This window comes from Thunnus albacares, chromosome 6 (genome assembly GCF_914725855.1).
Source record: "Thunnus albacares chromosome 6, fThuAlb1.1, whole genome shotgun sequence".
Taxonomy (NCBI): Eukaryota; Metazoa; Chordata; class Actinopteri; order Scombriformes; family Scombridae; genus Thunnus; species Thunnus albacares.
This window is the reverse complement of record NC_058111.1, coordinates 28,456,875-28,511,480: the sequence shown is the minus strand read 5'-3', so window position 1 is coordinate 28,511,480 and position 54,606 is coordinate 28,456,875. Positions and strand designations below refer to the sequence as shown.

The window sequence follows — 54,606 nt, the reverse complement described above, 5'->3', positions numbered from 1 at the left end:
AACAAATTCAGTGCAAAGAAAAGAAATAAACCTTTGACCAGCAGTCAGAGTAAAGCCGACTCTCCTCCCCTCACACACATTCACCCTACTGCCCCCCCACCCCCCCTCTCCATCCAAGCCTGTGCAGTGACAGGTAGATTAAGGGGCGTGATAGATGCCCCTCTCCGTATCTCCCTCTCTCCATCCTCCCCCCCACCCCCCTTTCCCTCCCCTCCATCCATCATGGCGGCTGGTGTAATTGCGGCTGCGTGGGGCTGGCAGAGGGAGCCTCCATCCATCTCCTTAACAACAAACAGTCACAAGGACGGATGGCGCTGAGCTCCCCAGTTAATCTCCATCTATAAGGGTGGAGGGGGGTGGGGGGTGGGGGGTGGAGAGGAAGAAAATAACAGAAGGGAGAAAGGTAGTGTTGGCTTACTATAAACAAAAGGAGATGCAGAGGGGAAGCTGGAAGCTGGAAGGGAGGATGGAAAGATAGTGGTGAGCTGAATGAAGTGAGAGTCCTTGCCCAAGCAGGTAGAAACAGCGGGGGAAATAAAGGAAGAAGAATGGCCCAGGTGGGGAGAGAAACTGGAGGAAAAGTTTGCAAACAGGCTGCAGAAGCAGGTCGATAAGGGTGGATTTGCTTGGCGGGCGTGCCAGAAGAAAGCAGGAGAGATGGAGGGAGGGAGGGAGGGAGAGGGAGAAAATTTATGTCTACACGGCCAGACGACCCAGAAACTGGAGAGGCACAGGCTCATAAAAATGCACTCTGCACCCCCTCCCCGACTACCCTTCACTTTTACCCCTCTGTGTTTCTTTCCCTCATCCTCTCTTTCACCCTTTACTTCCCTTCATCCCTCTGCTCCCTCGCTCTCTCATGCAGGCGGTGGAGGGTCACAGCTCTCTGATGTTTTGGGTGGTTGTGTGAGGTTTTCCAGAGGTCACGGCAGCCACATTTTCTTAATGGCGGAGTCACCGAAGTCAACAAGGCTGGGTGGCCTTCTAGCCTCCCTCCATCGCTCTCTCTGGTAGAGTCAAATAAACTAGACTTGTGTGGCAAGGTGACCGAACTGAGGGCAGCAGTGGTTTCTAGAGGTGGTTGTTTTTCACCATGCAGATAATTGAAAACCATTTCAACTTGTCAACTGTTGTATTTGTTTGCAGCAACAGCATCATGTTGGGCAAAGATACAGAAGAGCTGTTTGTAGTAGAATAAAGTCTGACATTTTCTGTTTGACAACTCTATCTCTAATTACACCCAGGACGATACTGCACGCCAAGACACACATGCAATCTTGCAGGTAAAAATCCACATACACGCTCATATTTCCTCTCTGCTTGTTGTTTGCTGTTTTCTAGCCCTTGGTATCACCTGTTCTGAGGCCCGACTTAGAGGAGGACCACCTTGACACTGAACCTCCAGCATGCAAGTGAACAAGTAAGACACACACACACATACACACATCACTGTGCCCGCTGTCATGAACACACTTCCATGCTAGTCCGAGCACACACACTCAACAGGCCTTGACAGGGAGTGACAAATAACTGCAGCAGCCTTGACATGCAGAATGGCCCGACAGCGAACATGCCTGACTGATATTCAGCTGTGTGGTGCAGGAAAAGAGCCTGTTCTTACTGTGAAGCTCTAATCATGTAAACCTCAATTAATGTGGAAGTTATCCCTTAAACAATAAGCCTTTTCTTTATGTTTTTAATCAGCCACCATACAAGCATTTTTACTGTCAATGAAACAGAGTGTAAATGTTATAAACAGTCTGAAAGCACACAAGGGATATGCTGCTGAAAACATATGACATGATACTAAAGTTACAGAATTTAGATAATTCGTTTGGAAAACTTTATTCATCGGAACACTGTGTCGTTGAAGACAACGAGAAAATCTTCTAAAAGCATCAATAAAACTCTGTTTCACACTGGAGCAAATAAATTATTATTATGTATGTATACATAATAATAATAATAGATGCAAAATCAACCTTTTTTTCTCCTCGTTTTTTTCCTTCTTTCTGACATTATTTTCCCAATATTTAGACAAGAATTGAAGTGATGACAAAATATGTACATGACCATAAAGTGTTGTTATCACACCCAACAAGGAAATATTTCAGGTTTTATAAGTTATAGGCCATGCATGAACAAATATATATGTATACATATATATATATATATATATATATATATATATATATATATACCCCTGAGACTTTCTGGCTTCTTGAGCAAACAGCTATTAAACTAGCTCGACTAACTCGAGTATATGAAAATATATTGTATTCAAACATGTTTTACAGCTGTGGTCTCTGAGACCTTTCTTTTTTTTTTTTGCTCTAGCAGACTTCTAAAAGATGTCACCAGTTAAAAATCATATTTATATGCAATTCTCATGAAATTAAGAAAAGTCATGCAGCATCAAGCAATCCATGTCTTTGAGCTGTGAAAGGACTCCTGAAGCAATATAATCAATAGAAAAGGAAAAGACACTGAGAACAAACTAATGATTACATCTCTGATCAGTGAGACAGTTTAAATATTTTGCTCTTTACCTTATTCCACTTTAAATTTGAAGTCTTATTCTACCTCCTTGTTTCTAAAGACTTATGCCTGATGTCTGTATTTTGATCAAATCTTGTGTTGTTTTAAGACATCTGTGTGTATTCTTTGACACAATATAAATCACTTTTGTTACCTTTCAGCACAAACTTAACAACATATGTTGTGTTAAAACGTGTTGTCATTATGCTGATGTTGTCTCACAGACAGTGATGTGATAAAAATGACAGATCCTTTAAGTGTTTGTGATGTAAATGAGTGGACGTTTAGATAATGGTCTGTTACATCAGTGTTAGAGAGAGACTGATAATTTATGGTTCAATCCAGGCAACAAGCTGAAGCAACCTGAAGAAAAACATTGAAATCGGTTCAGGAAGTCTTTCTAAATAACACAGAAAGCAGACTAAGTTGTTTGTGAATTGTAAAGGTTTTCCAAAAGAAAATCCCTTCGTGTAAACATGAATTCGTCAGATGATGCACACTCAAATGTTAATCCGTTTCTATTCAAACTGTTAACAAAGTGAAAACAAGCCTTGGATCGCCTTTTCCAGCCCATTGACGCTGTTTCATGGCTGTATTACCGGCTCAGTGTAGGCGGGGGGTTGAGCTCTGTGATCACCCCTGTAGGAAACCAGCACCCTGCAGAGTTGAAAGACCCCTGTCTGCAGGAGCGGTGCGGGCCCTCACAAGCGGCCCCACGCTCAAACTCCATGCCGCCCACGGAGACGCCTGCCCCGGCCCGCTGTTCCCCGCCAAGCCGCTGCTGATTGAAGTGCAGCCGCCTGTTGGCCCCTCGCAGCGGGACCGGGGGAAGAGACGCATTTTGAATAATTATTATGTTACTTAGGTGTCATTTACAACACAAGACTGGGAGTTAGCTATTCCACCGACATGTGAAAGCCTTTTCTCTCTCTGGTTAAAATTAAACTTTCTCACGATAATGATTTTGTTTCCTCACTTCTCCCAATCAACAAAAAAGGGGGCAGAGGGGGACATTTGGGCTGTGTCAAAAGGCTGGCCTATATAGATGTCGACAAAAACAATAAAACACTTTGAAAGCTATTATCAGCCAGTAAATTTCTTGTCATTAAGCACGCTTCAAACTTATTTATGGCCCGACATGAGCGTCAACTTGATTAAAACTCTTAATTTTTACTGTAGTTAGCCCTCCAATTAACCTTTAAATTAACTCTCATGCAGGCAAAACAACATATTTGATGGATTTTCTTTGTGCAATTTTCTCTTGTTGATAGCATTCAAATTGCATAATTTCAATGTGCTGTATTTGAAGTCACGCGAAGGATCACTGCCAGTCATGTTAAAAACATCTGTTTTGCAAGCTGCAGACACTTGTGTGTGTGTGTGTGTGTGTGTGTGAGGGATTTCATGCATAACATATTCGTATCGTCTTAATTGATTGTCCAGAGTTTAATTCTGTTGGACATGCTCCATCCCACTAGAGTGAGAGTTATCACGATTCTTCTCCCGAGGTATCCCGAGATGATAATAGCGCAGCTGCAGCAAGGGTGAGGAGAAAGGAGGGAAGGATGGAGGGATGATGGAGGAGTGATAACAGCGCGGAGCTCGCAGGAGAACCGAGATTTAAAAAAAAAAAAAAAAAACAAGCAAGGGGGTCTTCTTCTCTGGCGTTTGAGTGTGATAAGGAGGAGGAGGAGTATAAAGGAGGAAGAGGAGGAGGAGGAGGGATGGATGGAGGGGGGGCAAGAGACCCCGTCGCGTTTTGACCCTCCGAAACCTCCCCGCACACCGCCACCATCACTCCTCCTCCTCCTCCTCCTCCTTCTCCCTTCTTGAGACTGAAAACACCATCGTTCATTCCCAGCAGTGACATTTTCCAGCCTGTCGCCGTACGCTGCGCGGACAGCGAGCACAAGGAGCCAAAAAGGAAGGACGCTTTCTATCTGTCTTCCACAGCACCGAGCATCCCGACGGCTTCGAGCCGGACAGAGAGGCGCACCAGGCGGAGGCGAGGCGCTGCAGGAAGCCGCTGCTCCCTTTCACCAGATTTCTGGACTACACCGGACACGGCCCGAACAGGACTGGAGACGGCCAATATTTACGTTTCGGTGGGACATTTTATACCATTTACTGGAGCCTCGTTTATTACCAACAATGTGCCCATCAACCAATAGCATTTAATAGGCTGCGAGCTTTATTATAGCGTTTATTACCGCTAAGCGTATTATAAACCACTAAGCTTACAGAGGCAATAGGGTATTTAAGGATAAAAGAAGTCCATAAAATTTCCAATCCCATCATGATATTGTAATATAAAAAGCGATGGGCTCGGAGTAAACACACGCACACACACACACACACACACACACAGGAGGAGCAGGTCTTGACTGTTTTCTCTCAGCCTTCTGTTTTTGTTGAAAGCCTTTGCTTGATGTCCACCATGTTTGTAACATAATTACTAATGAATATAACAAAGAATGTTTACTTTTATTTCCAGCAACCCAGGGACAGAGGAAGGGAGCACAGCTCGCTGGACTAGCCGAGCAGCGCATCATCATCTCCGGTGTAGGACTGGCTGTCGAGTCGCATGGAGAAGAGGGTAGGTCTGCTGTGTGTTGATTTTAGAGAACGATTTAAACTAGCGCCTGTTTGAGATAACTGATTTCATATTACTGAGCAGAAGAGCTAAACTTCATTAGAAAAACATCAACATTAAGGTTGGGGATCCTCTTTGCACTGCTGGGTCTCTGGTCGGGTTTATCAGACGCACAAAACCGCAAGGCCCAATGAAACAGACTAGTGGACCGTACTAGCACGGACTTTTATGTTTAGGGAATCACAACAAAAACATGCCAGCACGTAGGCTGCATAAAGCATCATTTTTGGTAGGCTAATCTAAAGAACTATTCATAAATATTCTCCATATGATATCAAATGTTTCTATTTGTTGTCCATTTATGGAGCTGCAAACGATGAGAAAGAACTTTTAGCCTTTTTAAGGCATTCATGCTTTCATAAGTGCAGTTCAGAACTTGCAATATGCCAGCAGCAGTCTCTCAGAGCAACTGATTAGGAACTGTTGGTTTGGATCTGAGATTTCCTCCTCTCCTGAAAATAATTTGTTGTTGTGTAATGTCAGTCAGGCGTTATAATGGCACATACGGGTTAGAGAGAAGTGTAGGTCATTAAGAGGAGAGGAGAGGAGAGGAGAAGCAGCTCTTCAACTCGGTAAGTAGGTCAGTTTTTTTGCTACAGTGATTCAGAGGCATGGTGGTGGTGGTGGAGGAGAAACAGGCAGAGGCTGACGGGCAGCAGGCGGACTGAGACCTGTGAGTGGAAGAGAGCAATTAGAAATGTACAGAAAATCACTGCTGTATGAAAACAGAGCAGAGAGAGAAGGCTGAGGAGCTGAGGAAGGGTCTACACACACACACACACACACACACACACACACACACACACACACACACACACACACACACACACACATACACACGCGCACGCACGCACGCACACACACACACACACACACACACACACACAGGCAACACCAAAGCTTAAAAAACTGAATTTGAATATTTAAATATATTTAAAAACCAAAAAAGCAGAGATAATAATATAAATTAACATACTGGTCATTTATAGGTTGTGTAAAGGGATTACTGGCTGTTAAAAGAGAAGCACTGATGTTTCTAAATATTTCACTGTCCCATTCAACTCTATATTGCTGCATTATCTTGAAAGGTATAATGCTTCCAATCCTTCAGTTACATTGTGCAAAATTTTAAGAAAATCAAATGGAGATAGGTGGTGTAATGTGTGTTGAAAACGTGTGTGGACACTGAGTTTGAGAGTTGAAAAAGTTGTTTGTGGCACTGCAACAGTCGAAGTGAAATCTGCAACAGGTCCAGCTTTATTTGTTTTATTTTAGCGTAGTTTGACTTTTTCAATCGGTCTGCCCGTATCTCCAAATGTTTTGAACTTTAAGCAACTTGCGTAATTGCCCTTTAAATTCATTATCTTCGTAAAAAAATACCTTGTATCCATTTGATGTGAAGGCAATCGCCTTTTTCTTTAAGTTTGTGTCAACTTCTTTTTTTTCTCAGCCTTGTTTACTGAAAATTAGGACACTTAAGACAAATTTATCGAGGTGCATGTTCGACATTTTAACTATTTCCTGAAGTAAAATAATCCTCAAACACACTTTCACCGTTTTATTTTTCTAAACCGACGCACTGAGAAAACGAATGAGTTTGTTGTTTTCTGCATAACTATTATTAATGTAGAAAGAAGGGCAGAACTTTTACATATCCATCGAGTTTAGATGTGTCCAAAGTTGAAGAGACTTGTCATTCTTAATTAATAGTAAAGGAAGTTTATTAATTCAGTTATTTGAAGAAAGTCTGAAATACAAAACGAAGCAATTTTACCCAATTTTGTCTTCATTCTTTACTTTTTCTTTGGTTTTGTCGAATATAAACTCACAGAACTGGAAGACGTTATTCATGCAGCTCATGTTGTCTCTTCTGATTATTTGTCCTCCAGTCAGAAGTAACTTACACACTCCTGTTAGGCCTCTAATAACTTTTTCTGCGTCGGTTGAAATAACGCAATTAAAACCTGTAATGAATATGTTGTCCTGCCATCTGAAGCCTGTTTACCAGCTCCGTGACTTTTAAAAAAAGGGTAAATTCGCGGAATTTGTCTTGTGGAACTTGTGCGCTTTGATCCGCTTGACGCATAGAAACCCGATAGGGCCCGTGCGTAAAGAGAGACGCGCAATCCGATATCGGTGATTGTGTTAATAGCCAGCCTCCATAAAACTAGAAGGTGTCCCGGACCAGGGCCTCAGAGCAGGTGCTTTCTGTGATCCCGGTGGCCATATGGGACTCTGAAATATAACAATTTGATAAGCCATTTAGGACAGTGGTTCCCAAAGTGGGGTCCGGAGACCTCCAGGGGTCCTGCAGAGGGGTTTCCGGGAAGGCAGTGCAGGCACATGAAGAGGAATAATTTAATTTCTCTATTATTTAATTCCCAGAGGTCAGCACAGAGAGAATCTGTAAAAAATAATTGCATTTATCACAGTTTCTGTCTCACCACTTTCACTGTCTCACAATATGTATGCACTCCACAAATAACAATAAAAATCATCATAAATTAGACACTATTTGGATTTCTGTCAATATAACAAATTGTCAAGAATAAAAAAAATATTTAAGTGAATGTAAAGGAATCACTTTCCTCGCTGTTACCTCTCCACCAACAGTGGGAACAGTCACACACTTCTGTAGTAAATCATAACCTCTTGTGGTAGCCTGCAGGGAATAGTATCCACAGAAAAACTAGGCTAAGCAGATCATAACTTTTATGGCATGGTTAAAATAACACTGAAAAGAAGGTGTCCGGGCCAGGCCATCAAGCAGGTGCTGTCTGTCTGTGATCCTAGTGGCCCTGTGAGACTGCGACAGGAGTCTCTTTAATCCAGCAGAAAGAGAAACAGAAGCAGATCTGCTGACCTGAGCAACGTTGCCTCAGAGACAGAAGCCGCAGTGTAGCACAAATTAGCTCTGTAACACAGAGAAAGAGTGTGAGAGAGTGAAACAAGGGAGCCAGACATGTATATTCATGATGCTATGTGTGTAAGTGCTACTGAGAGTATGTTTGTCTTTGGCTGTATATCTGTGCATGTGTGTCATTGTGTCTGTGAGAGTGCAGTACGTGTGTGTGTGTTTGTGTGTGTGTGTGAGCGGGCCCCAGGGAGGCTGTCACAGCGGGTTGTGAGGGACGTCTCAGCACGGCTCCTGTCTAGCCTGAGTTTAGGAAGGAGGAGACGATATTAGCTGCTACAGGCTCTCCATCTTCCTCCAAGGATCTCATCTCCCCCGCTTTCCCTGTCTCCTCCTCTGCTCGTCTTCGAAGCACCAGTGTGTAGTCAACAAACAGACACAAGACTTTTTAAGAAATCGAGGTTATCAGAGTGTGTTTGAAAGAGTTTCATAATCCTAAAAGTGGAAGAAATTCCAGCAGCACGGAACGGTTCAGCTGAAGTGACAACAAAAAAAAATCACCGTTCTCATGAGGGAACATCTTATAAACACACAACTGGATTGTACAGTAGACAAAGCTGCAGTGACATTAGTCCATGCACGCACACACACACACACACACACACACACACACAAACACCTTGGGAATATATAGCCACAGTATTGTAAGTAAATTCTGAATATTGATTTTTGTTGACAATGTGTTTTGTTGTGCTTGCAATGATTGGATTACTAGAGGTTATGGTTTTCCCACTGCAACATTACTGCCATGAATGACTACAAATACATATGCATGTGCACACATTAGAGCTGAAACGATTAGTTGAATAATTCATTAGTAGACTGACAGAAAATTAATCAGGAACAAATTTTAATAATCGATTCAGTAATTCTTTAAGCAAAAAGGCCATAAATGAATGTGATTATTTTCTGGGGGTTTTTTTTAGTCCTCCACGATAGTCAATTGAATATCTTTGGGTTTTAGACAAAACAAGATAATTGAATATACAACCTGGATGTTTTTCCACTATTTTCTGACCTTTTAAACACCAAATGATTAATTGTTTAATCCAGAAAAGAATTAACAGATTTATTGGTAATTAAAAATAATTGTTAGCTGCAGTCCTGTCACACATATACACAAATATATCCAGACAGACAAACATGCAACAATCAATAATCATTTTAAACTACAGCACACGGTATCTTCAGCAGTTTAGAAAACACAATCTCTGCTGTGGATGCAAAACCACAGCAGCAGATCTGTCCAGTAAGCCGAGTCGCTGAAGCCCCCTGACAGCTCAGCCACGTAATAAAATCACAATAAGATTTGATGTCAGACAGCGCAGATGTCAGACGTGTCTCATGTTTTCTGTCTTTCTATCTAATTGTGTTTCAGTATGAAGAGCTGGTGCACTACTCAGGGTCGGAGGGCATGTCGATGGGGGGGTACGGGGACGATGTCAGGCCGCTTCCTCCCCCACAGTATGGAGCCCCCATTCCCGACTCCCTCAAACACCACAAAGACCAGATCTATGGGTGAGTGTGTGTGTGTGTGTGTTTGAAACCCTAGATGTGGTGGACACAATGATTTATGGAGCCTGTCAGTGGCAGAAAACAGTTTAAACTACATGTGCACTTTTAGCAAATTAACATACAGCATACATTTGTATTCTGTATATGAAGATATATGTGAAGTGTTTATAGCTGTCAGTTTTATAAATACTGTGCTATAAAGAGTCTTGTGTAACACCTTCTGTGAATGTATCATGTGTGCACTATATGTCAACTGTTACTGTGTTTATGTTTAGTATGTTAACTGTATATATATGTGTGTGTGTTTGTGTGTGTGTGTGTGTGTGTGCGTGCAGTCACCCACTATTCCCACTGCTGGCCTTAGTGTTTGAGAAGTGTGAGCTGGCCACCTGCTCCCCTCGAGACTCCACCTCCCTCTCTGCCACCTCCCACCTCCCCGGCATGACCAATCACAGCGATGTCTGCTCCTCCGAATCCTTTAACGATGACATCGCCATGTTCGCTAAACAGGTGACTGACAGCTGTGAGAGCCAATCACAGAACAATCAACGTTTGTTTTTGCGTTTTGGTTTTTTTTTTAATAATTTGTTTTATTTGTGTTGCAGATTCGTTCAGAGAAGCCCATATTTTCTTCTAATCCTGAGCTGGACAACTTGGTATGATGCACCAACTGACATCACGATAGTATAAGAAACATACTTTTTTCTCATAGATTATATTGATAATTAATCCACGTTCTTCTCTCCACAGATGATCCAGGCCATACAGGTTCTTCGCTTTCATTTACTGGAGTTAGAGAAGGTTGGTGGGACAAAAGCACTCTTTGCTCTTTCAAAATTTCAACTACTTTGCAACACAAGCACATCTTGATATGTTAAGCACGCAATTTTTTTTTCCAAAAAAGGAAAAATACCAAAATTTTCCATGACGGTACTGATTAGGATATGGCGTTAAAGCATGCACTAATAAGTTTATATCTGTCTTCTAAGGTGCATGACCTGTGTGATAACTTCTGCCATCGCTACATCACCTGTCTGAAGGGCAAAATGCCCACAGACCTCGTCCTGGATGAACGGGAGGGCGGCTCCAAGTCTGACATGGAGGATTTCACTGGATCCTGCACCAGTCTGTCAGAGCAGGTGAGACAAGCTGCCAAGGTACAGAATGTCAAACATTGAGCAGTAACAGTATGTAGTGTTCATTCACCTACCCAACTCCATCCACTGAATGTCTGAATAATGGCCCCATGCTTCATGACTTCTTGTTCTCTCTCCTCCTGCTGGGAATTCCCCATCTTCCTATTACACTACCTCCAACCTCCTCTCCCTCTGCTGCTCCCTGCAGAATGCATCATGGTTACGGGAGCCAGATGAATGTGCCACAACTCCTCTGGGAACACCAGGCACCTGTGGCCTGCCTTCACTCAGCACAGCAGACAACTGTAGTGACACAGGTACATGGAAAATACTGTTTGTGTGAGAACAAACACATCAGCCACATCTGCAAAAACACATACAGACAACTTTCATACAGAGCCTATGTACATGCAAAGTGTGTTATAACACTGTAGATAATAATATGGTGAGACCCATAGCTGATATTTACCTTGTGCCAGTCTGTGTTGTTATGATCAATATGATACTGTTGGTTGCAGAACTGATCATCATCACAGTAGTTGTTACTCAACCAAAATTAAGTGTATTGCACCATATTGATATGATTCCACATAAACATAGCTTAAATAGAGATTTCATTCAATTTCTGAATGGAATGGAAATTCTTGGATAAATCCTAAGAGTTGTTATAATTTCATGGCTTGAAAAAGGTCAAATGTACAAAATATCAGCAAAAACACCATAGTGAGCATGCATCATTTGGACCCTAATTGACACAGACACACATACACAGTCGCTCGGATACAATATGTGCATGGTCTCCCTGCAGGCGATGGTCTGGACGGAGGAGTGGCCTCCCCCAGTACAGGAGAGGAGGACGAGTCCGACAGAGAGAGGAGGAATAACAAGAAGAGAGGCATCTTCCCCAAAGTGGCCACAAACATCATGAGAGCATGGCTCTTCCAGCACCTGTCGGTGAGAGAGACACAACTTTTTCATGTTCTCATAATTTGGACAGTAATTAAACCATCCCACACGCTGTAAGAAAACAAAGAAAGCCTTTGTATAGTGCTGGATGAGAGGATAATTGCTGAAAGAGAGGATTTAGTGTGAGGCAAAACATCCCTGACAAGAATAGACAGAGAGGTGAACCGAGTGTGTAATGGAAGTCAATTAAATTAAATGAAAAATCGGGGGATTATGTGATTATGTGAATATGCTCGCTATTGAATAATTGTGGAAGTGGTAGAAATGGAGTGAGTAATTGTTGGTGCGTTGGTTAGATTGGTAATTAGCTACTAAATGAGGCAGGTCAAATGTTGCTTCACTCCAATTATTGCAGTGTGTGTGTGTGAGAGAGAAAGAAATGCAATAAGGGAGAGTGAGGGGGGTTGCTGAGGTTGAAATGTGAGCGCAGATGTGAATTCAGATGTAAGGTCATCAGTATTCATCCTGAGATTTCACATACATGACTTTATTTTAGATTTCAGTTAAAGCTTCAAGTAACCCTCACATGATTCTGCTATTGATCCACAAGAATTTATTCACATTTATGAAGAAAGCTGGAAATGTCACACCTGAGAGTCTTTTAAACTGTAGCTCTGTGTGTCCTCTCCCAGCACCCGTACCCGTCTGAGGAGCAGAAGAAGCAGCTGTCACAGGACACGGGACTGACCATCTTACAGGTCAACAACTGGTCAGTGCACTCCCGATCAATACACTAATTCTGCCCCCTGGCTTATCAATAATCAGTTAAACAGTCTTGTTTAAATGTAAAGCGTCAACTTCCAAATTAACATTGTGGCTGTTGCCACGTCAATAATGTATTGGCGTGACAGTCCTGTGCAGAAATGAGAAGTGTCTTTACTTATCTCAGTTTACAACTCGCTTAAGTCGCTTTTTTTTTGTTAACTCTTTATTGTGCATGTTGTGTGAATAAAGGCCAATTGAATAAAAGGCAGCGCTTTTACAAGACTTAGAGAGAAAACAGTAATCTACTTTATAAGAAAGCAGCTTATAAAAGAGGGAGAAACGTCCTACTAAGCATTTTTTTCAGAAGGTGCAAGGCAGTAAAATCCACTTGCACCATGTTCATAAAACAGAATAGCAAATCAATATCCAATAATTAGATTATTTACTGCACCCAAATTCCCTAGGCACACATGTATCTGCACAGGCAAAATACACACACATAAACCAAGCATTTAAATGTTGTTGATCAATTAGTTCTTTCTTGATTTTCTGTACCTCCATCAAAGATACACAAACACATACACTCTAACTCAGACATATGACGTGTGTGTCTGTCACATGTTAAAAAATAGATTTTGTAATATGATAACTTAGGTGTTCTTATTTATACCCCTGCTGCAGCACACACACACACACACAGTGACCCGATCAATGGAGATCAATCAATTATCACAGGGCGATCAATACCTGCTCTGCCCTAACGTTGATTTACTCTGCCCTCTGAAAGGGTTAAGTGGTTGTAAAAGCGAAAAGGTTAATAGTCTCCCGGTCAGCCTTTTTCTCCATTAACGGGTGGCCTCGTCCATCTCTCTCTCTCTCTGTTCACACTCTTTCTTTATGTCTCTCTCTCCTGCGCAGGTTCATCAACGCCAGGAGGAGAATTGTTCAGCCGATGATCGACCAGTCAAATCGCTCAGGTCGGTGTTTATAAGTCAGTCAGCTGGCCGGTTGCTCAGTAAACACCTCTGTATATATATGAGTCTGAGTTTATTGTACACTGTGTCTGACGCTACGTGTTGTCCCGCAGGTCAGGGTGGTCCCTACAGCCCAGAGGGAGCAGCTCTTGGGGGCTACGGGCTTGACGGACAGGCCCACCTTGGGCTTCGAACAGCAGGTACAGTCGCCTGCAGGGACATACTGCTCACTATCATAGACTGAGAGAATACAAAATATACTACTCTAGGACAAGGCTGCTGGTATTCTATATTTTTTTAAATTTTCAATAAATCCTATAAAAAGAAACTACATGAAAGAAGCTGCTGCTGTAAATATTCATTATTCACCAAATCTGCTGATGAAAGTTGTCCCAAAAAATCCTCTTTAAGTAATGTTTTCTAAAAACTACAGTGTCCAGCTGTTTTTCAGAAATTTTCAAGCCTTTTTGGAAAATGAAATTATGTATTTTTAGGATTTATGTCTTAAGTAAGAACAAATGCACTTAGGGCTGAGTGCTCCACATATAAGAATGTATCATATTCTTTAAGTACACTTAAGCTAAAGACAATATTTGGATCAAAACAACACATTACAGTGACTTGCAGAACAAGAATGAATATGCTCTTGAGTGGACAGAGTTAACTTTGAAATCTTTGATAAAAGATAAGATATAAGAACATACACTCGCTGTTTAACCCTCACCATGCTTTTAAATTAGTTTAGAGTATTTTACACTTATGCTAGAAAGGGCAGCATTGTGAGGACAGTTATGGATTGTGGCTTTAAAGGAAAAATCTGTGATCCAAATGTAAACAAAAGGATTGCCTGCTACCAAAAATAACTACAAAATACCAGAACCTCACAATTTAACAGATATTTCTTTAATATGTAACACAGGACAATTTTTGTGTTTTCTGACACTGTGTAAAACCACAGACAAACAAATTAATACCATGCAGCCAAACATTGTTTAAACTCATAGAACTTTGTTTTAAATATAGCAGAGTTCCCAAAGTTTCCAAAAATACTAAATATGTCAAGCTGAATTTTAGGATTATGCGTATAAAATAATTCATAATTCAAGGGTTTGAATATTTCACTCAGTGTAAACAGTATATAGCTCCAATTAAGACCTGGTACAAGCAGATACAAAATATACTGTATATGAGCTTATTATTAAAGTTTAAGCTACTTAAGGAAAAACAAAGGGAGAAATAGTATGTTAAGGAGTTAAAGTTTATGATCAGTTGAAAACATACAAAATGCAGAATTTGCTTCTGTAAGTAAAAAAAAAAAAAAATGAAGTAGTAATTTAGTGAGTAATTTTCGGTTTCCAGCACCAAGTCTGTACGCTGTATTACAGATCAAAACATGATTTTGTAAAAGTAGAAATTACCGATTGAAGAAAAAAATACCTCCTCACTCTTTTCAACATTGCCAAATCCCAAAATTGATTCCACTTTATCTACGTTGAAAATGTAAACTTCTCTCCCACTAGGTCTCCAAGGGATGTCCTCTCTGCAGGGTGACTACCCCGGCGCTCTGCTGTCCCAGCCAGGCTACCCTCCCCACCCGGGACCCTCTCTCCACCCCTACCCAGGCCCACACCCCCACCCCGCCATGCTGCTCCACCCGCCGCCACACGCACACCCCGCAGAGCCGCTCCTCGCGCAGGGACTGGACATACATGCACACTAGCTGGGGGGGGAGTCGGGGTGTGTGTGTGTGTCTGTGTGTGTATGGTGGGATATGTCTGTGTGTGTGCTTGGGTGTGTGTGTGTGTGTGTGTGTGTGTGTGTGTGTGTGTGTGTGTGTGTGCATGGCTGTGTATGTGTAATGACGCATACAGTACACTATTTAAAGAAAAAAAGACACATTGCTCCGAAAGTTTACATTCCCCACTGAAAGACAGTGACCTCAATGTAGCTGTTCCACTCACTAACACACACACACACACACATACACACACACACACACACATTTGAAGACATAAGCAGTACATTTACACACACATACATACACACACACAGTCTGGACCCACAGGTTTAAGCCATACCTCTTTCAGAGTAGAAGTGCTTCCTCCTCTCCAAATGTCTCCACTGTGTCCTGTGGGTGAGACACATGCTTTAAACTACACTTCCCATCATGCCTGCTGACCCACAGTAAGATGGTTGACCGGAGAATATTTATGCCCAGACTTTTTACCACAGCACATGGACGTTACTGGATGGGACTTTATCCTGTGACCTCGCCTTCTTCACTACTCCCTGTCTTCCTGCACACGTGACTGTCAAAGATACACACACCCTCACACACACTTTATTTAAAGCTGATTTGAGTTTTTTCTTATTCTATTTTTATATTTATGTGTGCCACTCCAGGCGGATGCAGCTTCACGTGAGCTTGTTGAAATGTTAGTGCTCTTCCTCAGCATGAAGCTAAACACTATGAATGACTTCCAGTCTGCCTCGCTCTCGTACCACTGACCTCCTTAAGATGCCAACAGGTGTCCGTTACCTTAGGATCTTTCCTACACACATGCAAACACACATCTACACACACTGTACACTGTACACACACACACAAACTTCTGTAAGCATTTCTAGTACATTTTTGTCTGTCATAGCAGTATGAGGGGAGCTGCAGCCAAAGGACTCTTTAAACATTCTGCTCCCTCTCCGCTCTGCTCGGACTGCTGAAACATTTCTGAATGATGATGGGAAATACAGTTATGATAAAAGTATTAAAATGTTTTTTTGTAAGACTTGTCGACGGGTCATCTCTGTGTGTGTGTGTTTGTGTTTTGTGATTCAACCTGTGGTTACTTCAATCCTCTGGTGCAGGAGTTGATGTAGCAAGAGTTTGGAGTAAATAGAGGAGCTGCTAATTAATATAAAGAACCAGAAACTGCAGGCCGCAGGTTATTGTGTCCCACATATTACTACATATTATTTTAAACTAGGTTTTGTGTGTTCACACTCAAAAAGTGATTTTATATTATATATAGTTAAAGATATCAGCATCCGTAAATCTGGGGAATAAAAGTGTTTTTAAAAAATTCCCTATTAGTACAAAAGGTGTACATTTATTTCTTGTGCACTAACTGCAAAACTAAACTAACACCAGTTATTTAGCTATTTATGCACACTAGTTTCCAGCACTTATAAGACACCATAAATATAGTTGTAGCAGTGAAACATTTGTCAGACATGAACTTCTTACATATAATGTTAGATTGCAAACAAAGAACGTCATCTGTCCCAAGATGGAAAATTAAATGTACTTAAAATATTCTCTTCCTTGAATGCAGGTCAAGGTTTTCATTATCTTCATAACTATGTGGATTAGCAAGTAGTATAGAGTATTGTATTTAATATGGAATTTGGATACAAAGTGTCAATGTCTAGGCTTTCTGCTCTGAACTGACAGAAAATGTAGAAACTGAAGGTCAGTTCAGCGCAAATATGACACAGAAGTCGTTAATTATCAGCAAAAATGTTGCAGGACACATTCCTTCCTTTAAGCTCTGTTTGAAATCCTCAGTTGCTTAATTTGTCTACTCAGCCTTGAAGTCTTAATCAACCTATATATGATGTGTTTTTCTGTATTCTTTCACCATTCTCTATTCCTAGCCTCTACTCTGATTATGTGCAATTAACTATAAAATCAAAAACATAAGTGAAAAACGATATCTAATATGTCAGAGAAGTTCAAACACACAAAATAAACCCTGATCGAAGCCATTCACTTCCATGGGACCTTATCTTGAAAAAAGTAATGTAATCTTCCTCCTTTTCCCTCCAATCATAAGTCACGTCACTCCGTCCCCTCCTATGACTATCTGTTTAACTCTGCCTGAGGCCTCAGGCTGCAGCCGCAGCGATCTGTCACACAAGCTAGATTATCACAGGGTGGAAAGAAGTCCGACTTTTTTATGCCTCAAAGCGCAGAGCAGAGCTGCTTGTAGTTGTGTGAAGTGTGGAAGAAAAAAAAGGAACACTCCCTGTCTAGACAGAACCAAAGTTCAGATGTGTGCTTTAGAGCTGAACGTCAGATCTGTCAGGGGTTGTAGACAGGATCATGTTTTTAGTAGAACAGCAGCACCACCTGTATAATTTAAGTTATCACACATTTATGTAAAATAAAAATAATCTCTTCCACTCCTCACATTCTTCATCCCTACTTGTTCATCATCTAAATTAAAGGCAACATTATTTGTCAAGAAGCACATAACTTTCACCTCTCCTCCAGCTCTAAATCAAACATCAATGCATAACTCCACCTTTGGGCATCCAACAGCCACTAATAGCACCTCAAACTCACAAAAAACTCTGAACACCCCCCTCACCCTGCCCGCCATTCGGCCCGGGGCAGGAGGGAGGGTCAGGGGCCAGAGTTCAAACGGAGGTCAACAGGAAATGGCTGTTCTCCCTGGCACCCGGGTCCTGACCTCAGCACCACTTTTCATTTCTCTTTGTCCCTCCACACACTATCTCCTGTAGGCCATGTTGGTCAGGATGGACCCTCACTTACTCTTTCACCTCCTCATGGTCCTGTTTGCTTGCTGGTCTTTGCCACAGCACTGTCATGTACAACAGTGTTTTGTTTTGTTTTCTGTGTCAATCCAAACATCCTGATCTCTGACAATATTGTAATGTTAAAACTCTGGTTTACCACAAAGTGGGACAATATAGATAAACCTAAATCATTTTCTTTTTTTCATGATGTTCTAAAACAACTAAACACTAATTCCTCAAGTTATCAATGTGCTCACATGTAATGCTACACACATACACTGTCTAAGATGTATGAATGTATGTTAGCATGTTTCTTTAGACCAGAATTCTACCATCTGTTCTTAAAAGCAAGACAAAAAAGGGATGTAATTTTTCAACAAAGCATTATAATACAAATTAAATTCAAAGTTTTACAAGTAAAGTTAATTAATTTATTTTTTACATTAAAGCCCAATCAATAAACTGACCTGCCAATATTATTGACCCATTATTAGATTAGATAAATTGTTATTAGCGTATATAAATGAAAGAATTGATTCATCCAGATTCATATAAGGCAGGTTCAGAGAACTTTGAATACATTTAATTTTAAATAACAAACTTTAAAAAGCAACTCAAACACAGCAAGATGTAATATATGATTCAGGGCCACTTTTTTGTTTGATATATATCCTTAATTCTGGCTTTAACAAGATATTTTCAAACCATTTTTCTTCCAACTTCAATAAAAGCTTACATGTCAACACAAATGTCTCCTGTAGATAAACAGAATATCTCTTCAAATATTGAGTAAATCTCTGTTGCCCATAGAGACCCCACAGCAACACCTTATTTATTCTATCCTCTGCCATTTTAATAAGACGATACAGTTGACTCATTTCACACATTTTTCCCTTGTACTGGCACCCAGCCCACGTCTCATTGAATTATAGGAACAAATCCGTGAACCCCCAGAAAACACTGTATAGCACTATTCTGTAATCTGCAATACCAGATTCTTTAAAGCCTCATAACTCTGTATGGGTCAGTATAGTAGAGACACATGCAACATAAAGTTGGAAAATAACCAAGATTACTACATAATTTCAGTTTGTTAATGACTGGATTTAGAGCTCTTCCAGCCAACTTCATCCTTCTAAGTCGTAAATTCATCAAGAGAAGAACCCAAATATTTATAGGCACCAACATACAGACTTAACAAAAACTCTTTGACTTCTTCCCATACTTCTCTTCTTTATATACCTGTTGATAAGTTTAAATGAAATATATGTCTGCAGTAATATAGAAGCAATGATGCCATTACATTGTTTATTCACAGGAAGAGTTTATCTGCAAAATGTCCCTCTCAGTACATATCTTGTTTATTTTTAATAATCAAAATGAAGGTATCCTTATCCAAAGCGTTTATAAAAATTATGCTTGGATATGTTAAGAAACACATATTAGCAGCTCTATCGTTATCAGATGTTTTAACTCTCAAATAATATCATGTCAGTCACTAGTCTTTTCTTCTTTTTCCTCTCCAGCTGTTTGACAACAATGATCCTGATCCTGTAACATCACACCCCAGGCCGGGATCTAAGCAGAGAATCAGCTGCATACAGGCTTTATTCATACATCAGTACAGCTCTCACTCACACAGTATAATTCATAGTCAGCTTATGATTGCTTCACATAGATTGAGTCTGCTGCCAGCTTCTTGTCTCACCAACACAGCCTCCATTAGACGGTGGGAATTACATTGCATAAAATCAACCTTTATGTTGACAAATGGCGGGGAGTATACGGAAGGGAGAAAGTGTTCGAATGTATTTACAGTATATGTGTGTACTGTGGTTAGAGGAGAATATGTAATGTACTGTAGCGTGTAGCATATGTGGCACTGCAGTAGATCATTCTGCCTTAAAGAAGTGCGAGGTTTTGGCCGAATTTTGAGAAAATGATTAAAGTAAATGGCACATTTTTGTGGGAAATGTATTTTTTTAAATTCACATAACCTGAAACAATTTTATAAAATGACAAAAGTGTGATTGTCACTGCTGCTTAATATACATTTCACTGAGTATTGCTACCTTCCTGATAATGTTTCCATCATTTCAAGACTCCTACTGGTTTGAATTTGACCATTTGAGCGTTGGCCTATTGAGGCAAAATGAATACACGTGTGTAATGTACAAAAGTGCACGCCTGTGTGTGTCGGGGCACAAATATGTGTGCACATAAATATGTACAATTCCATTTTAACATAAAGTGTGTGTCTGTGTGTGTGTGTGTGTGTGTGTGTGTGTGTGTGTGTGTGTGGGAGGGGGTGTACTCTGGTGGTCATTAATCATTCAATTACGCACCTGTCAGAGTTCAGACAAGTGGGAGAGAGGGCGAGGGAGGGAGGCTGCAGGGGGGAGTAAAGGAGAGAGAGAAAGGAAGAGAGGAATGCAGCAGGGAAAGGAGGAAGAGAGCAGAGAGGAGCTGAATGATGGAGAGAGGGAATGAAAAAACACCGGGAGGGTTAAAAAGAGAAAGAGAAAGGGTGTAAGTTTTATTGTGGGCGTGTGAACGGCCCGTGACAGAGGCAAGCTGTCGGATGGTGACAGCCGCTGAAAGGCCGCAGTAAAGACAAAGACACTTATATGTATTATAGGGAGACGAGTGACAGATGAAGACAAGACAGGACAGGACAATAAAGACACAGCCAAACTGATTTAACATGATTACTTAGCTTAAAGTGAGGCAGGCATCTTTAGTGCATTAGAAGCACAACAAGTTTAACATGACATATAAAAGCAAATGTAATTTTGTTATTTTATGTTGAGTAATGATTTTATAATGGTCAGATACAAAGCCTCCAAGCTATGCTCACCATCCAAATGCTTTAAAGTGAAGTTCATTTAAAGGGCTCCTACAGAAATTAAATATTAAATTACACAAGAGACAGATAAAAAAAAATCAAAAGAAAAAAAAATCAAAATCAGACCAGTAGAGGCAGAGATCTTAAGACCGAATTTTAGTCCCTTTTATGGGACAAAATCCAAAAACACTGGATCCTATATTTCCCATAATGCAACTCAAGACTCATGAGCCCTCTTTGTCATCCAAATGCCCACTTCTTTCAAACTCAACACCTCCAGTTTTTTTAATTCAAGCTTTCTACTAAAATCAGAGATAACGTTGATGACATCACCATTCCTTCCGAGAAAAATTAGAACATTCATCGTTACGGTAAATGCCCAAAAATGACATTTTTTTACAATCATGTGACAAAGCCTAGCAGGGTGTAGGAATTATATGACTCCTGTAAGTTGGGAGCAGAAGAGGAAGTTAGATGAAGATATTACGGAGCCACAATGGCTCCACATAGGGAGCACATCAAGATGGATGGATGACTCAACAAAACCGCTGTTCGTCCCCTGTTTCCTACCAACAGTCAACATTGGTTTCTTTTAACCACGACCATGGTCATCCCCTAACCTTAACCACATGGTTATTATTGTAACCATGACAATGATAGTCCCCTAACCTTAACAAAGTAGTGATGTAGGAGGTACCAAGCTGTTTTCCAAAACCAAACCTACACAAATTTTAACCACAGTAGCGCTGTCACATCATAAAGGAATATACTGTGTTTTTCAACAGCGATTTGTAACAGTTTCAGAAGCATTGACAAATTATGTCATCCTCCTGATAGAGATGTCAGATCAGAAAAAGCTTACATGCGTTGTTCTGGAGGGCAGGTATGCTATAAACAACATATAAAATCAGGGGAGTGGCCCTTTAAAAAGGTGAATAATCATTATGTTTATGATATATTTTATTTTGTGCAGGGTTCTATATATTGCACTTTAAAACTAACACATATATAGCATTACAGGAGCTCTTCTTCCTATTTTTTTATTAGTTTATTGATTCATAAGAGTTCTGAATTTTTCTTTACTCAGGAAATGGAAACAGTGTGGAAATATTGCCACTGTGTGATTGTACTGTATGTGACTCCATGTTGCCCCTTTTCCCTCCTATACTGTATATGTTTGAGTGTTTGCATTTGTATACATGAGCAGCCCCCCCACACTTAATCTTCTGTGTGTGTGTGTGTGTTTTGCAGTCTCCATGTACCTCGAATGCCTCAGGCCACAGCCATCTGTGCCCCCCCTCCTCATTTCACACACATACACACACATACACACAGACACACACACTCCTCTTCTCTTCTTCCTTGTGCACCCCCTCCTCTACTGCCTCCGCCACTGCCATATATCTAATTTATGGCCATGGTGAGTGTGTTACACACACTCATGTATGCATAATATATCACGTGTGAAAGAATTGCGTGTGGGAGAGCGAGTCTGTGACACTATGCGCTGGCCAGCATATAGTCCTGACCACAGTTCCTTCGAAACTCCTCGACATTTCCCTAAATTTTGCTGCATGCGCATGTAATGTTGTGTGTGTGTGTGTGTGTGTGTGTGTGTGTGTGTGTGTGTTCATTAAATGTGTGATTCAGCGAGTATCACTCTGTTTCTTTCTCAGTCTTCCACCAGATCTAATAGCACTGATAAAGTGTGAGAAGAGAAAGAGAGTGTGTGCATGTGAGTGTGTGTGTGTATGTGTGTGTGTGTGTGTGTGTTTGTGTGTGTGTGTAAAGGCCCAGCTGTTTCTGGGCTTGACATCCACATGCAGGCAGAATGCCAGATGTCTCATTAGGCAAATTTGATTGGCTCGGTCATTTAGAATGCAGCGATGAGACGGTTCCATATGTGTGTACATGAAGCTGTGTGTGTGCACATTTACATAAGAGGCCCCCTGTATAACTATTTACATGTGTACATGCCCGATGTATGTGCATTTATTAAGTATTCTGGTAACATCTTTAAATCTACATGCTGTTGATTACATAATAAAAAAAATCAATATAACAGGAAATTACGGAGCTGGAAATATTATCTAATGACAAAAAATAAGTGCTAATCAAGTCATACGAAATGGCAAGCTGTTGCACTGAACTTTAATTTCCAGTTAAACTGCTGCTTCATCTCTTGTCAGTAATTCACCTTTCTCTGTCACTTCAACTACTTTCATCCTTCACTCCTTCTGCCACAAGTTTTTCAAAGGCCTTACCTACATCTGTCTCTGCAAACGCCTCAGCTTCAGTTGCTACTACATCTCACACAACACTACAACTCAACTCAACTGTTACCTTTAAGTGCTTCACTACTACTGTCGCTTCCACTTGTATATGCTCACACATCTTTAACATCCTTCAACTTCTACTGCCACTTCAACTGCTTCAAGTTCTTAGTATTACACTGTTACTTAAAGGATAGGTTCACAATTTTTCAAGTCTATGCTCAAATGAACACTGGAAATGTTTTGGGGTTTTTTTTCTGTAATCATTCCTCCTGTTCATACTGACCGTTAGAAGATCCCTTTATATATATATATTACAATGTAAGTAATGGGGGACAAAATCCACAAGCCTCCTTCTGTGCAAAAATGTATTTAAAAGAAAAAGTTAAAAGTTTAAAAGCTAATATGAAGCTTCAGTCATTCAAATGAGTCAAATTAAGTAGATATTCTTTAGGTTATTCTTTTTAGTGCCACAGTTCCTCTTTTTGTTACTATACTTCCACAGCATGTCAACAGGGAAACACAAAGAGGGAATTTGATGCTAAAAAGACTGTAAATATGGCAGATATCCACTTGATATGACTAACTCAGACTGCTGAAGCCTCATATAAGCTTCAGATCAACTTTTAAATATATTTTTGCACAAAATGACTGTGTGGACATGCTGTGGATTTTCTCCCCCTACTTACCTGACTGTTGTTTTACAGACAGACTTCAAAAATTCATCTTCAACTATGTTTTGTGTTTCATCTTTCATTTCTCAGGCTTGAGAGATGCCACTTGTAAGACATCAACTGCCAGTTTACCTTCTCTCTGTGCAAACTTTATCTATGTAACACCTTTCATGCACAAAATGCAGTTCAAAGTGCTTTTTGAAATAAAACAAAAATTTTTTTTAGCTAGTTTAAATATTAAAATACATTTGATAAACAATAGGAAAGTAAAATAATAAACGTGACATCTAACTCCTTTACAGTAACTGCCTCAACTTCAGCTGCTACTTCTTTCTTTCTTTAATGACCTGCTTCTTCATCACTCTTTAGTGCTCCAACTTCTTAAATGCAGGTAAATTAAGACATTTCAACTATTACAACTGTTTTGTTTATTTCTTGACTGATGCATTCATTGGTATCTAGTTCGACCTGATTTGAAAGTATGATGTAATCTGTTTTATTGTTGTAAGTTGTTAATTTTGCACAGTGTAGTCTTATGAACAGTCTTATAAATAGGGCAGCTGGACAAGGTGAGAGAGCATCTGAGAGAGGGCACTGACCTGGCAAGACATCTGGAGCATTGAAGGGCACCGAATCAAGTTTCTGTTGTGTTACGTGTATGAGGTCCTGCCTACGCCATCAAACGTCCAAACATGGGGGTTGGCAGAGAGCCCCAGCTGCACACTCTGCGGAAGGCCAGCCAACCTTGAGCATGTCCTCTTCTTGTGGCAGTCAAGTCTCGCGGATGGGAAATTCCAGTAGCGACATGACCAGAATCTAATACATTTGGCTGCTGGGGTGGAGCAGGCAAGAAAGAAGCCAAAACAACTTTGTTATGGCCCTTGTTTCATCCAATTTCTCAGGTCAGGGGATCAGTGCAGCAGTAGAGATGAGAAGCAAAGGGATCTTGGCCATGGCAAGCAACTGGGAGATGTGGATAGACCTTAAGAAGCAGCTCAAATTCCCAGAAGAGAGAACCCACACTAGCCTCAGACCATATATTGTCCTCTGGTTCAAAGGTACCAAGCAGGTGGTTCTTATTGAGCTTCAGTTCCCTGAGAGGAGAGGATGGAGGAGGCACATGAACGCAAGCTAAAGAAATATCAGGCCTTCGTCTTCAAGAGCCAACAGAACAGATGGAAGGTGGCTGCAGGGGGCTTTGTAAGGCAGTCGGTCTGGAGAGCTCTTGGACTGCTTGGCTAGAAAGCAGCTTGTAGCCAACATCACCAAGCAGGTAGAGGCAGCATTCCAGTGGATCTGGATTAAGCAGAATGAGTGGTGGTGGAACTAACCTGGCGACAGATTAACAGCATCATAGAGTTGAGTGGTGGACAGTGGGGCTGGTACCAGAATGCTGGTTCTACTGTCAGGCCCCCCCGAGATGTCATGGACTTAAATCGACAAAACATCAAGGAAAGGGGGTGCCCATATGAAAACCAGCAGAAGCCACTCAACTCAGACCAGTTTGGAAGGAGATGCCTTGAGGGAGGTAAAGAAGGAGAGAGCAATGCCACTGGCTAACAGATGGCACAGTACCTGTAAAGGTGAGCCAGTTGCAATAACCCTTATCACACTTATCACACTTTGCATATTATCAGGTTTGTTTTTTATCTTGATGTCTGACCACAATCTCCACATCCTTCTTAGCCTTATAGATTTTACAAAAGTGACTCAATACTCTGCAAGAGTGTGTCGACCAAAATAAATTACAGTAAATTTTACAAACTCTTGGTTGCATTTCACATTGAAATTTCAACCTAAAACAACTGCTTAAATATTTCAGATATTATGCATAGATATTGTGAGAACTTAACTTGAGTAAGATCAGCATAATGGACTTTTACTTAGACGATTCTGCTCCACAGCTTGACAAACAGAGACACTGACCTGTGCTGACAGTATAGTGTTTCACAAATTGGTTGATAAACTGCTGGAGTCCTAATTGAGTTTAGGAATGCCAATAAATCTAGGCATGTGTGTGTGTGTGTGTGTGTGTGTGTGTGTGTGTGTGTGTGTGTGTGTGTGTGTTGTGTAGGCTACATGTGTATGTGCACCTATAACTCACATGTGAGAAGGAATCTCAAAAAACAAATCTACTGGGATCTACCAGCTGGACAGGAGTTACAACACAGACTGATATTGTTTGTCAGCATATTTTAAAACCGTATATATCAACCAGATTTTATTCTTGGCTCTGTGTCACATATTTCCCAGTACAAATATGGTGCTTCAATTAAAACATAACTTGTGTCCTTTATCCTACAGACTGTGAATGAAAACATTTTAAGAGGTTACAGGCTGTATTACTCACAAGAGGGTTTATACTGCTCTCTAGTGGTCAAAAGGGAAAACACATATTTGTGGATTACTTCTAGGTGAGCTTGTCTTGGTAAAACCTTTGATATGCACTTTTGTTTTTTAAATAAATTTACAAGGATGGAGCAGTACATATATATAAATTTAGAAAAGGCTAAAGCTCAGGTGGTATTTCAACAGTATTAAATTTAATCTTGATTAATAAGAAAGACTTCACTAAGTGAGGGAGGAACGGAGTCAACACAAAGGGCATGCTCTTGCAATAAAAGGTTGTACAACATTTATACAAGCATACCTAATATCAAGTTGTTATGGTGAAGATTATTTAAATTTTTTAATTTAGATACTAGATTTTCTAGGCATCCTTGAGGCAGAAGAAAGAAAACAGAAAAAACATACCTTTCACATGAGGTATAATGGCTAACACAAACAGTTACCTAATTATACATCCAGCAGACACGCAGACACTTTCACATTCATTTTGAAATTGTGTTTATTAGCTGTTGTTACTTTCATATTAATATATTAACAAGTCAAAAATTGCATTAGATTAAATTAATAAGCATATTAAAAAATCCCAAATGATTTTGCACCTTACAAAATGTAACCTAAATATGAGCGTTATCAGTATTCTGAATAAGGTTTGACAAATCTCCTGCATCAAATAACATTTAAGCCTTCTTATGTTCACTGCATATCTGGGAAAAAAGTGGATTGATGGCTGATGATTGGGAATATACTATTAATGGATCAATGTGATCAATTATTTGATGTACAAAAGTCACCAAATTATCAGCTAAAAAGGAACAATACATTTTTTTTATGTGGTTTCAACAACACACGAACACTTCTCTTCTTTACAGTTCAACTCAAACACACCGCCCAACTTCTTTGGCTTGTGACCTCTCAAACTGATGCAGTGTCACTACTTGTGACCCCCCATTTCAGGTTATGGCCTAAGTGTGGACATGAATTGGGTGATTTTTCCTACTCAGATTGTTTAATTTGAAAGGTTTTTAGAACCCTGAAGAGATGTAAATATCCAGTACCTGACAAGAAAAAAGTTTGAGAAAAGTCTGAAAAATTAAGCAGATTTTTTTTCCTCTTTCTTTGTCCCTTTTAGATTTTGTGACCTCCCGACAGCCAGGTTGGGATCCTCAAACTAATACCACAGTATAATAAGTAACACACATTTTGATAATTCACTGACACCAGTGTGATAATGACACTGATCTTTAGCTTTCTTTGGCCTCTTTAGAGGAGGAATGATGGGCATGATGGGATATGCTGGGAGTTTATGTGGAAGCTTCAGGGAGGGTTCAACCCAGTGAGAAAATGCTGAGGTAATTTCACCATCTTCAAATGTGTGGTCCAAAGGTCATAATGTTTTTTATCTCAGGCCCTCCTTTGTCCTCATCTCCTGCTCCAGCAGAGTCTGCTGCTGCTGTCCTTTCGCTGTCTCCTCCCTCAGCGTCTGCAGAGCATTTGTGCTGCTTTCTGTCTGCTGCTGAGACTCAACATCAACACAATCTTTTTCTTTCTTACTCTCCCCTTTACTCCCAGTCTCTGTTTCAGAGTCCTGTGAGCCCCTGTCACGGCACACCTGCCTGCGAATGGTCCGTCGGTTCTTGCTGCGACGAGATTGGTTGCAGTGCAGGGTGCGCCTGCGATGCCATTGATTGAGAGAGTGTTGGGCTTCAACGCTGAGCTGACGGGCAGCCAAGCGTGGCCGGAAGCTGCTGATGTAGTAGAGAGAGGCGTATAGAGTTGTAAGGTAGTAGCCTCCTGTTGACATGGGGAATACAGAAAGAGGGATGGTCTGTGAGTTCTAATTGTAACTTAGCAGTAGCTAAATCTCTATAATCAGTGGGAAACCATCTACTAAATGAGCAAATTAGAAAGGATTGATTTGCACTGGCTATTCGTAAACACTTCACCAAGTTTGTATGTAAAGTCCTTTCTAATTTCTAAATGATTACTAGCTAGTTTTAATCTAGTGATTTACTTAAACTGGTTGGACCATTACACTTTAAGCAATGTATTAGCTTGGAGATGTTTTTATGTACACATTAAGAAGTATGTGAGTTAAGAAGTTAGTGATATTCAAGCGGTTTGAGTGAGAAATATCTGATTAAGCTAATCTAGCTGACATTATTTGGTTATTAGCAAACCATCATTGCCATATTTTGTCATTTGAGATATGTTGAGTTATTTTTGTTTTAAATGTCATTTAAAATCTTCCCACTTTACATCATTATTAAACTGAATTGCAAATGTCAGGTCAGATAAACTGGTCGTAGTTATGTTAGTTTTGTCAGCTGGCTCAGTCAGCTATGCAAAAGTTACAACTATGTAGCAGTTACTGGGTGTAAACATTTATTACCAGCTAATCTTTAGAACTAGTTTGTGAGTTGCAAACTGTTTTGATTTGGTGATGCGTAAATCTCCACAACACTAGCACTTACAGTTAAGTTCAAGCCAGCTTATGAATCAACCAACCTATCCACTACAGTGTATTTTGGTGGTCATTTGTGTATAAGCAGCAGGATGAGTGCATCTGCCGTACCCTCTCCCTGTAGCTGTGTGGGGTCCAGCAGCTCCATCATGTAGTCTGTGTCTTGCTGTAAGGTGACCACTTCACTACGCAGCAGCACCCATGTCAGGCAGGGCAGGAAGTCATCTGCTCCAAACACCACACCTGTGTGAGAGGAGAGGACAGGATAGTTTAGGATAGAAAGAGAAGAGGAGACTTTGACTTTACTGTGATTTCCACATTTAGCATATGAAGAGAGGTTCTCTCTTCTGGACTACCTGAGGTTGCATTAGCATTCATGCTGTGGTAGATGCTCTTGCAGACTTTGAGCAGGATCTGGACCTTCTTGTTCGGGGAGTAGGCTTCATGCATACTAGCCCACCTCTGCTGGATCCGCTCCAGGGTCACAGAGTCAGGAACTCCAACTCCTGCTGACCCCCCTAGCTCCTTCACCCCGTTCTCCTCCAGCACACGCAGGTTGTTCTGGAGTCCCTCAAGACTGCCGTCATTGGTACGAGAGATGTAAATGCAGGAGTAGAGGTGTGTGGACACGGGCTTCAGAGCCACCTTGTGCAGGGAGAGCTCCACCAAGGAGTCTAAAGAAAAGGTACGTAAGTAAGTTAGAGGCCTCTTGATGAGAGCCAACAGTACTAACCAATGATCCACTGAGTTGCAAGATAACAACATATGTTCTGTCATTATATTAATGAACACTGTATTGAAACGTACATTTATATTAATGTATTGTCAAAGTGATTGTCAGCTCACTCACCAATCTCTGAGTCATTTAAGTCAGTTATGCCATCCAATATTGCCTGGATTTCTGGATAGTCCAACAGTGTCTCCCTCAATGATGTGAGCGATGACCTCACTTCCTGTAAGAACTCTGACCCCGTGACCCCCCCAGGATCAGCCCCTTTTTTCAGTGTCATCTCTGCAAATCCTTTTACAGCCTCTGCAAACGCCCCACTTCTCCGCTCGCTCAGCTCCTGCACACGATTGATTAGTCTTTTCTTCTGACATACCAGCCCGCCAAGAGCCTGACCCACCGCTGAGAGGCGATGTATGACTTTGTCAGCCAACCGGTGCGCCGACGGGTGGTGGGGTGTGGGGCTTGGCGTCTGAATCTCCTGTTCCTCCTCTATGCTGCTGATTGACAATGAATCGAGCTCCAGCGATGGGGGCTGAAGAAAGGAGGAAGGCCTGGGTGGAGGCAGCCAGACTCCATCCTCGATCCAGGACACCCTGTGAGGAGACTGAGGAACTGGGCTGCCATGGTACTGCAGCTCAGATGCTGGGCTGTCAAAACTGACAGGCATGCAGGGCAAGCTCTCAGTGCTCTCTCTGTCGGAGAAGCTGGAGACAGAATCTCGGCTGGGTCTCCTGAGGACCACCCCTGCTGAGGCAGCTGATGTTGAGGAGAATGGTGGTGAATCTGCTGATTGGGCTCTGATTAGACCTGGACATAGCAAACAGAGATTATGAACACCACATGGGCAGTGACTTAACTGAACCCACATAAAAACCTGGACAGAGTAACTGATATATACATATATGACAGAATCAATAATGTTTTGGAGCACAGAAACACACTGTGGGACCAACTCTTACCCATTTTTTTCAAAATTTTCCACATAAAGTGAAACTGCACATGTGATTTACCATTGTATTTAAAGGTCAGTTCACCTAAATTATATAAAGACTGTTTCCGTTTTATCTGTTTTGAAATAGTGAAGAAATGATCCCCATTTCAGAGATTTTTGCTTATTTGTTTTCTTGCAGAATGCAACAACTCCTGTGTCTGTTTGCTAAAAATGAAGCTACAGCCACAAGACGATTAGCTTAGCACAAATACTGAAAGCAATCCACTACCAGCACTTCTATATTTTGTTAATGAATACATTATATCTAGTTTGTCTGATCCTTACACAAACAAAAATTGAAAATTTTACAGAATATACAGAAATTAGGTGCTGGTGGATTTTTAAAAATTTCAGACAGAACCAGGCAAGCTGTTGCATCGAGTCTTTATGCTAAGCTAAGTTAATTGCTTTGTTTTGTTTAGCTTCATATTTAGTGTAAAGATTTATAAGTGTTATCCTTCTCTCTATCAAAGAGTGCTGTTGCTGTTGAGTTTTTTCAAATTATTATTACTACGTGCATAGTCAAACATCACTACATGTAGGTGAGAAAGTACTTTTTTTTGTAATTTGGGTGGACTGGCCCTTAAGAGCAGCAGTAACAGCAGAGTTCTAAATAAATTCTACATTTATGTACAAAAGTAACACATCCTGACCTGAGCTCTCAATAATGGCAGCAGAAGGTTCCTGGTCCAATGAGATGGCTCGTTTACTCTGTATCCCTGCCCCTGCCCATGTACGGGTGGTGCTGAGGCGTCGCTCTCGCCTGTAATTTGATGGCTGTGTGGGGGACTGAACACCAGCTGTCCGGTTTGTCAGCCACTCATCTCCATGTTCACGAAGATAGAGAGGATTGATGACACACAGGGCTCCGTTGGTGGACGTCAACTACAGAAACACACAAACAGTAATGAATTAAGATGGTGTGACAACACTGTACTCCATCAATTTAAAGCTGTATTAATTTATTTTTTGGGCCACTTGGGGGCAGCTGGACAAGCTTTAAGCACAGAATTGACATATTATCCACCTTATAAAGCTGATATGGCAAAGTTGATAGCAAATAGAAGCCTATTTACACATCCAGCAGACAGAGACCAACATTAGCTTTCATTTTGAGTCTTGTTTCTGGAGACCTGAATGTAGATGAATGTAGTTCTGTGTGGCTCTTTAACTGCTAAATGCTCCACTACATTTTCCAGCTAACCATTAACTTTGTCTGGCTGCTGTTTATCGACTAGAAATTAGTTGATGAGAGTGGAATATGTGGGCCCAACAAAACTAAACAATGAACTTTAGAAATGCTTAAATGCTTCACAGAACTGAGTAAAACTGCAGAGACGAGTGATAATTCTCTGTGAGTTCAGCACTACAAATGACCCCTTCCACATTAAACATAGTCATTTGATCCATGATTAATACAAAAATATTGATAGATGCAGCTTTAAGGTATTGAGAAACAAGCTGCCTCACTTGCAAGCACAAGGAAATAAGGAAGTTGTTGCACCACTATACACAAACCTGTATGGAGCACATTACAGTGCTTGGCTCCCTTTGGGTCATTTCATCAGTCTGCAGGTCAGGTGGTGTACAAAGCCAGGTTTCTGCATTAAATAAGACAGCTTTCTATCAAACAACATGATTCCCAATGCACTTTAGCTATGTCGGTTGGTCAATGGCAACAAATCAAACGGTAAAAAAGGATCACTGATTCATAGAAAACTCAAATATACTTTTCAGATTTTTGAAATACTTCTCCTGGGAGAGGATCAAGAGTAAGACACAGATATGGAAGGACTCACGAGGTTCAAGCTGAGAGAGACGATCTTTGTTCCTCCCGGTTACACTGGAGATCCACTGAGGAAAGGATAGACAAAGAGCCAACACGTCCCTGACACAGAGGAAGAGATGAGGGAGATTAGATATATTAAATGGCTAATCTTACAAGTTTGCATAGACGTTGAAATGGTCACAGTTCTGTTGCAGTCCAAGCATTTGCTGATTAGCTTTTCAACTAACTTTAAAATATGAAAAAAATAATAATAAAAATTGGAGTTAGGATATTTTAGGGAGCTTTTATAATGTGGTTAGTCATAGTAAAAAAACAAACATATAATCATAGCAATATATCAGCAATTCAATATCACATGTTTACTAAAGGCTTGTTTGCTTGTTAGCTCTATGATATACTGTATCTAGGGTCAATGTGGACGTTTTAATTACACTCAACAAATAAAAAGGTATCAGTGATACAGCAGGTCCTTACCTGGTCAGAGAGTAGAAGATCACCAGCTGAGCCAAGTCCGAGAAAGACAGACGAGACTCAGACAACTGGAAGACTAAGAGAGAAACAGAGAGAGAGTGGGTAGCATTACTGTGCTCTCAGTCTAAAATGTTTAGTCGAAAAATGACATTCCTGGAAACATACTGACACTTGAACCAGGAAACCTAAAAGGGGACTTCTAAAAAATTAGCCAGTGTGACCAACCGTTGCATCAGTTTTATTTTCACACCAACAATTACATCTGTTATTTTCTGATACCTTGTGGTTTCTAAAGCTGAGCAGGTTGCTTCTGCAGAGAAGTAGGAGTAAATCTGGCTGTAGATCAGATAAGTAACAAAGATGGGAATAAACACTTTAAGAACCAGAATTTGCAGTTTGAAAGTTCCCTGGAGGCGTGTTTGGTTTAATTCATATCTGATTACCTGTAGAAACTTTGCCTGTTTCTGTGATCTGTGCTGTATTTACACTCACATTCAACAGCAGAAAGGAAAACTATGACATTGCTGGGTTACTGCAATTGTTTATCTGTCTTATCAGTCTGTCCGTTTTGGCAGAAGTAATGATTCATTAAATAACCACTAAATGTAAAATACAAGGAAGTTGGTAATTGAACCATGCCCACATGCACGCACGCACACATACAGAAAGAAATATATTTGCATGTAGTCAGTCCATACCTGTTTCTGTGCATTTGATATCATAATCAAGAACTGCTTCATGCTCTCCTCCAGCAGACACGCACAGAAGGCTGGGCTGAGATGTCGCAGAGTCCCGCACAACCAGGAAACTCTGAAGGGAGACACAGTGACTCATTTCAGTATCAGAAGTGTTACGGAAGCTTGTTGAGCAGGAAGCCGTTTTCTCCTAAATGTTCATACTGGCAACTACACAGCAGGGTAGAGAGGTCTGATTTTGAAAGTTAGTCATAGCAGGTTGTTGATATGACCAACCTCAACGTCACATACACCACAAATTTCCAAGGGTTCATAAGTGCTGAGAAATAATAAGGGGCTTGAGAAATATGACTCTATAGTGGCTGGTTAATACTATCTGAGTTTGGACCCACAGTGGCTTTTGTTGTGTTATAGGTGTTTCTTTTGCAAATATATTAAAATAACTAAACTATTAATTATACAATTAAAACCTTTGTCAGTGGCAGTAATGACAGTTTCGAGTCCACTTGAGGATGCCCCTACCAACTTTTCACAGCAGGGTTTGATTGATTTGATCCATCTGTATGACAACTGCATCTATATTTATATCTCATGTGATATAATTGAAAACTAAGGTAAAAGCTAGCTAGTAAGTGGACCTTGAGTGGAAATTGTTATGTCAAACTGCTTTTTACAAGGTCAAGAATATACTTGATGTTTAGGATGTGATCAGTTTCTTTAAGTCTTCATAGAGATGCCCTCAAACTATTTTTAACATCTCTTGTGTGGAGTTAAAGTGGAGTTAAAGTCTGAGTCTTTTTAGGGTTCCTCTGTTCAGCGTTACCAAATCTGTAACCGGTTGGCTGATACCTGCTGCTGAGAAGCATCCCCATTGCCACGCTGCCGGCATGCTTGCTAGGAATGGTTATAACTATGAAATCAGCAGTACCTGCTTTTAGCCATGCTAGCTCCAGGGGTGGCAATATCAGTCTGTCAGCCGGTCGCTCTGTCCGCTACTTTGGTCCAGGCTGAAATATCTCAGCAACTACTTAAATGGATTGTCATGAAATTTGGTTCAAACATTCATGGTCTCCAGTCAAAGAAGCCTACTGACTTTGGTGATTCCCCTGTCTTTCCTCTCATACCACCATGAGTTTGAAATTTGAGGTTCTGAGTGAAATGTCTCAACAATTATTGGATGTATTGCCATGAAATTTGCTACAGAAATGAACATTCCCCTCAGAATTAATAGTAATGATACGTTAAGTTTTCATCTAGTGCCATCATCAGGTCAACATTTTAATTTGTCCAATACTATGGTTTATGAACAAATACCATAAGCCTCTGTTAAGTGCTTGTTAGCAAATGTTAGCATGCTAACAAGCACTAAGATGGTGAACATGCTAAACATCAAATTGTTTGTCACTGCGAGCATGTTAGCATGCTGACTTTAGTATTGAGCTCAAAGCACCACTGTATCTAAAAACAGCCTCACAAAGCCACTGGCATGGTTGCATCTGTACTTCAATTTGTAATACATTTGCAAAGATTCTTGCAATAATGTTTTCACTGAATAATTAAGGGCTACTCCAAATAGATATTTTTAGATATCTGGATATAGATATAGGAAGAAACTTAATCTATTTTAAATAAAAGGCCCCTAAAATCTATTTTCTCAATCAGCATCTTACTATGAGTGACGGGGTTCTACAAGAAAACACAATAACACAATTTTCTGTCAAAGTTACAACACTTGGTTATTTCACATGAAAGATCTCTTGTTTTCCTCTGTGCTCTTCACACAGGTTTGAGGTGGGAGGAGCTCACTTGGAAAAAAGTGAAAAAAAAAAGTCACATGTTTCCATGCACCAATCTCAATTTTGCAACATTTGAATTACAATCTAATGACAGTTGCGGGGTCGTTTGGGTGTGTTGCCCGACATCAATCAAATCTTATCTGAGTTTTTGAAGTCAAATGGTCTGAATATCTTCACACGATCATGATCTTATCAGATTGCCTTTTTGGAAACGGCGACTAAAACAGAATAAACTGTAAATTTAGACATAATTAACTTGGGTAAAACAAAGCACATGCAATCCAAAGTACAGCAAACCAACGGCTCACTCATAGAGTTACATCACCACAACTGAATTCAGAGTGTTCTCAAACACCAGCACGCATTTATACACAAACAGAGGAAGTGGCTTTTATGCTCAGCTTGCACAGAAATAGAGACAAGTTCACTGCAAGTCACCAAACTTTGAACACACACAGAAACACATCATGGCATCTGAACATGTTTATACGAACAAATATTTCTCCGTTGACTCATAGAGGCAACTTTTAGTCACTCATAGACTCGATTAATAGGAAGACGTGTCGGAAACCATTCAAGCAGAAATGAACAAATGAACTTTTTTGTTTAGCTTAGTATTTGAACTCAGAAAACTCAGCTGTACTAAAACAACTGTGATGTACATAAGGACATTGTTAAAACTCTTAGCTTCCCTTTGAGAGTATTTGCACTAAAAAACAGACTCTTTCCCATTCGCTGTGATCACATACTCACAAGTCAATGCGTTAACTCTGCCAGTTAGAGTTTTGCATTTCTGGCTAATTATTTGCGTGTCACGCTTTCAAATCAACAAAAAAAAAGCATCATCAATACAGTATATACACAATCTACCTTTGTCTTTCCTACTCACGTTCTCTCTTTGCGGGAGTTTTTCACACTTTGCAGTTCATTTTGTAATGTCATTTCCCTGATATGCACACGCTTTTATTCTAAACTACTTCTGCATTTAGCCCCAAAAGTAGTGTTTTTTTTTCATTGTCAGATGTCAAATAGAAAAAGGAACTAGTTTTGTTTCGCAGATATGTGCATGTCAGCACTCAGTCAGACTAAGGGCACATCTGCTGTTACAGAAAATTGAAGTGAAGCACACTGGATGGATGGATAAGTAGCAAACTGACCAAGCGATGACAGGATGATATAAATTTAATGAATGAAGGGAACAGGGAGAGAAAGTAAAAGGGAGGAAAAAGAGGACACACAGAGAGATGGGAAAGTAGAAAGATTGGATGTGGACAGTGAGCCCTTAGCCCAAAGGCCAGTTCATTAGACTTTCATGATGATCTGAATTTGGAATTTTGGTCATAATACTTCGTGGTTCAGGCAAAACCCAAAATCTGCAAATTCACTGGATTGCGATAGAAAAACACCCAGCGTGTAGGCTGCACCTTTTTCTAAAAAACTGAGAATTATTCAGTGTTGGAGGAGGTTTGAACTCTACCAAATGCCCTCAAGTGTGTGAAAACTCAGACACTGAAGATCAATTTTTATATTCCACTCACCAGCTAATTTATCTTAAAAATTCTAAATTTAAAGGCAATTTTAAAAGTTTGGAAAAGCCAAGAATTCACTTGAATGTGTGGATCAAGTGATCTCACTCATTTCAATGAATTCCCTAAAGTAGTGAAACGGCATTAGACATAATTTATCATGTCAAGGGTAACACTCCTTGATTGATTGATCTTTGTATTGAGGAGGAGGACAGCTCACCCCAGCAGGTGTTCCACAGATAGCAGCGTGGGCCGCCTCTCTGTCCCAGGGTGACCCAGGACACCAGGCCTCCTGACAGCCCTTCAGCTGCTCCAGGAGCGTCAGCCTCCTCCTGCTGCTCCTCCATGGGATGGCTGTCGTCCCATTAACTGCACTGTGAACCGCCCTGGACACAGACATATGGACACATTTACATTCATGTACAACCACATGTACTTAAACAGTAGCCAATTAGCAACAAAACAGAATAAAACTGCTGATGCCCTCATGATTTGAGACAAAAAATCATGGGGTTAAAATGTTGATTTATCAGGTAGGTAGAAGTTTATAGATTCATTTAAGATTAGGCTTTTTTGGACATTCATTTTTAATAATAACAAAAAATAAATTAAAACTCAACACACTCAACACAAGCTAATGGATGGCATGACAATGGTTGATACTTACATGTGTTGGGCTGGTTCAGTTCATGTGAATCTCCTTCTCTCCTCTACACTATGTGAAAACTTCTCCACATGTTGCAATCTTGTCTGTCTTGAACTCCTGCTTTCTGCGCGGTACAAAAAATTGCTTAAGAGCTCAAATGGGGCTTAAATAGGAAGCTCACATGTTCCTCAAAAACATCCCCAAGGCGTTCACTGTTATATGTTCTGTATTCTTTAAAATATTCAGTATTTCACATTTCAGGTCACTGCTGTACGGATGCCACGTTTGTCTCCTTCTATCTATCTCCCGCACATGCTGGCTTTTAATGCACTTTCAATTTTCATGTGAAACTGCTCAGCTGATCTTTGATCACTGCAGTCCTCGCCCTCCCCTCAAGTGTGCATGTGGTTAACCCAGCTCTGTGCACATTATGAACAATGGAAAGACAGAGCAGTGCCTATTTTTTCCTCTCTGCAGCGCCGTCTGTCTTCTACTCTGAAATGATGAATGGTAAAGACTTCAAAGTTGAGATCAGACAGCGGTCCTGAAAATGCAACTCTGAGATTATCTGTGTTTCTCATGTGTTGCAGATTTTATCTTGCAGCTGTAGAAAAACACAAAGATGCAAATTTGAGTCCATCAGTTAGAGGTGTAAATACACAGAAAAATGAGTTGAGAGACAGAGAGATAGTTGGATGTCTTGTATTCACGAAGGGGGTTTCATGTCTTAATTTTATCGCATGCACTTGCAGGTTGGTTTGCTGACTGTCCAACAGTCCTGCCTATCACGGAAACCACAGTTAGAGGTGTTGATGATTGGTCAACATTTCCGTGGCAACAAGTGTCATGGTCTTCCTTTTACATGCAGCACTGTTCCACTTTCTGTTTGAACCACATTCTGCCAACAATGTTATCAACAGAGGGCAATAACCAATACAGCTGGTTCCAAGAAGCCAAACCAGAACCAACTATTAACCTTTGAAGTGTTGGACAGGAATGATCACTTTAAAATTAATAAAACCAGTGGAAAAACATGATATTAGTTGGAATCACAGGCCTTAATCCGTGAGCTGAAGAGGTGAACAACTTTGTTGCCATTTTTTTCTTTATGACATTTGTTGCAACCAGTTCGTTATTTTAAAAAAATGAGATTGAGATGTAAAATACACATTGACTTGAAAATACAATTTAAAACATGTAATAAAGACGTGTCACCAGGCAAACACTTTGTTAGCACATTTCAATGTGCAAAAAGTAGGTTATACAGCTGCAAAGTAGCACCAAAGTGGCCATTAACACTCAACTTCTCAATTGTGCAACCACTCTAAGAGGGAAAATATGGGGGATTAATTATGACAGCAATCACTTCAGATGGTGGTACCGTAGCTACCAGTCACAAGAAAAAATTTCAAAGGAATCAACTCATTAAATGTTGGTCTTACACGAAGATAAATGAACTCTCTGACACAGTTTCAACAAAAGTAAACATTATGAGTTTTACAAAGGTATAATTTATTGCAGGACTTTTGCATTAGTGTCCATTAGTATTATACAGATGTTAGTAATATTGTGTCCACCCCCAGTATTTTTTATTTGATGATGCCACAATTCATGCTCATTAAGTCTGCACAGTTTCCAGTGAAACTGTAGCGACTTTTACTAAGTTACCCCAAATTTCAGCAGTCCATGCTTGTTAGCTTTTTATGTATCTCCAAAGATTTAAACGGCAAAATTAACCAATGACCAATGTTTTCACCTGGTTATTTTTCGCATCATGTACAATTTGTTGTTCCATAAGATTAAGAAAACATCATTTGTTTCATAAACATCTGGGAACATTGTATTAAAGGAAATTACACAAATGAACTCAAACAGGAGTAGAAGGTCACATGAAAAGCAATTAATTAAAAATCAAGACATTTTAAAAGTTCTACATAACCCCTCGCATATTAACTTACTGTTATATTTACAACTACCTCTAGTTTACCAACCAGAAAGTTCATTTTTAGTACATATGTTAATGTAATTTGGTCGCTGGCCAATCAGGCAAACCGATTTTTAAATGTAATACAGCCTGGTTATCTTTTGAAGAAGCTTGTTCATGAGTTAATCTGTACTCAATTGGTCTGGAGGTAATATGCCAGCTTGCCCACAACGCAGCAGATTCATGATCACGCTGCTGAGGTTTTAGACATTATAACCACCACCTCCGCTCAGCGAGATCTGCAAACTTGTGTTGATGACATTTTTTCTCTAAGGCTGAAATGTAGATATACTTAAAAAATGCCACAGTCTACTGCAGCAAAGTTTGCCCATGCACAGAGTTAACTGCCTCAGACAAAGATTGATGTGTGCTTGTGAAAAGAAACATCTAAGTATATTAAAGTCTGTAAAGTGCAAATAACTGATATAAACAAAATCATGGGATGTCAGATGTCATGTGCTTATTCAGAAGAATTAAATGTCCGCTGATGAATAATGAGCGTCTTTCTCTGTTTCACAGACACCCAGCACCCGAAGCTTCAGCTGCAAACACAAACTCTGGTATCATATTCTCCCTTTCAGGGCCGTCTCCAAGCTGTGACATCACAATAGTGGCTTTTAATAAAAAGGGGAGCTTTCTAAATTAGTTACTCTTCCTTTTTGGGCTCTGGTGCCACCGATGAGGAGCTCGCCTTGGCTGCAGCTCCTTTGCTGTCGCCGGCCTTTTCCTCCTTGTCCTGACTGTCAATCCTGGCATGCTCCTGCTTCACCAGGTTTTCCAGCTCCGCCTGGAGAGACGAGACAGAGAGGAAAGAAGGCAAAACAAAGAACGTGACTAATGTGTGACAGATGGAGGACAGACTGGTGATAGCATGGCTATGGTTTAAAAAAAAAAAAAAAAAAGATTCAAGTAAAAAAGATCATGCTGTGCATTTAGAAGAAGCCCTTTCACGACCTCACATGCAATGACAATATCACACAGGAAAATCAAAAATAGGCTTCCTTCACATTTCATATCTCTCACCTTTTTGTTTCTGCTGCAGTTGTACAAACAAAACTTTCTGCATGCAGCAAAGGACACGTGTTAAACTGTCTCCTTCATATAAAGGTTTATGAGTGTGGTTTTGCACTGACGTCTTAGTAGAGTTCTATAGACAAAGCCAATAACCAATACTTAATATTAATATTCAATAAGTTAAAAATATTTTCAATTTTCATGCCAAATATAGTGTCCAATAAATCTACCAGCAGTAAAATACTAGTACAATACTACATTTTGGTTTACAGAAAAAATAATCCAACTTTTCATGGAGGAAATTCTTAAAATGTCCTGTTTGTATGTTAATTTGTACAACATATTTCATTTCAATTATACATACTTTATAAAGTATGTGCAGGATCAAATAAGAAAATATTGAATGATGTTTTAATGATGTGGTATCTGTAAGGAAATTCAAATTTAAGTGACTCCCATGAGGAAAACTGTGATATTCTATTGTGACTGAATTACTGCAATGGTTAACTTGGCCTCATTAACTCTTGACTGAGAAGTGACGACAGTATTAACTGCTCTACTGAACCGTGCGATGCGCCTGTAGTCGATATGGTCGATGTAGACTGTGCCCAAGCAACAAAGAGAGAAGTGTCAACCTAAATGTGCACAGGATTCACATAAGATGATTCTGTAACTTACCTTCCATCCCAGCAGGTCAGCAAGAGCCAAACAACCATCATCACATGCACTGATGTGAGCTACATCTCTGGAGACAGAAGTAAAGACCACTGTGTTAGAATCTGGACAGGCTCCATACTGTACTACTACTTCATTTCTGATACCGATGCACATACCAATATCTCAACACTGACTGACCGCCAAATCTGATACAAATCCCATTTTTATTTTTTCCTCTTTAAAACCATTTAATGCACCAGTCATATGCACTTTGCTAAAGATAGCCTTATAAAAATATGATTCATATTTTTTTGGACTGTAGTGACATGTTTACAGTTCAAAGCTACAGTTTATTTAGTGTGCTGTTATGTTTATCACATTAGACACATATTTGAGCACCAAAACTGCAGTGCTGCTGCATATTAACAGTTTCAACTTCCTGGTGGTTTTAAAGAATTTTACTGACATATATTGTCAGAAATGACTGGATAGTTCATTGCTACCATGAATTGGCAACAACTATTTTTGAATATCATGATGACTCTTGAGTGATTGGGTAATTATTGAGTAAGTTGAAGTAAGTTACTGAGCAACTACTTTAAGTATGAGTTAAGTTCAATGGTAAGTGTCGCAAGAATGCAGGATAGAATAAAAGTATTTTGCTCGATCAGCGTCATGGATAATGATTAGACGCCCTCTGGTGGTGCATATAAGCATGCACGTTTATTATCAAAATATCAAACAATATTGATCATTTTGATCCAATTTATCCATTTTAAAAACTTCTCATCATCACAGACCTAACCTTTTCCCCCCAATATGTGATCCAGTGTATTTGGCAAACATTATATTGTGTATATTGCACTGGCACATCTCTCATCATCTGAATACAGACCTGTTTTCACTTAAGATATAAGCTGCAACGGGAGGATAAATATAACTGGAAATTAGAAGTAGCAGCATCACTGTATCACCTGTAAGCCTTGTCTGAGTCGAAGTCCATCCCTCCTCCAAAACCAAGCAACCCGAGCATAGGGTCAGCCTGCACAGACAAACACAGACACAGTCCTGCACAGAGAATCCAAGAAACACACCTACACCAGAAAAAAAGGAGTGAACATAAATGAGAGATAAATTAGTTGATGGAGGCTTGGAAGCTTACCTGCCCGGCCTTCTCCATGTTGATGAGCAGCCTGGGGCAACTTTTTGAAACCCTGAATGCCACAAAAACAGAAACACACAATCATTTATACGATATTTTAGTAACTCAGCTGTCTGTGCTCAGCGGTAGATTTCAGGAACATGAAATTTAATCTGCAGTACCTGCTGACCAGACTTGCGAACGGTTGCACTTGCAGAGACGTCCCCATGATGATGAGAAGATCACAACGAGGAAAGTCCTGAAAGTTAAAAGCAGAGTGAACAGAGTTTATTACTGCAGAGACATTACATCACATCCCCTCCAAACACACATGCATACTTGCAAACTACCGCAATCTGCTCACCATTTTCATCGAAGTGAAAAACCGGACGGGTAGATTCTCTCCAAAGAAGACGATATCTGGGTGAACGGAAGTGAGGGACAAAGATGATGGTGATATGATGATGATTGTATAACACTGAGGTATATGGTAATACTGATATTATGCAGTTGGGTTTGTTAAGGAAGAAAGAGAATAAATGGTGTGACTGACCTGGCTTGACAAGACTGTTGCATTTGTCACATCTGGGAATGTCATCAGAAAAGATTTTTTCTAGAGGGCAGAAGGAGGATGTTAAAGTCCCAAATGGCAAGAAAAAAACAGCTCAATAATCCCAGGCTGTTGTTGTTACATGTAAATGTTAACAAATGCAAAAGACACCTTTCATCCAGTCCAGGTTGTACTCCTTGCGGCAACAGAAGCTGACACAGTGGGATGTGTAAAACGTTCCGTGAGCTTCAATTAGATCCTCTCCTTCAAGCCCGGCCACACGCTCCAAAGTGTCAATATTCTGAATGATCACACACACAAACGTTAATGTCGAGTGACTTTATGTACAGTATGTGAAGCAGAGAGTCTGGCTGTGTGTTTTTCATACCTGTGTGTAGCAGCGTCTCAGGAGCCCCTTGTCCTTCAACAGCTTCATGAAGTAGTGACAGATTGTCGGCTAAACACCAATAAAAGTCAACCACATGAGAACAAACACATGTGAAGCAGTTCACTGTTTCATGAAATTACATTTTACACAAAAATGTTGCGATATGCTTTTAATGCGAATACATTTTCAACATTTAATATGTGGCCTACTTGGCAGCAGGAAGTGTGTCATACCTTAAACTGTCCTGGGTAAAGCTCCTTGGCCAAGGCAAAGAACGGCTCCGGATGTTTCTGAGATAGAAGATGGAGAAAAACATTTTAGAGGTTGCAGTGAGGACTGGAAAAGTAATGCTGACAGGTCATAAAACCTTAGTTTCTTATGGCAGTAAGAGGTAGACTTGTACAAAATATTACAGTTGTCTGACTGAAATATGGGCTTTGATTTAATGTGGAGCTGACACTAACTGTTCATTTGTGACAATAAGCTGGTGAAAAGTATGAATCCAAAAGACCTCACTTCTTTATTAAACTTTTGATTGATTAGGATACAATTAATTTTCAAATATTAACAATATAATTTAACTTCAAATAATTAAAAAACTGTCAAGATTTTTTGAGGCCCCTGAGAGAACCTTTATATACCGTATCATCCTTTAATCTTTAACAAACCTTGAAGTAATCTATCTGGAAGATGGCCTCTGGGTAGGGCAGGTTATATTTCTGCAGGTTTGCATACAGGCCAGTTCCAGGTGAGCGGAAATCAGGGATCCCAGCCGCTGTGGAGAGAGATGATGTTCAGAGTTACAGGTTTGAAAACAAATTTAGAAACATAAAAAGACAGTACAAGTTGTTTGATACTTTGAAACACTTTTTTTGTCCTGTGATATTAAGGCTGAGATACTCACATGTGGATATACCTGCTCCAACCATGCAGAGGATGTTTTTACCTGTGTGGAAGCAGAGCAACTTTTAACTCAATCAATACAACTGCATTATGACAGCAGGCTTGTAAGCAGTAAATCAATCCACCATAGTCAGCCCTGATAGATGAGCCGAAGGGATGCAGCATGAGAAGCGGCCAAAGACTCACATTTGCCACTCTTGATGTATTGTGCCACTCCATCCAGAGTTAGTTCATCCAGAACTTTTTCTGCTGAGCCGAGGCCCAGGGTGCTGGAAAAGAGGTTGCGCAGGAAGTCCACTGGCAGGAACACAGAGGAGAATCAGATGAGGGTAGTGGAAGATGAATAATTCACTCATATGTGGACAGAAAATAATTCCAAACTCCATTCAGAATCATTATTATCATATATATATGATGTTACAGATGTGTTAGTACTGTTTTCACATACTCTCTCCCGCAGCCTCGTCCTCACTGCTGTCGTCGGATTGTTCCTACAAAAGGAAACAATACCGACATGTAATCAGTGTCTATATATTGAGCAGCAGTGCAAAGTCATTGTGCTGTGTCAAAGGGTGACAGATGTTGAGTTTGTTGTGTAATAACCAGGCTGACAGCCAGCATCTACCTGCTAAAATTAACTCGCTGCTCTGTGTAAACACTTTTCCTTACCTCCGGTTCAGGAGTAACCTCGTCCTCTTCTTCTCTTCTAGGGAGTTCTATAAATGCAGAATTCAAACACAAGTCTGCTTAAACAAATGTTTCTCCGTGTAAATGTCACATAGCTAGAGTGGTGAAGCATAGTCAGACCGTCAAATTGTGACACAGTTGTGACTCAGTGACATCAGACAGTCATCCTACCTGATGCATCAGACATTTATCCGTCTACTGACACCCTTCAAACACACGGGTCCAACTAGCACCGTATTTAATTTCGTTATTTTACTAAGTTGTGACAGGTATTCGCTACACAGCTAACACTCAACTGGCCCGTTTTGTTGTTGTCCGTCAAAAACACGGTCCGTGTTTGTTGTGACCCAGTTCCCGTGACATGATTGGTTCTTTTTCTTCTTCTTCTTCTTTGGTTTTACTCGAGCCCTCAGGAAGTGCGCCGGGCATTGAGGCCAATTTGACATAGTGGCCAAACCGGTTTTTTGAATGTCACAACCCCGCAAAATGTCTCGTTTCACTATCAGAATTTGACCCATTCGGTCCGACAACATTTGGAAAGTCTATAGCCGCACGATTGAACTGTTTTATCCCCATTCAAGTTAGCCGGAGGGCTAAACCGGAAGTTAGTCGTCTCGGCCGGCGGAAGTCTCTAGTGAGCATGCTCCAGCGTCCATTGAGCATTGTAAATAAATACACATTGAAAATAAATATGCGTAACATAAGAAATGTATGAATAACATTTATCCTACTACTAAAAGTTAGGCAATAATAATGCTACCCAACGTGGGGTGAGGAAATAGCTCATAGATTTCCTGTAAGTCCTGTTCTCATTAAAACAAACACCGAAGTCAATGTAGATGGTGTCTTTACATACAAAAGCTGCAGTGATTCCTTCATCCCCATTCACTTTCTTCTCTGAGTCCAACTGGTGTCTTCATCTACCCTCTGTGAAGTCTGACACTGCAGCAGTACAAGGGTCACACTGGATTATGGGCTTACGTTTCCCCACATAAGCTTCTACACTGAAGATTAGAAATATATACAGACGCTATTATGTGTTTTCATTGTGTTAAACATGGCTTGAAGATTCACAGGTAAATGTCATAAATTTACAAGAACTGTGATTCTGGACAATAAAATCTTTATTCACAACATTTACAATTATATTTACATTTCGGCAACAAATAAAATTACTGCCACATAGGCAGACAATGTGCATTTTGCTTGAGACAGAGACATGATATTGCATTTCAGAATGTGCATTTGATATCATAAATGTACGCACTCTTGACAGCAAGTTGATGGGAAAACAACACACTATACCAAGCAGACTGTGATAACAAACTGTATACTTTGAAAGATTATGCCAAATAATCCCACAAACTTAAGGTAGTACATTTGTTCTTCCACATTGCTGTATTTTGTCTTTTTCCCATGTTCATATCTGGTTAGATGTTTCCAGTGTCCAATTTGGGTATATAAAAGGCTCATTCTGGAGGAGTGTGCCAAGACTTGCAGATGCAGATGTAAAATTCTAAATGCTAGCTTGACTTTCTGTATGATAACCCTAAACTTGGCTTGGTACAGTACTGAAAAAAGACCCTGGATGGCTGAATTGCTGCAATAATCAGACTCGCAGAGGAGAATCACCTCTCTTCTTTTCATGTCAGTTGTGTCCTCTGCACCTCTCTTTGCTCCATCATCACCCTCTCTCTCTCAGACTAGTATATGATCAGGCAGCAGAGCTCTCTTAGAGGACTTTTTCCTCTTTCTGCATTGTATCCCTTGATTCTTCTGATTCCTGTCTTGGTCCATGCCCTACCTCTGTGCTTGCATCTGCTCCTCCTTTTCCTCTCCCTCCTCCTGCCTCAGGCTGTGGTCGTATCCAGTGGCGGTGATCTGGCATTGTGGTAACATCTCCTCCAGCAGGATGATGACCAATCCAGGACTGGAAATCCCTGGGAGGGACGATATGTCCAGACGCCGCAGTCCCCTACAGCACACACACATTACACAAAAAGGGAGAACTTAATACAACAGAGGCGATTGGTGACATCAACTAGACTACGCTATGAAGGTTTGGATAATTGAATTACTTGAGATTTCTCAGGGCAGCCAGACCGCCTGTGGTGATGCGTGGACAATGTGATATGTCCAGTTCCTCCAGAGAGTCCTGGAACATGTGGAGCCTGGCCAGGAACCAGTCGTCCACTTCAGAACATCCTCGCAGGGACAGACTCCGTAAAGATCTCTGGTTCTCTGAGGGAGGACAAAGCAGATGAAAAACACTGGACTCCTGTGCTGAATATGATTGAAATGAATTAACAGTACATGTGTCTGACAGAGTAAGAAAATTAAGTTACAGCAGGAGAAAATGATTTTGAGAGGAAAGAAAAAAAGAAACTGAAATAAAGGCAAACAAGTCTGAGTTGGAGCTCAGTACCCAGGTTCCCCAGTCCAGTGTAGTTGATGACTGTGTAGCTCATGTCTATTTCCTCTAGAGGGGTATCTTTGTGATTCAAGAAGTCCCAATTGAACCTGCCCCTCTCGTCTGCGCGGAACCAGGCTGGCTGGCCAACAAACCTAAGGACATGACGCAGCATAGACAATCACATGAAAACTGGATCACAGCAGCACATCTGGAACATGACTCTGAAAATGTCATCTTTACATCTAAAGTGCATCACAGCAGATTATATGAAAACATGTTACAAGACACTGATGCTGCATATGAAAAATATATGGATTTATGTATGTGAAAGTATATTGGAAGTCAGTCGGTTGGGGCTTTAGTTCTGAAAAGTTACAAAGAAAAAAGTAACGTATTATGTAGGAACTATTGCACAACTCTGCCACCTTGACCCTCGGAGCTCAGCTGCTGCTCTAAATCTTAGTTTGGTTGGTTTGTCACAACACATATGTCATCAAGTCCTGTGTAAGTTTATATATATGACACCAATCTGGTTTTCACATATCATGAATGTAGAAAGTTTTCCAATTAGTTGATCAACAGAAAATGTTCAAACTATTTTAGTAACTGATTAATCATTCAAGTCATTTTGTTAGGCAAAAACTCCAAAGACTAGTTTATTCGATCTGCAGCTTTGCTGTTATGTAAATTCTAATTTGGGGGATTTTGGACGGTTCTTCAAAAAAAAAAAAACATTTCAAGATGCCACCATGTGCTCTGGGACCTATTTATGGATATTTTTCATTTTTTGGACATTTTATAAACCACACAGCTATGTAATTAATGAATCAAGATTATCATCCGAAGATACTGAAAATAATCAGAATTTATACAGAAAAACAATACCAGACCCATAAACAACAGGAGTACAGCAGTACCTTTGTACTTGTCATGATATCTTTAAGACTTTAAGACTTGTAAAATAAGTTGGGTGAAACAAGTCACCCCATATTTCCAAGTGCAGCCTGACAGCTGACATGAACAATAATTTTAAAAAGAAGAAAAAATCATCTTAAATCTGCTGTGCTCCATATGACAAAATATGTAGAGGCCAGTGAAGAGGGCACTTACCTAAATCCTCCCTTCAGACTCAAGATATAATATGCTGCTGCTATGTCTGCTCCATAAAACTTCTGAGTGTAGCCAAAGTAACTGTGAAAGACAGAAGGGAAGTCAGTGATGGTCCCTGACGGTTTCAGATAAGATATATTATATGATAACCCGCACTAATCCACTTTGATTTACAATAGACCAGAAGTGAAGGACCCCTGGATGACAGAAATATATACAATTGTTTCCATTAGAGACTATATGTCTGCTAAATCAGAAAAATAGAATAATTTCAGTCTACTTTGCATGCTTCTTCTGTTATTAACATTATATTTTAAGAATCATACATTTTTTGTAGTGTGATAGATGATGCTTATGGGAACCTTTTGTTTTAGTGCATTGAGGACCTGAGGACTGCAGCTATCCATTTCATTAATGCTGTTTCAACCAGAGTCTACCCTGCAACAGACACCAGCAGCAGTGATATGAGTTCATATCTTGAATCGAATCAGCCATAATGTTTCTTACATGTTCTTCTTCTGAAGCCCTCTACTCCTCAGCTTGGACCTCCAGCTCAGGAGCATCTCTACGTCGTAGAAACGCTGGGTGAGGAACAGCAGGAGTCTGGTGTGTAGAGGAGGCGGGCTCACCGAGCTGGAGCTCCATGGTCGCCTAGCAACAAGGAGGAGAGCTGACCGCTCGCAGCACCTGCGTAGAGACTGGATAGAGACACAGAGGAGAGGACAGAGAAGAGAGGACAGAGACACAGAGGAGAAGACAGAGGCAGAGATGAAAGGAAGGAGACAAAGAGGAGGAGACAGAGATGAGAGGAAGGAGACACAGAGGAGAGGACAGAGACACAGAGGAGAGGACAGAGATACAGAGGAGAGGACAGAGACAGAGATGAGAGGACAGAGACACAGAGGAGAAGACAGAGACAGAGAAGAGAGGACATAGACACAGAGGAGAAGACAGAGGCATAGAGGAGAAGACAGAGACAGAGAAGAGAGGACATAGACACAGAGGAGAAGACAGAGGCATAGAGGAGAGGACAGAGACACAGAGACGAAGACAGAAACAGGGGGGGACAGAGACAAAGAGGAGAGGACAGAAACAGAGGGGACAGAGACAGAAACATAAACAGATAAAGATGAATATTGTCTCCCAGCGCTTGTCAGGTAAAGTCCAGGTGGAAAATATAAGATACAGGAGTCACCAGCTATCTGTAAAAACATTCAAGCCCTCATGTCAACGGCGCTCCTGTCTGACCCTTTTATTCTAACAAATCCTGTCAGAGAAACAGATATTAGTCGATGCTAAAGCCTTGAGAGACTGATTTATACCAACGAATGCCTGAAAATAGAAATTAATGATTTTCCACTTAAAAAATACACACTAAAACATTCAATAAAAATATGTCGTTAAACTTTAACTATTAACGAATAGCATGATACCTTCAGCATGCTGGATCTATACAGTCTTCAAGCTAACACTAGTTACGTTTTAGTAAACGCTGGAGCCTGTAAACACTGCCATGTAACAGACTATACACTGACACTTAATAAAGACACGTTAACTGTTATTAACTCCTCTGGTTACTCAAGTAATTTGTCAAAATTTGAAGGGTAACTTACCACCAAGGGTGCCGACATGATAGCGCCGTTCAACAGTAACCCGTAAGGGACAAACGTCCTCCTTGCGCATTTAGTACGTCAGTTGTTGTTCATCATTTTCTCCACAAGGTGTCTCTCCACGCACGTCTCTGATCCTGACCAGGTGAACCTGATCTATCCTGATCTGGTTTGGTTATTATGATGAAGTGGAGTAGTGTTTGTGTACTGTAGTTTACATAAGTCAGCATCAATATTCTCTTTTCATTTGCTCTCCTCCACAGGGAAAGGTCAGCAGTCATGAATACTGTCCAAGCAGCTGGTAGGGATTAAGTGTCTTGCTCAAAGGCATTTCAGCAGGGTCAAGACTATAACCTGTATCATAAAGATGATCATCTGGCACCTATAGATTCAGAGTAAACACAACAACTAACATGCCACTACTGAAATCATTTTATTTCAGCTTTATTTGGGGTAGCACAACAAATATCATGCACTAACTGAATCAGTCAACTCTTATAAGGTTGTAGCCCTCGCCTGCTGCCTTTTTTTAAAATCTTATATTACATCTCTAGGCCCATATTGCTTGTTTGTTCAATTTTCCTTCAAGCATGATCTGGACCTTCTCTTCAATACCTTTGGGAGACAAGACAGGTTGAAACACCACTTATCTGACAGATGTGTCACTGAAAAACAAGCACACCAACACCACACCCATCCTGCTTCTATCTCTCTCTCTCACACACACACACACACATGCACAGACCTCCCCAAGCTCCCACACTCACACCGAGTGTGATGTGACAGACGGCTCACACTTGCTAGTACAAACAATTAGCAAATGAGATCACGGCTCACACCTCTCGTGTTTGTTTGCAGAGGAGTGGTAGAGAAAAGAAGCAGCAATTGGATGGTGAGCAAAACAGAGGCGTTTGGTATAGTGATCACGTATATGCACAATGTTAAACTCTGAATGTGTTCCCAGTGAGTAGGCCATATAATGCAACAGTAACCAACATAAAGTAAACACAGTCAGAAAAATGTTGATATTTTATTGAAAAACCATAAAGATTTGTATGACATTTAAAAGTAACATGGCAAATATAAAGTCAAGAAAACTAAACAATTCACTACTTCCCTGGTATTAGCTGGAGTTATTGACAATGTGATGGAAAGATTGAGGGAGAGGCAGTGAAAGAACCAAGGTCTGCGCGGTCTGTGGAGTCTGAGCAAATCACATTACTAAAGGGTTGGTTGAATGAACATATGGACCAATGAAGTAAAGAATAAGTGGCAGAGGGGATGAATGAATTGATTAGGGGATGGGTTGTGGTATAGATGGATTGCTTACTGGACTAGAATTTTAATGGTTTAACGGCAGCAGCAGATAGTACCTATAGTGTGTTTGTGTACGTGTGTGTGTGCCTGTGTGTGTGAGCACAGGTATGTTTCTGGGTGTTTTTGTGTGTCTTGACTGCTCTATACATTGAGATTGATGATCATCGATTCTGATCTGTTTGAGCTTGAAAAATTAAATTTTCCGTATGCAGTTCTGGTTGGGAACACCTCTAAACCGATCAGTCTTTGTCGGCGCGAGATGACAATTTATTTTATTTTATCAACACTCAAGAATATTACTGCTGTTAGATCAAAAGTATTTCTCTTTGAAATTCAACTTCCTGTATTATTGATGGCATTTTTGTTCCTATCGTTTATATGTGGTTTGATGTGCTGTATTCATAGCCACATGTGTTTGTTTATGCTCATGAATTTTTGATTGCGCCTTAATGGACTTTTGAAAAGCAAGCCATGACCATGCAGTAGCATGAAGTTTGAAGTCAACAAAGCGGAGAGTCTACAAACATAGATTGCTATTCTGCAGAATAAAGAAAGTAGTCTGTCAAATGTTAAGCAAAAAGTTCTACTGCTGTAACTTTACTGTAACATCTTAAACATCACTAACAGTATTGTTAAAAAGCAAAGAATTGGGGAATAACATCAGATATGGCTTTCCTATCCTTTCCTAAGTAAACAACTAACACTGAGCCCAAAGCATTGAGAGGGTTAAATTCTTTCTTTAAAGGATTACCCACTTACATCCACATCCAATGCAAAAGCAGTGATCCAGTTCCTCAAAACTACCCAATTAGGGGTTTGTTAACACAGCAAAACCAGAGGATCGTGACTTGTTTCTAAAAATGGCTGTACATTTTGTGCTCTGCTGATCTTTCTCATTCTTCCCTCCACAGTGAGGTCAGGGGTGGCGGGGAACTATTCAGATTATTTATTTGGATAAAAGTACCAATTGCACACCGTAAAAATACTCCATTACAAGTAAAAGTCCTGCATTTAAAATTGCTCTTAAGTGAAAATAGTTAGCAACAAACGTATGCCAGGTATAAAAAGTAAAAGTACTCATGTTAGCAGCACTTTCATGTTGAGGTGGAGTTTTAATAATATTTTCTATACTATTTTACAAACAGATCATAGGATTTTTTTAATGTAGAATCTTAATCTGAAAAGTAAAGTATTAACTATAGTTAAATATATAAATGTAGTGAAGTAAAAACTACAATATTTCATTGTAAAATGAGGTTAAGTGGAAATATAAAGTAGCATAGCATGGAAATATTCAAATAAAGCGCAAATACCTCAAAATTGTACTTAAGTGTAGTACTGGAGTAAATGTATCTTGTTACTTGGTTAAATAGGAGCAGACCGAGAGCAGGTAGTTTTGCTTGGACATGAGGCTTTCAGGTGGTGATATTACAGCTGAAACGATTAGTTTAGGATCAGTTAATTGACCAGAAATTCAACATCAAACATCAATTTTTATGAGGATTTGCTGTTCTATTTGGTAGTTTTTGGTTTAAACCACGTTCAAATGCTTGCTGAGCGTCAGTGGAGGCACATTGGCAGCATCACACCACGCTGAGCTTAACGCTTAAACAATTATGAACAGATGATTTTAGCCCGCTCTTGTTATATGCTCATCACTAAGACTATTTTATTTCTCTTAAGCAGAAAAAGCAGAGCTACTTCCACAGTCTTGTTAGCAGATGAAGTCTGATGTTTCCTAATAGCTGCTCCCCTGTGGCTCCCCACTTTTTACTGTGAGTTGCAGTAAGTGATGGCCCTGTGGGAAAGCCATTAGCCACTGGTTGTCTCTCTCATTCTTTCTCTCTGCTCCCACCTCTTCCCCCTGTTTCTGCAGAGACCTACTAAAGACACACACACACACGTATTCACATACACACATGCACAACTACTGCAGTATTCCCAAGACGGTTAGCGGCTGTCAGGGTTGTTTTGTTTTGACCAGTTCCCATAAGGCCAGTGGAGTCTGTAAATCTCTACAGTCTTGGCAGGAAAGCCATTAGTAGGCGGTCATACTGGGCCAGTTGCTTAATGCTCACATTGAGGGACAGGGACAGTCACTGGGAGGGCAACTGGAGGGCACTGAAGGGCATAACAAGCAAACTAAAAATGATTTTCTTGATTTGATTTGTGCAAACACTTTGTTGACCTGCTTGAAATTGAATTTCATGGAAAATGTGATGTCAAATTGATATGATTTAATAGGATTAATAGGTGCAGTGCTGTCATGAAGGAACTAATTTTCCTATGCTGAGGCTTAAGTTACTCACAGCCTAATTGCTTTATGCACACACACACACACACACACACACACACACACACACACACACACACACACACACACACACACACACACACACACATGTCTTCTGTAGTTAAGTGTGTGTAGCCAGTCTGGCCTGACACTTCATTTTGCTACCAACTCTGTGTTGTGTTTGTGGATGATAAGGAATGAGACGAGGACAACTGCTGTCTTTCCAGCCGGAGGAGATTTATTCTCTAAGGGGCTCTATAAGACACAATAATATCAGTACAGCAACTTCACATGACATCTCCTCAGCAGGGCCTGTAGCCGGAAGACTGTATGACTTGTGTGCCACAACATTTACTGCATTCAGTTTTCCTTTAAATCAGTAAAACAATATCATCTCATTCTGATTGTATACTTAAAATGTCTCTTTAAAAGCTATTTTCCAACCCACCAGTGGCAATTTCTGTATTTTACACAGCACCTGAGAGAATAAACAGCAGTTGTCCTCATCTCATTCTTCATCATCTACAAACACAATGCAGTGTTTGTAGCATAACGAATTGTCAGGCCAGACCGGCTAAATGTGCATACCAATGCTGGACTATTAATGTGATGTGTGTCCTCTTATCTTTTGTACATTCACTCATTATTCAAACACCTTTGTATACCGGATGTGCTCGTGCAAGCATGTGCCTGCATGTGAGCTCATGATCATCATCTTGTTATCTCTCTTTTCCACACATCTGAGCTAATTTCCATTGACAGAATTAATTACCATGGTGACGAACAGCACGCTCACCCGGCCCATCCTTATACATGCCGCTCAATTATACAGCACCATTATCTTGTAGGGAGACGTCACTCAGAATAGCACTTCAGCCAAAAATAGCATAAGCTGGCAACGCATGTCAGAGCATAGAAACTGCATTTGACTGGAAAATGCTGATACACCTGAAATCACAGCTGTTCACTCAGATCATCAGGTGGTGTTGAGGACATACATACTGGACAGGCACAAAATTGATCTTGTGCACATGCGGACATTGGTGTAAACACCATTAAAGGTTGCTGTTTTGGAGATCAGCACTCTCCCATATGTGTGACCATTAAAAAAAAAACCAGAGCAAGGTTAGGGTTGGATTTTCCTCTGAGACCTCATTCCAGAAATAAAAGTTATTGCCTGCTGCTCCAAATCCTTTGAAGATACTGATGTGTACACACACGCGCACACACACACATACACACACACACACACACACACACACACACACACACACACACACACACACACACACACACACACTGTAAATTGCACAGTCTGTGTTAAATTTATTGAAATAATTACAAAATAATGAC

At 40.4% G+C, this 54,606-nt stretch overlaps 4 protein-coding genes across 6 annotated transcripts; 1 reads left to right on the top strand and 3 right to left on the bottom strand.

Moving 5' to 3' along the window:
- The first annotated feature begins 4,474 nt into the window (after positions 1-4,474).
- Positions 4,475-16,185, top strand: meis3 (myeloid ecotropic viral integration site 3). 2 transcript variants are annotated; one of them, XM_044354186.1, is made up of 13 exons: positions 4,475-4,643; positions 5,036-5,134; positions 9,484-9,623; positions 9,956-10,130; positions 10,226-10,276; positions 10,371-10,421; positions 10,610-10,759; positions 10,965-11,073; positions 11,565-11,710; positions 12,355-12,431; positions 13,346-13,404; positions 13,515-13,601; positions 14,922-16,185. In XM_044354186.1, the coding sequence occupies exons 2-13, from the start codon at positions 5,123-5,125 to the stop codon at positions 15,119-15,121; spliced, it is 1,257 nt and encodes a 418-aa protein (XP_044210121.1). In that variant the 5' UTR covers positions 4,475-4,643; positions 5,036-5,122; the 3' UTR covers positions 15,122-16,185. The 2 variants fall into 2 exon arrangements, with proteins under 2 accessions (XP_044210121.1, XP_044210120.1); XM_044354185.1 differs by having other exon boundaries at positions 5,033-5,134.
- Positions 16,186-26,562: 10,377 nt separating this feature from the next.
- rinl (Ras and Rab interactor-like) lies at positions 26,563-38,585 on the bottom strand. The gene is made up of 11 exons (XM_044353592.1): positions 37,208-38,585; positions 36,761-36,926; positions 33,222-33,333; positions 32,527-32,599; positions 32,063-32,151; positions 31,782-31,864; positions 30,917-31,148; positions 29,393-30,079; positions 28,899-29,216; positions 28,654-28,785; positions 26,563-27,872 (listed from the first exon to the last, which is right to left on the bottom strand). Coding segments are annotated over exons 1-11 (2,289 nt in total). The 5' UTR covers positions 37,210-38,585; the 3' UTR covers positions 26,563-27,477.
- A 92-nt stretch (positions 38,586-38,677) lies between these two features.
- Positions 38,678-44,888, bottom strand: sirt2 (sirtuin 2 (silent mating type information regulation 2, homolog) 2 (S. cerevisiae)). The gene is made up of 16 exons (XM_044353593.1): positions 44,682-44,888; positions 44,493-44,539; positions 44,272-44,314; positions 44,010-44,120; positions 43,825-43,866; positions 43,589-43,695; positions 43,154-43,210; positions 42,921-42,989; positions 42,704-42,833; positions 42,536-42,595; positions 42,347-42,402; positions 42,165-42,241; positions 42,004-42,055; positions 41,816-41,883; positions 40,863-40,929; positions 38,678-39,957 (listed from the first exon to the last, which is right to left on the bottom strand). The coding sequence occupies exons 1-16, from the start codon at positions 44,695-44,697 to the stop codon at positions 39,817-39,819; spliced, it is 1,143 nt and encodes a 380-aa protein (XP_044209528.1). The 5' UTR covers positions 44,698-44,888; the 3' UTR covers positions 38,678-39,816.
- Positions 44,889-45,616: 728 nt separating this feature from the next.
- Positions 45,617-49,752, bottom strand: dmac2 (distal membrane arm assembly component 2). Of its 2 annotated transcripts, none has more exons than XM_044353594.1 (6): positions 49,647-49,752; positions 48,541-48,731; positions 48,034-48,114; positions 46,936-47,075; positions 46,589-46,751; positions 45,617-46,485 (listed from the first exon to the last, which is right to left on the bottom strand). In XM_044353594.1, the coding sequence occupies exons 1-6, from the start codon at positions 49,662-49,664 to the stop codon at positions 46,311-46,313; spliced, it is 768 nt and encodes a 255-aa protein (XP_044209529.1). In that variant the 5' UTR covers positions 49,665-49,752; the 3' UTR covers positions 45,617-46,310. The 2 variants fall into 2 exon arrangements, with proteins under 2 accessions (XP_044209529.1, XP_044209530.1); XM_044353595.1 differs by lacking the exon at positions 49,647-49,752 and adding an exon at positions 49,467-49,592.
- Positions 49,753-54,606: the final 4,854 nt, after the last annotated feature.

Excerpts from the sequence above, each read along its gene's own strand:
- meis3 (XM_044354186.1), top strand. Across the intron at positions 10,760-10,964 it reads GCACCAGTCTGTCAGAGCAG|AATGCATCATGGTTACGGGA; the intron begins GTGAGACAAGCT and ends TGCTCCCTGCAG. Across the intron at positions 13,602-14,921 it reads CCTTGGGCTTCGAACAGCAG|GTCTCCAAGGGATGTCCTCT; the intron begins GTACAGTCGCCT and ends CTCTCCCACTAG.
- rinl (XM_044353592.1), bottom strand. Across the intron at positions 30,080-30,916 it reads TGCCATTATTGAGAGCTCAG|GTCTAATCAGAGCCCAATCA; the intron begins GTCAGGATGTGT and ends TGCTATGTCCAG. Across the intron at positions 29,217-29,392 it reads CTTAAATGACTCAGAGATTG|ACTCCTTGGTGGAGCTCTCC; the intron begins GTGAGTGAGCTG and ends CCTTTTCTTTAG.
- sirt2 (XM_044353593.1), bottom strand. Across the intron at positions 43,696-43,824 it reads TGGAGCAGGTATATCCACAT|CGGCTGGGATCCCTGATTTC; the intron begins GTGAGTATCTCA and ends CTCTCTCCACAG. Across the intron at positions 42,403-42,535 it reads CAACAGTCTTGTCAAGCCAG|ATATCGTCTTCTTTGGAGAG; the intron begins GTCAGTCACACC and ends CCGTTCACCCAG.
- dmac2 (XM_044353594.1), bottom strand. Across the intron at positions 47,076-48,033 it reads AGTCTGAAGGGAGGATTTAG|GTTTGTTGGCCAGCCAGCCT; the intron begins GTAAGTGCCCTC and ends TCATGTCCTTAG. Across the intron at positions 46,486-46,588 it reads GCTGCCCTGAGAAATCTCAA|GGGACTGCGGCGTCTGGACA; the intron begins GTAATTCAATTA and ends TGTGTGCTGTAG.